The sequence below is a fragment of the Lampris incognitus genome, chromosome 5 (genome assembly GCF_029633865.1).
Source record: "Lampris incognitus isolate fLamInc1 chromosome 5, fLamInc1.hap2, whole genome shotgun sequence".
In the NCBI taxonomy this organism is placed as follows: Eukaryota; Metazoa; Chordata; class Actinopteri; order Lampriformes; family Lampridae; genus Lampris; species Lampris incognitus.
The window spans coordinates 33,648,384-33,720,472 of NC_079215.1; the positions used below are offsets into that span (position 1 = coordinate 33,648,384).

At 43.5% G+C, this 72,089-nt stretch overlaps 1 protein-coding gene across 1 annotated transcript; it reads left to right on the forward strand.

The window, feature by feature from the left end:
• Positions 1-6,665: 6,665 nt before the first annotated feature.
• tacr3a (tachykinin receptor 3a) lies at positions 6,666-60,061 on the forward strand. Its single transcript, XM_056280128.1, has 6 exons — positions 6,666-7,033; positions 13,039-13,227; positions 13,497-13,647; positions 43,279-43,475; positions 50,025-50,172; positions 60,041-60,061. The coding sequence occupies exons 1-6, from the start codon at positions 6,666-6,668 to the stop codon at positions 60,059-60,061; spliced, it is 1,074 nt and encodes a 357-aa protein (XP_056136103.1).
• The last annotated feature ends 12,028 nt before the right edge of the window (positions 60,062-72,089 follow it).

Sequence of the window (72,089 nt, forward strand, 5' to 3'; positions counted from 1 at the left end):
CTGCAGCACGACAGCACTCCGTGCGCCCAAGTTTCCAAAGTCCCTCCTCCGCTCTGAAAGTAAACTAGAGCCAAAAGCGAACGAAGTCTCGCTGGTTCAAGCATTAAACGAGTCCCTGGCGATGACTAAACTTCTAGCACCAGAGCCGTTCATGTTTACAGGAGACGCACTCAAATTCAGTGAATGGCGCACCTGATTCAAGGCTTTAATCGAAACAAGCTGTACAACCCCAGCATATAGGCTGTTCTATTTGGAAAAGAAAAAAATACATATAAAAATTCAAATAAGTGGAGAGGCACTTTGTGTCTTAGAATGAACTTTTTATAGAGGTGACGAGGAAGCATACACACAGGCTTGGATGCCCTGAACAAATGCTATGGCCACCCCTTCATCATCCAAAGAGTATTCTGGGGGAAACTAAGTAGCTGGCCAAAGATAAGACCAAGAGAATTTTTACGTATCACGAATGAAGACCAGAGGCCAGTGTAGCGAAACCCAAAGGACAGCCGGACACAGAGCACTGAGAAAACCCGAAGGCAATTTTAATGCAGGAAAATAAACATCACTGACGTGGGATAACAGGGGAATCCCAGATGGGGGCTGTTGTGACGATGTGCATGCGCCTGGCTACCAAAGTCCTAATCCGTAGAGCGAGGGGTTGTCCGAGGAAGTCCGGGTCCGCGATCCAGGAAGTCAAGTCGGAAGGGAGGGGTCCAGGGAGAGAGGCGCGGAGGGAGGGGAAAACGTGATGGTCGCTGAGGACGAGGAGCGTGGGAGACGCAGGGAGCCGTGGAAGCCGCGGAGGGAGGGTCTTGAGAGAAACAAAAACAGCGAGACGAAATACAAAAAAAAAAACAGGAACACATGAGTTAGATACTGAGGAACAACGCAACAGCATGGGAATAGCCACGGGAAAAGGGGTAAGCAGAAAATCCCTGGAATAGGCTTGTCAGAGCTTTACCGCAGGGTTCAGTACGTCGAAGCACAGAGAGCCGTTCTGGGAGGCTTCTTGTAGAGGGCTGCCTGACTGCCGCAGGTGTGCCCGATGGATGATGGCAAACACCTGGTGCAGCGCAGCGCTCGTCTCCTCAGAGCGCGAACCGAGTGCTCGGGTGTTTCCGGCACGTTCCAGCTGGGGGAGTGGCTTGAACGTGCCGGGGAGGCAGCTCGGGGCGGTGTAACCACAACAAGAATCTCTGAAATTAAGGGAATTTAATGATCTCCTCATCTCTTGCAAGCATGGAATACCCCATGCACAGGGTCTATGGGTTTTGGATGATTGTTTAGAAAATCAAAAATTGTTACAAAAACTTCATGACTAGACAACAACCCGCTAGAACCAGTATGTCACTAACACTGGATGAAGGGAAGCCATATCCAGGTTTCAAGGAATTTTCGGACTTTGTGGCAGAGGAGGCACGCATTGCATGCAATCCGGTTTCCTCCCTTTATGCATTAAAACGCGTAGATGAAAAACCTCGGAAGGTACAGAAGCGTTTCAAAGCCAGCACCCTGGTGACGTCAACGAAGGTGTCTCAAAAGGCAAAAACTACCTCAAAGGACTCAAGTGCATGAGAAAATGACAGAGGTTCCATAACCAGCCTTTCCGCCACTGAAAACAAAAGGCAAATAGCTGTCAACAAAATCACTTTATTTATAAATGTGAAAAAAATTGCAGCAATGCGTCTAGAGGAAAAGAAAAAAAATGTCATTTACAACAAAATGTGCTTTGGTTGCCTCAGAGACGGCCATGACTCCAAAAATGTAGAAAGATGGCTACTTGCAATATTTGCTGGCGAAGCCACCCCTCTCCACTACACGAAGAACGTCCTCAAGGACAAAAGCCAGAAGCACCACCACAAGAGGAAAATGCTTCCACTGTCTTGTGCAGCATGAAAATCGACAACAGTGATTGCACTTCAATGATTGTCCTGGTGTGGCTCTCTGTTCAGCAAAAAAACAGGGGTTCAATAGTGAATTGTCAAAGAGCAGTTGGACTAAGAGTGAGAGGATACCTTTTACAAGACTACATCGAGCTACCACCCACATACACTCGAGAATACATCCCACTGGAGCAAAATAGTATTCCCACTCGCTAAACAGCGAAAGGGTGGACCCACCTTCTCAGCATAGCAGAAGATATGCCAGATCTATTTAACTGTCTTGTAGGACTTCTAAATGGCTATGACTGTGCAAGGGCCCTGAAACCAAAATAAGTGATATCTGGGGAAGATTATGAGCCATATGCTGTCAAAACTGATTTAGTATAGTAGGATATATATAACACCTCATACTAGCTCAAGGGATGTGACAGGATTCTGCCATTACACTTATGTAAAGGAACTTCCATCTGTCACACATACCTCTTTGATTAAGGCATTGAAAACAGATTTTCTGGACACAAACCCAAGACAAAGAACAATATCTCAATAAGACATTCAATTTCTACAGCTGTTGAATGGGAATATTCAACAAAATACAGAAGGAGATCTGGAAATGCCTCTACCCTTCAGACAGCGTCCGGACCTTCCTAACAATAAGCAGCTCACTACAGTCAGATTGAACCATTTAAAAAGAAAAATGGAGAAAAGTCCCAAGTACAAAGACAATTACAAGAAATTCATGGGCAGTGTCTTTAAAGATGGCGATGCAGAGGAAACAGATGCCACACCAAAAGAGGGCAATACGTTGTACATTCCCCACATAGGGTATATCATCCTAGGAAGCCTGAAAAAATTAGTCATATTTGACTGCTCCGCCAAATTTGAAGGCACCTCTCTAAATGACCACCTCACAGGACCTGATTTAACTAATGCTCTGACAGGGGTGCTGTGTAGATTTCGCAAGCACCAAATTGCAATTATTTGCGACGTGGAGAATATGTTCCACCACTTCCATGTCAGCCTAGAAGATTGGGATTTCTTGAAGCGCTTGTGGTGGGAAAATGGGAACACAGAAAGGGAGCCCAAGGAGTATTGCATGTGAGTGCATATTTTCGGAGTACCTCTCCATGGTGTGCTAATTATGGCATGAAATATCTTTCCAGTAAATATGAAAAGGATTACCCATTGGCAGCGAGCTTCATCCATAAAAATCTTTACGTGGAGGATGGGCTTATCAGCACTGATTCGGCCAAGAAAGCCAACCAGGTGGTCACTGAAGCACAATAAGTCTGTGCTAAGAGAAAACTACATTTACCCAAATTTGTGTCCAACAACAGAGAAGTCTTGGATGCTCTTCCAGAGGGTAAACGTGCCAGTGTAGTGAAGGATGTAGATCTGAACTACAGTGAGCTTCCAATGCAGAGTGTACTGGGAGTAAAGTGGAACATACAGACTGATGTGTTCTCATTCAATATCATCCTTAATGAAAGGGCAACCACACAGCGAGGAATCCTATCAACAGTTGCAAGTGTATACAACCCATTAGGATTTCTCTCTCCCTACATCTTGACAGGGAAAAGAGCGCTTCAAGAGATGTGCAAACTGGGGGTAGGATGAACCTCTTCCCCCAGAACTAAGGCCAAAGTGGGAAACACGTCTCCATGACTTGGAGAATCTTCAAAAATTTCAAATACCAAGATGCTTTATTCCTGAGAAACTTGGTGCAGTCCAAAAAAAATTGAGCTGCATACTTTTTCAGACGCCAGCATTAATGGTTATGGGCAATGTTCATATTTAAGGATTGTTTCTGATGAGCAAGTGTATTTTGCACTGGTCATGTGTATGGCCAGAGTGGCACCCACCAAGGTTGTCAGCATACCATGCCTTGAGCTCACGGCAGCTACAGTTTCTGCTGCAGTAAGTAATATCCTTAGAGAAGAGCTTGGACTGAAAATAGATCAGGAGTTTTTCTGGACTAATTCACAGGTGGTATTGGGGTACATCAAGAATCCTCCCAGCACTTTCATGTTTTTGTTGCAAATCGCGTCCAGAGAATAAGAGACACAACAGATCCAAGACAGTGGTTCTATGTTGAAACAGGCCAAATTCCAACAGTCCATGCATCTAGTGGTTTCAAGGTGGTAAGCCTGATTGAGTCAAGTTGGCTCACAGGTCTTAAGTTCTTATGGGAATGAGAGATTGTCATGAACCAAAGATCCCCAGAGATTCTTGTAGGTGACCCAGAGGTAAAAGTCCTGAAAACAGATGCCTTTGAAAGAGACAGCTTCCTAGAAAAGCTGTGAAGATTCTCAGATTGGGATACAGCCCTCAACATTATTGCTCAGATTCAAAGACTGGCGAATAGAGACCAGTCTGGAGCCATTAGTGTGGAGGAAATAAGAATAACTGCTCTTGCGCTCATCAAGGCAGCACAAAGAGAAGCCTTTGAAGAAGAGCTGAAATGGTTTAGTGCGAAAGGTTAAAGTTCAAATAGGGCAAAGTAATTTAGGAAAGACAGGTGAACGTTTGACGCAACCATCTTTTCTTGAGCATCCAGCATCAGTTCAAAAATTAGTGGTACTAGTTGAGAGTAATTCCTAAACCACCATTGAAATACCAAAACAAAACAAACAAACAAAAAAATGATGTCTTAAACATTTAGAACAAGATATCGTTTTATAAATTCATCTAAATTTGAAATAACATATGGTGTGTGAAAGTTAATTACCGGTTTATGAGAAAATTACAAGATTAATTAGTTCTGTTCAAAACATGGCTAACATAAATCTTTGTAATTTTGGTGGCAGTGTAGCTGTAGTAGGAAAATGTGCTTATTTCTTAATATCTTAAAAAACATTTCCAGAGGAAATAGTTTGTTTAGTATAATACCTGTTGTTGTGTAATCATATTGTAATAATAATATTGTAAATATAACTATAATATAATATAGTATAATATAGTAATATTTGTAAATATAGCTTTTGGTTTCACAATGTTTTGGGTAAGACACCTACTGTTCAGATAAGTGAGGTACATTGAACAGGCAAGATACTGGTCATGTGATCAAGTTGCCTAATTTAAGAGGAAATGCGAACATTGCTGGAACCAGCTGAGGTTACGTGGAGTAAAGTGTCTTTGCAAAAGAAGAGTATCAGTGTGACATTAAAGATAGTAATGACTCCAAAATTTCTGGTTAGAAGGCGCGCATGGAATTTAATTGTTTGTTCATCATTATACCTTTGTTTAATTCGTTTATTGTTTCATAAGTTAATGTGAATGTAAGGGCACTGATGCTAGTTTTAGTTGGTAAGCTACATGGCTAACTAAATCCTCATGGACACTAAGGCATTTTGCTAAAAAATGGCTATTGGCCAACAGAGGCTCATTTTGCACTGATATGATAAATTGTAATATTTATGTCATTTCAGTTTTTCAGTGTTTGAAGTTGTGAAAGAAGACAAACATCAGTCGGAACGTAGTTTTGTCTGTACCAGAAGAAAAACTTTGGGAGTAGTTACTGTTATTTTAGCCTGGTGCTCCATGTCTTGTCCTTGAGCCGTCATTGCTGTTGTCTACCTTGCCTGTTGTCTTGGACTTTTGACCACCTGCCAGCTGCTCCAGTTGTAACTTTGAGTCCTTCATTGAAGCATTGCTCTATCCCAGCCTGTCTCTGCTGTCTGCGTTCGGGTCCTCAGTTCCAGCTCCCAGTGTGTCAGTACCACAACCAATGGGGAATTTAAAAGCCAGGATACAGCAATGTGTAGATGCATGAAAAATAAATAAAGACGAGACAATAAGATTAGGCTGTATATTTTAAGGTTATAGACAGCCTATTTGTACCTCATCAGAGATGTGCCAGTGTCTGAGATGGCTTATAACACAAAGATATCTCCCTAACTTGCTACCGCAGAAATTAAGATTATTTTGGGTGGTTATGAAATTAAAACACACACACACACACACACACACTCGTTTCACTATCCTTATGAGGACCCCTCATTGACTACATACCTAACCCTAACCCTAATTCTAACCTTAACCTTAAAACCAAGTCCTAACCCTAAAATAGACCCTTTTACTTGTGAGGACCTCTAAAATGTCCACACAAGGTAGGTGGTTTCTGGTTTTTCTATCCTAATGAGGACATTCAGTCCACATTAGGTTAGTTTAGCGCGTGCACGCACGCACGCACACACGCACGCACACACACACACACACACACACACACACAAACTGTGAAGGACCGATGTAAGAGCATGGATCCACCTAAACCAATTGCGCTTCCTCTGGTTTAAAACCCAGCAGTGAGTAAGATCTGTCAGTCTCTCTCACCATTCATGCCAGTCGCGCGTCACTGGGCTGCTGATGCTGGAGGAGAGACCGCACGTTCACAGCAGCATTCAACAGGCGTTGAAACCCCCGACAAGACACCGTGACGCGTTGATCCTGTTTCTCCGTGTCGTGCACCTGAGAGGGAGATAACTTATGTGGCCGGGGGTCCGGGGGAGGGAGATTTTCCAAAGGCGTTAAAAAAAAAAGGGGGGGAAGCGTTGCTGTTTTTTTGTTCTCTCGTTTGGAGCAGCGCACCATGTGCCCAATACGCAAAGGCAACTTCTCTCACCTACCGGTCTGAATCTTTAGTGTTTTTTTTCCCTTCTTTTAAGGTTTTTTCTTGAGACAGCTAATTTCAACAGCGAATTTCGGTTTACATCAGAGCGAGAAGGAGAAGAGGAAGAAGAAAAAGGCACGAAAGAAAGAAAGTCAGAAAAAGAAGCAAAGAAAATGGCAGCTACACAAAACGGGTCGAATATAACGGCGAACTACACCAACCAGTTCGTGCAGCCGCCTTGGCGCGTGGCCCTGTGGTCGGTCGCCTACAGTCTCGTGCTGGCGGTGGCGGTGTTCGGAAACCTGGTCGTGATGTGGATCATTGTGGCTCACAAGCGAATGAGGACGGTGACAAACTATTTTCTCTTAAACTTGGCGTTTTCCGACGCGTCCATGGCCGCATTCAACACTTTGATAAACTTCATCTACGCCACCCACGGAGACTGGTACTTCGGAGAGGCATATTGCAAATTCCACAACTTCTTCCCCGTGACGTCAGTCTTTGCGAGCATCTACTCCATGACAGCAATTGCCGTTGACAGGTAGGCTTATAAAAAAACAAAACACCGACAGATCCCAAAGGTTTGTCTCTGCATGCTTTATAAAAACAACAAAAACGAAAAGCAAAAGAAAAAAAAGTTCGTCATTGTCTCTCCTTTTTCATCCCCATCCCATCCCATCCCCTCCCCTCCCCTCCCCCCAACTCATCACCTCGTCACCATCCCAACCTAAATCTTTTCTCTTGAGAATATTCACGCATAAAAAGATGATGGGTCAACACTGCTGCGCAAATATTTCCTGTATTGGCTCACCAATATACTTACTTAGACACACAGACAGAGAGCAGATCTAACTATATCTGTTTTGGATCAGCAATGAACACCATCCATCCATCCATTATCCGAACCGCTTATCCTGCTCTCAGGGTCGCGGGGTGCTGGAGCCTATCCCAAGCAGTCATTGGGCGGCATGAAGGGGAGACACCCTGGACAGGCCGCCAGACCAGCGTGTGTGTGTGTGTGTGTGTGTGTGTGGGGGGGGGGGGGTCACGTGTGTGACATAAAAACTCAAAACGCGATTAACTCTCGAAGTGAAAATTCTGCTCTTTGTGATCAAAGCCTGCATGAAATTAGGAATTTGAGAAGAAATGGTGGGGGTGGACACGAACAGCAAATCATTTATTCCGGTCAAACGTACCTTGAAGCCAACAGAAGAGCAATGACATCTTCAGAGCTCAAAAACATGGATAAAACCGATAACACATATGAAAAGCAATTGTCATCCAATGTCCTTTTCTTCAAAGACTCCTTGTCATAATTTTTAATTATTTCGCCCACCAAGATAGCGATCAGACGTATGAAATCAGGGAATCAGGAACAATATTTGTCATTTTATGAAACAAAATATCGTTTCCCCCCAGCCCACAGCAGTGCAACACACTTCAAACTCAGCGACATTGAGCAAAAAGAAGTACTACTGTGTAAAACATGCAAAATGAAAGTTGCTACATGTCACAGCAACACATGTCGCAAATCGCGATATTGTCCACAAGAACTGCAATAAGACTTTTTCACCAAACCGTGTCGCACTAGTAGGAACTGCCGGTCTGCAAGAGCTAGCAGTTAGCTTAGCCTGCCCCGCTTCCGCGGCCTGTCAGACCGCCCTCCGTGTTTTCTCCTCGGCCCCAGCTCAGGCAGACAACCCTCGGTGTTATCGGGACTGCCGGTCTGCGTGATTAGCTTAGCCTGCCCCGCCTCTGCGTCCTGTCAGACCGCCCTCAGTGTTTCCTCTTTGGGCACAGCTCCGAGCAGGGTCGTGGTCCCGGGCCCACAAGACGCAGCAGACCAGCTCTCCCAGCTGATCCAGCGCCGGCTCTCCCAGCCATCAAACGAAGACACAAAACTTAGACGCCAACATGGACAAAGACACTGCATGGACGGTACTGGGTGAGGTTGCCGCAAACGTGAATTCACGCCGCAATTTCCCGTATGGTAAAGGTAAATAAAGCAAACAAAAATTATAGATGGAGACTTGGCTTGAAGATGTACAGGGTTCCATTTAGAAACTGTCCAGAACGATGTTATATAACATTAGTGTTGACAAATTATCTTGTGCCCACACCAGTGCTGCACTTCCTGGCAGTAATAACTTATTTATGGGATATCCAGTGGGTGTCAACAGGGGACAATACACACATTAATTGCATTGACTGGAGCTTGTTTAGGTCCTTAGGCCCCTACGCTATAATGGATCGAATTTACATTAACCCCTCAGAAAATGGGGGGGGGGGGTGGAGCGTATTTACTTGCTCCATGTCATGCATGCAATAATTTTAATACTCAAACTGCAGATTTACTGCAAATTATCAGAGTGGAATGTTGGTGAGCCTCGGGGGTCTATTGGCACATCTCACCACACGCCTAAGCCAATATATTCATTTTGTCACCTCTAAATGTTTACTCATGGGATGCATCATAGAAATGGCCCAAGCTTTTCAATTTAAAAAGTCTGCACTGCAGTCAATGCCTTGATGTGCCAACACCCCAGAAAATGTCACCCTAACCCTTTCTTCTCACGTTCTCTGTCTTTCTCTCCCCCTCTCTCTCCACTTTTTATGTCCATTCAGTCAGTCTTTTCATTGCACTCTTTCTTTCTATCATATTCTTTTATGCCTCCTGTGGTTTCAAATAATTAGACTATACATTATCTATTGAGGGGGGTGGGGCTTCTGTGGGCTTTTACATTGATCAATAGACCATGATCCATCAACGTCAGCATTTGAATGAAGGGATTAGATCTGAGGCACAAGGCAGCCCAAGCCCATGGAAAATGGATCAAAACAACTCATCTAGATAATGCATTTATAAATACCATGCTCATATATTTTGGTATGAGATGAGACAGATTGCATCGGATATTGTGTGAAGAGTGTGCCATGGTTTCCTCTCCTGCTACCTCTCCTAAGTGCACAAAGGAAACGGCATCACCTCAAGTCCTGTGGATTATGGCACTCCTACCGCAGAGACAGTAACTTTCATGTGTTTGTATTTTTGGTCTGGAGTGTCCCTTTGATTTCATCATCCATGGACTGAGGAAGAGAACATCGATATGACCTACATGTTGCAGATGTAACCTCCGGTCTTGCTATTTGTGACCGAAGTGCAGAGCTGTCTCTGCTCTGATATCATGTAAATGGCACGAGGTCACAGTTCATGATCATTTTTGAATTTGTCCTTTCTGCCCTCCTTTCTTGTACAGCCAATCATATTCTGTGGAACATTCACATAAGAAAAAAAAAAGGTTGGGGAAGGTTCAGGGAGATGTAACCAACTAGAGCTGACAGTTTATATTGCATAGATGGATAGGTAAGTAGATTTAATATATATATATATATATATATATATATATATATATATATATATATATATATATATATATATATATATATTTCTACCTAAATCCTGATGTCTATCATAAAGCAATGTGAACAACAGAAACAAATCAAAGCAAGTAAAATGAAGTAATTAGAAAAGTAGCAGATATACAGTACATTTGCTGACATGTCATTTTCAAACTGTTTACTCCGGCCTGCACATTTTATGAAGGACTGAGAGTGTGAGCCTTTTAGGGGATGGGTTGTCAAACAACATCAAAAACAACTCAGTCAACTTGGCTCCTGATTTTTTTTTTGAGGGGGGGGGGGCTTCAGTCATTTACTTTGTTCCAGTCACTATCCAGCAACCCCTGCTGATATGTTATTGTCTTGATATGTACTTCAGGTAAGCTGAAATAGTATGCATAGCACATGTAAGCCTCTGAGAAGCAGGATGAGCTTTTGTAGTCATGTGGCTAATTTTGGAAATGAAGAGGATTAAGAGTTCATTTGGCATGTTTAATTTTCTTATACATACACCCTCCTTAATTTTTGGGACTCTCTTCAAGTGCTTTAGAGAACCAAAGAAGCAATACGCCACCAAGAGAAGGGATGCATTTGTAAAGCAATGGGATTGGAAACTATAATTAGGGGGTTGGGAGCAAAGCCAATTACACATTCCTTAATATGCTCCCTTTAAAACTGTAATATGCATGAATTCAATTTAAAAGGCATATTTTCAACAGCAGAATAATGAGCGTGTTTTATAAATAATGTATTTGTCTATGGTCTAGTGAATTTGGCTGAGCATTAGACTCCCTTCTCCAAAGACATTAAAGTACCCTTTGGATTACAGCCAACTAACTGGTTGATTTTTTTTTTTTTTGTCCATACAAATGAAAGCTAACCAGAGAACCCACTGCTGAATTAGCAATGGACTTATACAAAGGGATCCCTAGCGCTGTTAAACTTATAGCATAGTGTATCTTACATTAGGGACAGGGTTGCTAAAAGATGAATTTTCTCGTAGAATTTGTTCTGACAACACGAGATGACAACTTGAGAGACTCCCGAATCAAAGGGACCATAGAAATGCCTTAATTGCTTCTTCAGATTGCTACTGTATTGTGTTTGTAGCTGTGTCCAGTTGATGTTGGGGTCTTTTGTGATATTGCTCAATGTGTGGATGGTTATGAAAAGAGACAGTGCAAGAATATGAAATTGTGAAAAAAAAGGAATGTAAGCACCATTGTGATTAATATTTTCTACAATAATATTTTTCCGATATCAAGGTGAACGGTGGGAAGATGGCGGCACGAATTCACATTTGCGGCGCCCTCTCCCAGTACCATCCGTGCAGTGTCTTTGTCCACGTCTACGTCTAAATTTGTCTTCATTTGATGGCTGGGAGAGCTGGCGCTGGATCGGCTGGGAGAGTTTGGTCTGCTGCGTCCTGTGGTCCCAGGGACCACAGCCCTACCTGGAGCTGTGCCCAAAGAGGCAACACCAAGGGCGGTCTGACAGGACGCGGAAGCGGGGCAGGCTAAGCTAACTGCTAGCCCATGCAGACCGACACTTCCGACAGTCATCCTGGCTGGCGTTCGTTCTCCTGGACAGTGATTTTTTTTCTTTCTTTTTTTTATAGTTTAGATATATGTGTGGCGGCATGGTGGCGCAGTGGTTAACATGGTTACCTCACAGCAAGAAGGTCCTGGGTTCGAGCCCCGGGGTAGTCCAACCTTGGGGGTCATGCCGGATCGTCCTCTGTGTGGAGTTTGCATGTTCTCCCCGTGTCTGTGTCGGTTTCCTCCGGGGCTCCAGTTTCCTCCCACAGTCCAAAGACATACAAGTCAGGTGAATCAGCCATACTAAATTGTCCCTAGGTATGAATGTGTGTGTGCATGCGTGCGTACATGCATGTATATGCGTGTGCGTGCATGTGTGTCGGCCCTGTGATGGCCTGGCAGCCTGTCCAGGGGGTCTCCCCACCTGCAGCCCAATGACTGCTGGAATAGGCTCTAGCATCCCCACGACCCTGAGAGCAGGATAAGTGGTTCAGATAATGGATGGATATATGTGTTAGTTTGGATATAAGTGTTCTTGTAGTTTTTGGACATGTGTTTTTGTCTTTGTGTTGCACTGCTGTGGGCTGGGGGAAACAATGTTTCATTTCATTTCATGTGCGCAAGTGCATGAAACGAAATGACAAAGTTTTTCTGATTTCTGATATTTTCAGCGTTGGTTGGATCTCATCAGTCTAGTCCATTATTTGTTTCTGCGAGGTGCTTGGCTCGGGGTGCAAATAAGCCAGACCGCTACAGGACATATTTGAATTTGTGAATTTAACAAGCTATTTACGTCTCCTACTCCACAAGGGCCAGAGAGACGTGAAATAAATGTCAGGCAATCATCAGTGAAACAATGGGAGCCTGAGTGCCTTATAACAGTGATAGAAATTCATGGTGTTGGATTTCTGCTCATTCAGAATCCACAATTTTGGCTGTTCCACTTTGGCCCCCAATCAAGATTTTAGCCCAAATCTCTGTATGAATCAAGGTTCCGTTCGAAAACAAAAAAAAAAACAAAAAAAAAAAAAAAACCCAAACAAAACAAAGCACATCACAATTTGATTAGATTATGAGTCGGTAAATGGGATCTGACAATGTAGAAGATCACAGCATTAGAATTACAAAGGGAAAAACAAGGAGAGAGATTATTAGAGTTTATGGGGCAGGTAGACAGACAAAGGAGTGTGTGATAACGAGGAATGAGAATGGTTCCCATTATAAATGGGTTACTGCAGTAGTATTCAACTTTCATAGTCGTGTCCTGTACGCTGATTTTCTAACCAATGCTAACTCCTTAAGACACCTTCACAACAGAGAGGGGGATTGATTAGTGGAGAGCGTTCTCGCTCTCACTCTCTCTCCATATATATTATATGTATGTGTTTGTTTTTAATGCAACGTTGATTGCAGAATTAAACAGAATTGATTTTTTTTAGCAGTCTCTTCAGCTGTTTTTGTATGCATAGGATGAATGTGAAAAATAAACAACAATCAAAATGAGAGATTTCACAATATGTGAAGTTGTTAGCTGATTAAACCTCACTGAAAGACAGTTTATCTTTATGCCAGTAAAGTGTTTTTTCACCCAGGGACCTCTTCTCTCTAGGTACATGGCCATCATCCACCCCCTGAAGCCACGGCTGTCAGCAACGGCCACCAAGGTGATCATAGTCTGTATTTGGATCCTGGCTGTGGTGCTGGCCTTCCCCCTGTGTTTCTTCTCCACCATCCTCACATTGCCCCGCAGGACCATCTGTCATGTAGCCTGGCCCCGGAAGACAGACGACCCCTTCATGTAAGATATTTTCCAATTCTTGTAATGGTTTTTCCTGTATATTTTCTGAGCAGTGCAAAGTAATTCAGAGGGACATTGCCTTAAATGGAGCTGGTCAACCTCAATGATTGCATGTTATCCTTGTTGTGTTGGTGGTAGAATGCAACATCTACAGTCCAGTCTGTGGGAGTATGTTTGCCATTGCAGACCGAGGCTGAGCAAATCTGTTTTGTTAATATTTCATACTCTAATTTATACAAGCATTCGGTCTTTTCTGATTTTCCTCCCAGGTATCATATCATAATCGCAGTTCTGGTCTACCTGCTGCCCTTGGTAGTGATGGGTATCACCTACACTATAGTGGGGGCGACACTGTGGGGAGGGGAGATCCCAGGAGACTCATCTGATAACTATCATGGACAGCTCCAAGCCAAGAGGAAGGTGAGGAGAAAAAAAATTGACAACGAATTAAGGAGTTTACATGCAACTAGAGGCAGTCTGATTAAAAGGTTTGAACATCAATAGGTTTCTTTCCCAGATGAAGAATAGAGGAAGAAGACTCTTATCTGTGATAGTATGCCCCTGTACAGCCTGGATCACTAGATATTTTCACAAAGATCAAATAACAATTCATTGTCTCCCATGCCCTTCAGGGACCAAAGCTGGAGTCTCTGTGGCTGTAGAGGCTTTTTAGGTAGTCTTTATTGATAGTTGTTGAGAAACATTTAAAGGGCTTCAGCCAAAGTAGCAATCAACACTGGTGTTGAGTCCTTGGCTATTACAGTAGCTTGCTGTAGTTCAAGCATAGGCAGCCTATTACTTAATACCTACCTACCAACCTACCATTCCACCTATCTATGTTGTCGTCCGGTATTCCTACCTGTCGACAGTATGTGCCCAGGTAGGCCTATTTGACCAGGCACAGCATTAGTCCATAATTCATCAGGGATGGAAAGATGTTGTATTGGTGTATACGTGTTGATTTATGTATGAATGACACCACCAAAAGTGAGACACAGCAACTGAGCTTATACCTGCATGAGCCTGACAGCCACCATCTTGCTTACCTCAATCTGGCCACTTGTCATGAAAACTTTTTGAGCAGTTTGCTATCTGCAGAGGCTGTAACTCCAGTATTTTAAAACCTGGCCCCTATTCTCCCAACATTTGGGGTCAAAATGACTAATAAGGACAACGTTGGGAATTGGTCCAGTATTGAGCAAGAACGCTTGAGCCGGCAGCTGCAAAACGGGCTGCAACATAATCCTCGGGGGCAATTGCGCACGTGAAAGTACGTCCATTATAAGTGCATGTTTTTGCAACTGACAGGCTCAGATTATTATTATCATTATCATTATTATAATGATAGACCTTTTTCTTTGTTTCGCTTCTTCCGGTCTCTGTTGTAACATCCTTTTTACTGCTGCTACTATTTGCGTGTGGGGGTGTGGTCTCGGATGTTTAAAAAAAAAGAAGTCACATCAAATCTTATCAGAGCTGACCATTCATTTGAGGAAGCATAGCCTGAGACATAGCTTAGCAATAATTTATTTCTGAAGTCATGGCTGACTATTTAGCTGATTTCAACAATGTGGATGAGCCATTTGAATTCGATAGCCGCCCGTATTTATTTGAGCTAGAATATACGGATGAAGAGCTCCCAGAGATTGAAGAGAGGATGAGGAGAGAGGGGAAACAGGCAGAGGAGGGTAACCAGCTTCTTTGGCTGGCAGTTGTCAGCGACCGAAACCGGCGATCGGTCACCAGTTTCATATGCATGCCAATGCTGGTTTCATATACATATGAAACTGATCGCCAGTTTCATAAACCGATTGCCATCATTACACATCAGGATGTGATCCCACAAAGTTGAATCAGTTTATCTGGACACAGTTTAGTGGGAGAAACTAACTGACTTAATGGACATTATGCAGCTGTGCTGTTTGTAAGGTTGGGGATAGACTGCAATCAGCTGAGACTGACAAAGTCACTTAGATGAGTGAAACATTTCTCCCACTAAACTTGCAACCAATCGCTGGTTCCATATGCGATCGGTGATTGCCAGTTTCATATACATGCACAAGCATTCATCGGCATATGAACAATGATGTGGCACGGGGAAGTTGTTTGAGGAAGCCAAATGAGACAAGACCTTTAATCCTATGTCCTTTGTTTGAGGGCAGTGGGTGCTAATTGACAGCAGTAGGTCACCACTTTAAAAGACAACGTAATGTAACTCATTGAGCTATTAGAGTGCCCGGTATAATTTTACATAAAATAGCTATCTACCTTCTTTCTGTACAAAATATAGGCTATACAATATTACCAATTTACTCAGATGCACAGCACAGATTCGATAATGAATATAAGAGGCATTCATTCACAAACTCAAATCAGATGACCTTTAAAGTTTTACATTCACATCATAAAGTATCAGTAGGCTATCAAAGAAAGTTGAATCAGTTCATCTAGACACAACGTTTATTGACAGAAACTTTTCATCACTCATCTATGTGACCTCTTCAGTCTAAACTGACTGCAGGTATCCCCACCCTTATAAACACTAGTTGCATAATGATTGAAACCAACGATCAGTTTCATATGCAAATAGCTGTGACCATTAACTAGAGTTTCAAAGGTCATGTGTACTATTCAGAGGATTTGGGAATGTTTGCAATCACATAATTATAAGATGGCGACAGATGTACCCCCCCCCCCCCCCGCTCAGGGATGGTCGTTCCCTCTTCACATAGATGGCTTCTTTGGCTCCCCATTCAAACCAGCACAAACCAGCATTCCTCCTTATCAAGGATGTACGCATCGTCATCCTTGAAAGAGTGGCCACTGGCCTGTAGAAGGGTGTAGACTGCGGAGTCCTGGCCTGACACTCTATTGTTTATAAGGGTGGGAATATCTGCAGTCAGTTTAGATTGAAGAGGTCACTTAGATGAGTGATGGAACAGTTCTGTCAATAAACGTTGTGTCCAGATGAACTGATTCAACTCTCTTTGATTTTCTTATCTGGACTATTGAGCATGCATAAAGACATTTTGACTCTTTAGTCTAAACTGACTGCAGGTTTCCCACCCTTATAAACAATACAGTTGCATAATAACCGAAACTAACTCTCAGTTTCGTATGCAAATAGGCGATGGCACAACACAGAAGAGCTAACGCATCAGGCCAAGATTCCGCAGTCCACACCCATCTACAGGCCAGTGGCCACTCTTACAAGGATGAGGATGTGCACATCCTTGATGGGGAGGAACACTGGTTTGAATGGAGAGTCAAAGAGTCCATCTATGTGAAGAGGGAACGACCATCCCTGAATGAGGGGGGTTACATCTGTCGGGGGGGGGGGCTACATCTGTTGCCATCTTACAATGCTGTGATTACAAACATTCCCAAATCCTCTGAATAGTACACATGGCCATTGAAATTCTAGTTAATGGTCACGCTTATTTGCATATGAAACTGATCGCTGGTTTCAGTCGTTATGCAACTGTATTTCTTAAAAGGGTGGGGATACCTGTAGTCAGTTTAGACTGAAGAGGTCACTTATGCCCCTTTTCCACTGCATGGTACTGGCTCAACTCGACTCTACTCTATTCGACTCTACTTGCTTTGCTTTTCAGTATTTCGTTTTCCACTGCAGTTAGTATCCACTCACGGTGAAGCCCCGCTGGTCATTTGTGGGCGCGTTGACTAGTTTTTCCTCCCTTGTCTACCAGCGCCCCACACGAGTGTTTTATTTTCAAAAAAATCAACAACACCAACTCTAAATGTGTGCTCCACATGAATAATATTAGTGTAACTAAGATTTGCTAGCAGCAAATATTTTTTTACAGCGACAGATTGTCAACTATAATACAAGTTTCATGAGACTCGCTTTGGCATTTCCTGGCTATAAACAGAGCTGTTCAATTTCTCTCTGACCAATCAGTTGTACATTTTATTTATATATTGTTTACATTTAATTTATTTATTTTTATTTATATTAACATTTAAATATTTTAATTTTTTATTTTATAAGATTTTTATGTGTATATATACACATACAGTGCATCCGGAAAGTATTCTCACCCCTTCACTTTCCCCAAATTTTGTTATGTTACAGCCTTATTCCAAAATGGATTAAATTCCTTTTTTTTCTCATGAATCTACATACAATACCCCATAATGACAAAGCAAAAAAGGTTTTGTAGAAATTTTTGCACATTCACTAAAAATAAAAAATTGAAATATTGCATGTACATAAGTATTCACACCCTTTACTAAGTACTTGGTTGAGGCACCCTTGGCAGCGATTACAGCCTCAAGTCTTCTTGGGTATGAAGCTACAAGCTTGGCACACCTACAGTGCATCCGGAAAGTATTCACACCCCTTCACTTTCCCCACATTTTGTTATGTTACAGCCTTGTTCCAAAATGGATTAAATTCCTTTTTTTTCCTCATCAATCTACACACAATACCCCATAATGACAAAGCGAAAAAGGTTTTGTGGAAATTTTTGCAAATTTATTAAAAATAAAAAACTGAAATATTGCATGTACATAAGTATTCACACCCTTTACTCAGTACTTGGTTGAGGCACCCTTGGCAGCGATTACAGCCTCAACTCTTCTTGGGTATGAAGCTACACGCTTGGCACACCAATATTTGGGGTATTTCTCCCATTCTTCTCTGCAGATCGTCTCAAGCTCTGTAAGGTTAGATGGGGAGCGTCGCTGCACAGCTATTTTCAGGTCTTTCCAGAGATGTTCAATGGGGTTCAAGTCTTGGCTCTGGCTGGGTCACTCAAGGACATTCACAGACGTGTCCCGAAGCCACTCCTTTGTTGTCTTGGCTGTGTGCTTAGGGTCGTTGTCGTGTTGAAAGGTAAACCTTCGCCCCAGTCTGAGGTCCTGAGCGCTCTGGAGCAGGTTTTCATCAAGGATCTCTCTGTACTTTGCTCCATTCATCTTTCCCTCGATCCTGACTAGTCTCCCAGTTCCTGCTGCTGAAAAGCATCCCCACAGCATGATGCTGCCACCACCATGCTTCACTGTAGGGATGGTATTAGTAAGGTGATGAGAGGTTCCTAGGTTTCCTCCAGACGTGACTTTTGGCGTTCAGGCCCAAGAGTTCAATCTAGGTTTCATCAGACCAGAGAATCTTGTTTCTCATGGTCTGAGAGTCCTTTAGGTGCTTTCTGGCAAACTCCAAGCGGGCTGTCATGTGCCTTTTACTGAGCAGAGGCTTCCGTCTAACCACTCTGCCATAAAGGCCTGATTGGTGGAGTGCTGCAGAGATGGTTGTCCTTCTGGAAGGTTCTCCCATCTCCACAGAGGAACGCTGGAGCTCTGTCAGAGTGACCATCGGGTTCTTGGTCACCTCCCTGACCAAGGCCCTCTCCCCCGATTGCTCAGTTTGGCTGGGCGGCCAGCTCTAGGAAGAGTCCTGGTGGATTCAAACTTCTTCCATTTTGGAATGATGGAAACCACTGTGCTCTTTGGGACCTTCAAAGCTGTAGAAATTTTTTGTACCCTTCCCCAGATCTGTGCCTCGATACAATCCTGTCTCGGAGGTCCACAGACAATTCCTTTGACTTCATGGCTTGGTTTCTGCTCTGACATGCACTGTCAACAGTGCGACCTTATATAGACAGGTGTGTGCCTTTCCAAATCATGTCCAATCAATTGAATGTACTACAGGTGGACTCCAGTCAAGAAGTAGAAACATCTCAAGGATGATCGGTGGAAACAGGATGAACCTGAGCTCAATTTTGAGTGTCATAGCAAAGGGTGTGAATACTTATGTAGATGCAAAATTGCAGTTTTTATTATTAATAAATTTGCAAAAAATTTCTACAAAACCTTTTTCACTTTGTCATTATGGGGTATTGTGTGTAGATTGATGAGAAAAAAAGGAATTTAATCCATTTTGGAATAAGGCTGTAACATAACAAAATGTGGGGAAAGTGAAGGGGTGTGAATACTTTGCGGATGCACTGTATATTTGGTGTATTTCTCCCATTCTTCTCTGCAGATCCTCTCGAGCTCTGTAAAGTTAGATGGGAGCGTCGCTGCACAGCTATTTTCAGGTCTTTCCAGAGATGTTCAATGGGGTTCAAGTTTGGGCTCTGGCTGGACCACTCAAGGACATTCACAGACTTGTCTCGAAGCCACTCCTTCGTTGTCTTGGCTGTGTGCTTAGGGTCATTGTTGTGTTCAAAGGTAAACCTTCACCCCAGTCTGAGGTCCTGAGCGCTCTAGAGCAGGTTTTCATCAAGGATCTCTCTGTACTTTGCTCCATTCATCTTTCCCTTGATCCTGACTAGTCTCCCAGTTCCTGCTGCTGAAAAACATCCACACAGCATGATGCTGCCACCACCATGCTTAACTGTAGGGATGGTATTAGCAAGGTGATGAGAGGTGCCTGGTTTCCTCCAGACGTGACGTTTGGCATTCAGGCCAAAGAGTTCAATCTTGGTTTCACCAGACCAGAGAATCTTGTTTCTTATGGTCTGAGAGTCCTTTAGGTGCTTTCTGGCAAACTACAAACAGGCTGTCATGTGCCTTTTACTGAGCAGAGGCTTCCATGTGGCCACTCTACCATAAAGGCCCGATTGGCGGAGTGCTGCAGAGATGGTTGTCCTTCTGGAAGATTCTCTCATCTCCACAGAGGAATGCTGGAGCTCTGTCAGAGTGACCATCATGTTCTTGCTCACCTCCCTGACCAAGGCCATTCTCCCCAAATTGCTCAGTTTGGCTGGGCGGCCAGCTCTAGGAAGAGTCCTGGTGGATCCAAACTTCTTCCATTTACGAATGATGGAGAGCACTGTGCTCTTCGGGACCTTCAAAGCTGTAGAATTTTTTTTTGTACCCTTCCCCAGATCTGTGTCTCGATACAATCCTGTCTCGGAGGTCCACAGACAATTCCTTTGACTTCATGGCTTGGTTTCTGCTCTGACATGCACTGTCAACAGTGGGACCTTATATAGACAGGTGTGTGCCTTTCCAAATCATGTCCAGTCCATTGAATTTACTACAGGTGGACTCCAATCAAGATGTAGAAACATCTCAAGGATGATCAGTGGAAACAGGATGAACCTGAGCTCAATTTTGAGTGTCATAGCAAAGGGTGTGAATACTTATGTGGATGCAATATTTCAGTTTTTTATTTTTAATAAATTTGCAAAAATTTCTACAAAACGTTTTTCACTTTGTCATTATGGGGTATTGTGTGTAGATTGATGAGAAAAAAAAGGAATAAGGCTGTAACATAACAAAATGTGGGGAAAGTGAAGGGGTGTGAATACTTTCCGGATGCACTGTACATACATACATACATACATACATACATACATACATACATACATACATACATACATACATACATACATACATACATACATACATACACACACACACCTACATATATATATATTTATATTTGAAAGCTGATGATTGCATATGGCATGAAACATGCTTGTACTGTCTCATAAAGAATTTACTTGACTCACTGGATTATATTTATCTTTATTTAGATTTAGATTGTATTTGTTAATTTATAGTGGTATTTTCATGTCACCTTTTAGTATCAGCTCAGCTCACTTGGAACCTCGATTGAGGTGGTACCAAAAAACGTACCTGGCATCAGGTACTATCCCTAACTTTTGCCCAAAGGTAAACCAAAAAAAGTGAGTAGAGTTAAGTTGAGTCGAGCCTATATCATGCAGTGGAAAAGGGGCATTAGATGAGGGATGAAATGTTTCTTTCAATAAATGCTGTGTCCAGATGAACTGATTCAACTTTTTGATTTTCTTAACTGGATCATTGAGTATGCATAAAGACATATCAGTAGGTTACATTTATCAAACACAAGACTTTCAAACCCTGTGTATGTGCTTGACATACACAAATACTTTCCATACTTATTGTTTAAAACTAGGCCAAATGGTCATTGCACACAGTTACATGGGCAGTTTTGTCCAAAATAAAGCCACGGAGAGAGAAGGGCGTGTGCATTTCACTAACCCTATTTGAAGAGGAAGGCCATTATCCTGTCTTTCATGGTGGTAAAATGGTCAATAAGTCAACTTTGGCATTGAGCTGCCATCAGTCTTAATTTCAAATTGCTGCTCTAAAGTTGTTTTCCCAAGAAACCCAATGAAAGTACACCAGCAGAGCTACAGCACCTCGCCTGGAAAAGGGAAACTGGGGCCCAGATCTGGAGCCAGACCTCGCTGGCGAGCGTCTGGTGGACAGGTTTGGCCCATGGAGCTCGGACAGGCCCAAGCCAAAAAAAACAACATGGAGCCACCACCCCATGGACTCACCACCCGCGGGGATGAGCATTGGGGTAGGGTGCAATGTAGGCTGGGCAGCAGGCAAAGGTGAGGACCGGGGTGTTCCGACTTCCGGCATCACAGATTGACATGGAATGTCACCTCTCTGGCAGGGAAGGAGCCTGAGCTGGTGCGGGAGGTAGAGCGGTACCAACTAGATATAGTTGGGCTCACCTCCACACATAGCATGAGCTCTGGTACCAAATTCCTGGAGAGGGGCTAGACTCTTTACTTTTCTGGAGTTGGCCAAGGTGACAGGCACCGGGTGGGTGTGGGGATACTCACAAGTCCCCAGTTGAGTGCTGCCATGTTGGAGTTCTCCCCGGGGAATGAGATGGTTGCCTCTAGTATACGACTGTGAGTCGATGGGGGGATTACTCTGACTGTTGTGTGTGCTTATGCACTGAATAGCAGTTTGGAGTATCCAGCCTTCTTAGAGTTTCTGGGTTATGTCCTGGATAGGGTTCCGCCTGGGGACTCTATAGTTCTGCTGGGGGACTTCAACGCTCACGTGGGTAACATGGAGAAACCTGGAGGGGCATGATTGGGAGGAACGGCCTCCTCAATCGGAACCCGAGCGGTGCCTTCTAATTGGACTTCTGTGCACGTCATGGATTGGCCATAACGAACACCATGTTTGAACATAAGGTAATTCATAAGTGTACCTAGTACCAGAACACCTTAGGCCAAAGATCGATGATAGACTTTGTGGTTGTATCATCAGATCGGTGGCGGTATGTTTTGGACACTTGGGTGAAGAGAGGAGCAGAGCTGTCAACTGATCACCACCTGGTGGTGAGTTGGATCAGATGGCGGGGAAGGCTGCTGGACTGACCTGGCAAACCCAAATATGTAGTGAGGGTGAACTGGGAACGTCTGGCAGAGGCCCCTGTCCATGAGGTCTTCAACTCCCCCCTCTGGAAGAAGTTATGCTGTATCCTGAGGGAGGCTGGGGCCATGGAGTCTGAGTGGGCCATGTTCAAAGCCTCTATTGCAGATGCGGCAGGTAGGAGCTGTAGTCATAAGGTCATTTTGGCCTGTCGAGGTGGCAACCTAAGAACCTGCTGGTGGACACCGGCAGTAAGGGAAGCCTTCAGGATGAAAAAGGAGGCCTTTAAGGCTTGGTTGGCCCAGGGGTCTCCGGAAGCAGCAGACAGGTACTGGGAGGCCAGAAGAGCTGTAGCTTCGGCAGTCATTACATTACATTACATTACATTACATTACATTACATTACATTACAGTCATTTAGCTGACACTTTTATCCAAAGTGACTTACAATAAGTGCATTTAACATAGGAAATCAGGAGAACTACTAGTCATCAGAGGTCATAAGTGCATCTAAACAAGCATCTAAGAGCAAAACCAGTGCTAAAGTAAAAGCACAAGAAAGAGTTGTTTTTTTTTTAAACGAGTGAATACAATAAGCACTAAGAACAAGTAACAGGGTAGTGGTTCTTGAAGAGGTGATTTTTTAACTTGCACCAAAAAATGGGCAGTGACTCCGCTGTCCTGACATCAGTGGGGAGTTCATTCCATCACTGTGGGGCCAGGACGGAAAAGAGCCGTGACCGGGTCAATCTTCAGCAGGGGCCTCTGAGCGATGGGGCAACCAGGCGTTCTGACGCAGCAAAGTGAAGTGGTCGGTCGGAGGTGTAGGGCTTGACCATGGCCTGGAGATAGAAAGGAGCTGTTCTTTTCACTGCCCTCTAGGCTAGCACCAGAGTCTTAAACTGGATGCGAGCAGCTACTGGGAGCCAGTGTAGGGACATGAGAAGGGGAGTTGTGTGAGAGAACTTAGGGCAGTTGAACACCAGCCGAGCTGCAGCTTTCTGAACAAGCTCTAGAGGTCTGATGGCCAACGCCGGGGCACCAGCAAGGAGGGAGTTGCCGTAGTCCTGCCGGGAGATGACTAGAGCCTGGATGAGCACCTGTGCTGTCTCGTCGGTGAGAAATGGGTGAAACCTCCTGATGTTATAGAGGAGAAATCTGCAGGAGCGAGCAACCAATGCAACATTTGCAGCAAACGACAGTTGGTCGTCCAGGATCACACCCAGATTCCTCACAGTCCGAATTGGCATCACCACGGCATTGTCAATGGTGATGGCCAGGTCTTGGTGTGGGCAACCTTTCCCTGGGAGGAACATCAGCTCTTTCCTGTCCAGATTGAGCTTCAGGTGGGTGGTGTGTCGCCATCCACTCTGAGATGTCAGTCAAGCATGCAGCAATGCGTGTCTCTACTTGTGTGTCAGAGGGAGGAAAGGACACGATCAGCTGGGTGTCATCGGGATAACAATTGTAAGAGAAGTCATGCGAGCGAAAAACAGAACCCAGGGATGTCGCGTACAGGGAGAAAAGGAGAGGACCCAGAACCAAACCCTGTGGAATGCCTGTAGTCAGTCTGCGAGGCTCTGACACAGATCCCCTCCATGTACCCTGGTAGGAGCGACCAGATGAAAGCAAAAACTCTGGTGTGGTAGGAGTTTGGCGAGGCTATGGAGCAGGACTTTCACTTGGCCTCAGGGAAGTTCTGGCAAACCACCTGGCGACTCAAGAAGGAGAAGCAGGGTTTGACTCAGGCTGTGTTCAGCCATGGAGGGGAACTGCTGACCTGGGCTGGGGATGTTGTCAGGTGGTGGAAAGAACACTTTGAGGAGCTCCTGAACCCAGCTAACACGTCCTCAGTGGAGGAAGTAAGAGTCTGATGACTCAGGGGAAGCCTAACCCATATCCCTGGCAGAGGGAAATGGGTTAGGCTTTTGTTTTTCAAATTTAAAATCACTACAGCAGCTCAAATGCAGACTCAAACAAAATGCCTATTAATAAGCATACCACACCCTGGCTAAAGCCAGTGCTCCCAGGGTTGTTGGTTAAGATTAGTAGGTAATAAATAAGAGATTAAACCAGTCTTTATTAATTTGATGGAAAAGATATCAATAGAAAAGCACCAGGATAAAATCAATATGCCTGCTGGAGGCTACAGTTCAGTACATATCCATTTCCCAAACTCACTGGCTGAGCCATCTACGGGGAGAGGGCATACAGAGTCTAAGCATAGGTCAGATGCCCTGACTGAGTCTTAATAAAAGACTTACCCCAACACCCAACAAAGAAACCAAGGAGACCAAAGAGGGCGGGGCCTTGATTCCTTATGATGTATGCAGTTCCTGCTCGGCGATCTTCTTCTATTCCTAACGGTGTATGCACTTCTTGCTTGAGTGCACTGTCTCCCCCACTTCACTGGTCCTGCAATTACACCCTCATATTACCACCAGGCCATTCTGTTAAATATGTATGCATGCATATGAAATCGCCGATCGCATATGAAACCAACAACCGACGCCCAAGATGCTGGTTCACCCTCCTTTGCCTGTTGCCCCTTTCGCTTTCTCCTCGTCCTCGCTTCAATTTCTAGGAGCTCTTCATCCGTGTACTCTGGCTCAAATAAATAAGGGCGGCCATCGAATTCAAATACCTCATCGGGGGGCGCTAGTGAGCGCCGCATTGAGTAGACGTGTTTTATTTCAGGGCTCCTCTCCACACTCGAAATCATTCTGTCAATCACTTACTATTTCGTTTAGTTTGCCCATTTTACTTTATAATTTCCTATGTATAATAGCCTCAAGATGACAAAGCTGAAAGGGGGAAGAAGCAGAATAAAGTCCCAAATGAGACTGATGGTCAACCGCTTTTGCAGCTAGCTGAGAAGGCCGCGACAGCCCCGGAATCAGGTAACGAGCCTGATGTAGCGTCTACAAACATCCTCTCTGCAATGCGATGTATGAGCAAGACGATGACCGACCGATTTGATGATTTAGAGGCATCTTTGCTATCTACCCAGGCATCTTTTGTGACTCTCGGTAACCGAATAAAGGAGGTGGAAATTGCTAGCTCCGACTATGACTGACGCCTCACGCTTGCTGAGCAGATGTGCACAAAAATGCCGTCGGAGATCGATGCACTTCGCATGAAAGTGATCGACCACTAGGCTCGCTCAAGGCGGCAGAATATTAAAATCGTTGGCCTACCTGAGACAATCGAGAACGGATGTCTGACAGACTTTTTGACGAAGTTTATCCTTGAGCTGCTGGGTGCTGGCAATTTCTCCAAGCCGCTGGAATTGGATCGAGCACATCGCCTGGGAAGGCAGCTCCTGTTACGGGTGGTATTATAGCACCACCCAGTGGATGTTAGCTGTAGTCAATTTTACGTAAGGCACGCAGTCTCCTGCGTGCGTCAGTTCATCTGTATTGTTTATACTTACAGTTCGACACTAAAGCACATTAACTGTTAACTTGGAGTATGCCTTGTCTTTGCACACCACTAGCTCAAACATGGTATCAGAAGTGGACCTTTTTATTTGGCGATTTAGTGGCTGAAGGGATATTGAGCTGTCAAGCCAGTTTTGCAAGTTTTTTGGTTTGCTAATGCTAGCTAGCCGTACCGCAGTAACAGCAGTGAATAGCCATGACCGTGACCATACCCCCGCCAGCTCTAATGAAGCTCAGTGGCAACTTGAGTGCGAACAGGGAAATCTTCCGAGCAGAATATGAAGACTGCTTTAGCCACAGGGCTGGTGGACAAGGACAAGAAGGTCCAGGCGGCAACTCTTGAGGAGTGTCATGGGAGTTGAATGTCGACATGTCTACAAACACAACTTAAATCTGACCGACGCACAGCAAGAAGACGCGACCGTCATACTGGACTAATTGGGAAGGTATTTCAAACCTGCTAAACATGTGATTTGAGCGTTACGTTTTGGGCTGTTGTAAACAAGAGGAAGGTGAAACAATAGATTGTTTTGTGACACGGCTCAGGGAGAAAGCTTCCACATGAGAATATGGAGCCCTAAGAGATGACTTAATCAGGGACAGAATAGTCATCGGCATTGCTAAAGAGGGTACACACAGTCGGATGTTAAGGGAAAAGGACTTGACTCTAGCCAGTGCTATTGATGCATGCAGAGCAGCAGAGCTGAATGATTTGCAGTTGAAATCCATGGAGCAGGAGAGATCACTCGTGGACAATGTCAATGTTGTAGGGAAACAAGCACTCAACAGATCAGCCAGTACTACAGAGAAAATGAGTGGGCACCCCAGATCACAAGGTGGGGACCTCTCTGCATGCAAATACTGTGGCACAGCAGATGCGTGGGAAAGAGAACACTGCCCAGCGTATGGCAAGACCTGCAATGCTTGTGGCCCAGCCAATCACTTTGCAAGAGTTTGCAATAAAAATAAGAAAAAGGATGGTAAACTCCACGCAGTTGAGGGACTGAACATGGATAAAGACAACACAGTCATGGACACAAATGATGTGTATGCAACAGAAAGCATTGGTGCAGTGGGAACAAAAGGCAAGAAATGGTTTGTCAATCTTCGCCTAAATGGCAAACGACAGCGATGCCAGCATGACTCAGGAGCTACATGCAACATCATGAGTCTCGGGGACAAGAAGAGGCTAGCTCCCAGAGAGAAACTAAAGCATAGTAGCACCACACTGAAAATGTACTCAGATCAAGGACTGCCATCATTTAGGGTCCTTACCACTGAGTGTGTTGTATGGGGCAGCAAATACAAGATGGATTTTGAGGTCGTAAATACACGACAGCTGCCACTGCTGTCAGGGTCCACATCAGAGGAGATATGGCTCATACACTTCACCATGCCAGAGGAGCTCAGAGTGGAAGGGCTCAACGCAGTGGATGACAGCCTCACCATACCTCCCACCAGAAGTACAGTCATCAGAGCATATCAGGATGTCTTCACTGGTCCTGTGGAGGCATTCCCTGGAGAGGTTCATTTTGACTTGGATGCAGCTGTTCAGCCGGTGCAGAGTGCACCATGCAATATTCCAGTGGCTATGAAGAAAGCTGTGAAGGCTCAGCTCGACTGATATGAAAAAGAGGTTCATATCACATCAGTCAGTGAGCCCACGGATTGGATCAGCAATACGGTCATAGTCAAAAGACCAGAAAAGCTGCGTATATGTCCACAGCTGCACCATCTCAACCAGGCACTCTTGTCCACTGAGTTTACCAAACACATCAACTCAGTGGACAAGAACATTAAGTTCACAAGGGAAGATGTAAAGAACAACAGTTTGCCCTTCTTGGACTGTGACGTCCACATTGGGGAAGACAGGAGCCTCCACATTGGGGTTTACAGGACACCTACACACACGGACCAATATCTACTTTTCGACTCACACTACCCTCTGGAACACAAACTGGGTGTCATCAGAACTCTGCAACACAGAGCTGATAATGTGCCCAGCAGCACTCAGGCCCAACGGAAAGAACACAAACACCTGAGGGAAGCTCTAAAAACCTGCGGCTACCCCAGTTGGACCTTTGTGAAAACTGCAACATGTTCCAGAAAGACCAACCGGGTGACCAATGAGGAGAAGAGGAACAGAGGGAATAACATAGTCATCTCATATGTTTCTGGGGTCTCCGAGAAACTCAGGAGAATTTTTAACAAACACCACATCCCAGTATACTTCAAACCCAGCAACACACTCCGACAAAAACTGGTTCATCCCAAAGACTGTGTACCACACACCCAGAAAAGCAATCTGGTGTATGCTGTACAATGCAATGGGGATTGCACTGACCTATACATAGGAGAAACCAAACAACCACTACACAAACGGATGGCCCAACACAGAAGGCCAAACTCTTCAGGACAAGACTCAGCAGTCTATCTACACCTAAAGGAGAAGACACACTCCTTCGAGGACAGCAACGTACACATTGTGGACAGGGAAGATAGATGGTTTGAAAGAGGGGTGAAGGAAGCCATCTATGCGAAACTGGAAAAACCATCCCTCAACAGAGAAGGAGGTCTGCGACACCACCTATCTCCCACTTACAATGCCGTCCTTTCATCTCTACCCAGGAGACTCAAAAGCTTAGCCTCCAAGAACAACAGCCGGTCACTAACGGCTCCAACGACTCATGACCACTGAATGGAGCACTAACGAAATCGAAACTAACACCTCCAATGACTGTCATTGCTAAACATCGGAACACAAAAGAGCCTTTGACATCAATAGCTCTGATAACGACTCCAAAGAAGCTTAATATCTGAGTTTCATCACCAGCCAGTCAGACTAGCTTGGTCTAGTCAGAAAGGCACGAACTGATGAAGCCCGTGAGACCATTCAGACTGGCAAGACCAGCGTCCTCTATTAAACCTTTTTCTTCTCACTATCTGGGAGTTCCTTGTCCGTGTCTGTATCAGTGGGTGTTCAGAGAACACATTGCTTATTATGACACTATGGAGATCTGCTAAGAATTCATCCTACTTAAAGACTAAAGGTCTAAAGTTTGGTGAGGATCTCTCGAAGGATGAACGTGAACGGAGACAGAGGTTGTGGCCCGAAGTGCAGAAAGCGCATGCAGAGGGAAAGGTATCTTATTTCGTTGAAGCCAGAGCATTCATCCAGGGCCAGGGTGAATTAATTCCTAGGGGTTAACCTACTCCTGTGTAAGTAAAGGACCAACCATCTTCTGCACATGCTCCATCTTGATATTGTTTTTGTTTTGTTTTGTTTTGGGGGATTCAATTCCCAGGGACTGGCAGTTGTCAAAGTCTATTCAGAGGTCAACAGAGCACTTTTTTCTTTTCTTTTTTTGCTTTGAGACTTTTATTCTGAACTCGATGATGACAGGAATATTTCAGTTTTATTACCAAGACCTTTGTCTTTTTTAGTGTAATGGTACAGCCGTATACTTCAACATATTTGTTCTACTTTAGGTCTTTATTACTAATACGTTGTTCTATTGTTCATTCTTTGTGTTTTTATGTCTTGTTCTATCTTATCTTTGGATGCCAGGGGGGTAAAAGATGTCAAATGTAAGGCCTTATATTTGTTTACAAAACGTTTCAAAACTGATTTTGTATTTTTTCAAGAGGCTCATTATATTCCTAGTGATACCACTTTTTGGAGATGTAACGGGGGCAGTCCTATGCTGTTCTATGCTGGTCAGCCTGCTGCACGCCCGTCACTCTCATCAGTAGCTCTGCGTTGTGTTCTATTTTGGGTGGGGCCCCAGGTGTTGTTGGGGGGGGGCCCTCAGTCTCTCATCATCATCATCATCATCATGATCAAGGAAGGAGCGGGGACACACAGGACTCTATTTGGCCCACCTTGCCATTTATTTTGGTTTCAAACCCTTCGACAAACGTCCAGTCCTCCAGCGGGAGCGGTGTTTCTTACGGACGTGGGGGTCGAAGTTCAACCACTGCCCGGACTCCACTCGTGTGCGTTAGAAGTAGAAACCGTCCACGGGACTCCGATGTAAGAAAGGATAAACAAGTATTTTATCCCACAGCTTGCAGTATCTTCTTACAGGGATACCCAAGGTTACGTTCTCCTTAACCAGCAAAACTGTCCCACGGTAAGAAACACGTGTGGCTCGGCTCATTGCTGCTTGAGACTCCTCCCACAAAACAAAAATGGCCTCTCCCGCGTTCCGTCTTCCGTGTACCCATAAGACCTCTCTCTTAAAGCGACAGTACACGTATATGACGGTCGTTGTAAAACACATAAAAGTAAATAATGACATAAAATAAAATGTAGTAAACACAAATAACAGCACACAGACAGGATTTGGTGATATTTCATACTCAAACAAAATAAAATAAAAACATTAATTTTAACCTGGTTACATTCACCCCCCCTGAAATTCACCAACATCCTGACAGCAGGATAAAAAGAGAAAGAGGAAAGGAAAAGCCCATCACTGACTACTGGCACAAGTGAAAAGAAGGACCTAGTCCTCCAGTCAACTTAGGAGCTACCTCGGTTACGAGGTCCAGAAAATAATGAGGTTGATCAAGTCTCAGAATTCCCTTAGATCAATGTGACGCCTGATACGCCACACCATGCACTTGGCCCAAAACAACCTTGTCTGATAGACACCTAATAACTCACATTAAACTAGTTTGAATGACTCCAACCTCCATCAAAGTTCAAACCCTCACACTCCGTAGAAATGGCATCTGAGCCATAGATTCTATTAACCTGTTCACTGACCTCACCACCCTCCCTGTGCACGTCCTAACCCGACCATCGCTCTCTACTTGTGTGCGTGAGACAGTGCGAGCTGCAACATCTGTATCGAGTGAGGGTGGTGCCCCTGTGTGCGAATCAGTGTGAGATATAACACCTACATCGAGTGAGTGTGATGCCTCTATGTGTGGTGCATGTGTGTTGAGTGGTGCGTGTGTGTTGGGTGGAGACTGAGCAGTGGCCCCCACAGGACTGACTACCAGACTAGACGGAATGAACTCTTCCGCTTCTGCCCACTCAGATCTAGGTGAGTCTCCAAGTGATGAGACTGCTAGCCCCACTGCATCCCCTGAGACCGTCAGGCCATCTGCACTGTCCTCCTCATCGGACCCTGCGCAGTCAAGCAACTGACTGGTTGTACTGGACTCCTCACCCTGATCTAACTCAGGTAGGGGCAAGAAGTTGACCTCCAACAAACGGTTCCTGTGCACCACCCTGGTGTGCCCCTCTGCATCCTGAATCTTGTAGACGTGGATATTGGGGTTGACACCGACAACCGTGTACACTCCGTTCTCCCATTTGTCAGCCAACTTTCTCTTCCCTCGCTCACTCTGGTTCGCAACCAAAACACGATCCCCGACAGACAGGACAGTGCCCTTGGCATGTCTGTTGTACTGTCGCGCCTGATGCTGCTGCTCAGCCGTGGAGTGCTTCTGAGCGATCTCCATTGCACTCCTTAGACAGGAAAGCAGAGACTGAGCATAAGAGTCATAATCAACAACGTGAGGGTCATGCAAAACCTGCCTGAACATAACATCCACCGGCAGTCTTGGGACACGCCCATACATCAGGAAGAAAGGCGCGTAACCCGTGGTCTCGTGAACAGTGGCATTGTACGCGAGCGTGAGAGAATGGATCTGCTGAGGCCACTGTTGCTTCTGCTGAAGCGGAAGGGAACGGAGCATATTCCCCATCGTGCGATTAAACCGCTCTGTCCCGCCATTACCCATAGGATGGTAGGCCGTCGTGTGGGACTTCGCTACACCCGCCAACCTGAGAAGCTCTGCAATCAGGTTGCTCTCAAAGTTTGTGCCCTGGTCAGAATGTATTCTCTCCGGAAACCCGTAAACACAGAATACATGATCCCAGAGTTTCTTGGCGACCTGCTTCGCTGTCTGATTGGCGCAGGGGAACGCGTGAGCAAGCTTAGTGAAGTGGTCAGTAACCACTAGGACATCGACCGACCGCTGCTTACTGTCCTCAGCGGACCAGAAATCCATACACACAAGCTGCATCGGTGCGGAGGTTTTAATGCTCTCCAGGGGCGCGCAAGCAGCTGGCTCTGGGGTCTTCCCAAACACACATCTCCGACAGCATCTGACATATGCTCTGATATCCCTCTCCATGTCAGGCCAATAAAAACGCTGCCTTGCAAGAGAGAGAGTACGGTCCTGGCCCTGATGACCAGCGTGATCGTGGATGCCAGACAGTGCCTTGTCTTTCAGACTCAGAGGTAAAACATACTGAGACCTCCTCTGCTTGGACACTGGGTCCTTTGTCACCCTGTACAAGACACCATCATTGACTTCCAACTTCTCCCACTGTTTCAACAGCCTGAGGACCTTCTGGTCAGCACCATGCCTCTCACGCCTCGATGGCCGCTTCCGAACAGCGACAAAGGGCAACACCTTGGAGATGCAGGGGTCCTGCTCCTGACTCAACCTGAGCTCCTCGGTGGATAACATTGGCAGTGTATCCTGACCACCCGACAGATGCTGAATGTGCTGGACCAAACTGAGTGCTGTGAATACTGATGCATCAGGCCAGTCACATTTGGCTTGACAAAAAGCCCTGACCTCAGCTGCATCACAAGCAAACCCAGATCGCGCACTACTCAGTGTTTGGGACTGGCAACTGAGTCTGAAAACATCCTGCACAGAGTCCCCCTCAACCCCGTCGGCTTCCTGAACAAAGGCCGGGTAGGGCTCCCTAAGTAGCCTCTGACTGACGGGCTTGGAAAAAGGGTCGCGACTCAATGCATCCGCCACCACGTTTTTCTTCCCTGGCAGGTGTTTGAGATCGAAGGTGTAAGATACCAACTTAGACACCCAGCGGATCTCACACGCGTCAAGCTTCGGTTTCGTTAGGAGATAAGTCAGCGGATTATTATCTGTCCAAACGGTGAAGCTTTGACCCTTCAGCCAGTGGCTGAACTTTTCACAAACACTCCACTTCAGCGCCATGAACTCCAGTCTATGAGCTGGATACTTCCGCTGTGAGGCACTGAGGGACTTGCTTGCAAAACCAACAGGTCTGGCCTTGGACTCTCCTCGGGGCACTTGAGACAGCACCGCGCCGAGTCCGTCCAAAGACGCATCGACCGACAAAATGAAAGGCACCTCAAAGTCTGGATGTGCAAGCACCACACACTCCAGTAACATCGTCTTCAACAGATCAAATGCTTCCCCACATTCCACCGTCCAGTCTGCGGAGGTAAGCTTACGGAAGCTGCCATGGGGCTTCTTATCCTTAGCCGACCTCCCCCTCCTCTTTTGTCCAGCTGTAAGGGCGAACAGGGGCTTAGCCACGGAGGAGCAGTTCGGGAGGAAATGCTGGTAGTAAAATACCATACCAAGGAAAGATTTGATCCTACGAACAGAAGGCGTGCACCCATCACCTTCCATGAGATCCTGCACTGTCATGTTGGAGATGACCTCTACTTTGGAGGGATCGACAGACACACCTCCGCCATCAACCACGTGGCCCAAAAACCGCACCCGCTTCTGCAGCAGATGACACTTCTTCGGAGCCAGTTTCAAGTTGTTCTCCCTCAACCTCTGAAACACAGTGCGGAGCCTCGACAGAGCCTCAACCTCTGATGGCGCGAAGACAAGAAGATCATCAAGATAGCACAAAAGCTTCGTGAAGTTCAGATCCCCAAAGATCCCAATCATCATTCTCATGAAGGCTGCAGGGCTATTACAAAGGCCCTGTGGCATGCGATTGTATTCATGCAACCCAAGGGGAGTCGTGAAAGCAGTGTACTTCTTGTCATCTTCATGCATTGGGATGTTGAAGAAGCCAGAGGTGAGGTCCATCGTACTAAAGAGGCAGTTACCACCCAGCGCGGCAAGACAGTCCGACTGGTGTGGCAAGGGATGAGCGTCTTTCAAGGTCCGAGCATTCAGCCATCTGAAATCAGTGCAGATCCGAAGCCCGCCATCCTTCTTCCATACCATAACCAGCGGTGAAGCGTATGCGCTCGAGGACTTCCGGATAATCCCTTTCTCCTCCATATCAGTGAGAACTTGTCTCAACTTCTGATAGTGGGCTGGGGGAACCCTCCTGTAGGGCAAGCGAAAGGGGCGCTCATCCACCAGATGGATGCGATGTGTGTATCCTGTGACCTCGCCACAGTCCAGAGAGTCCCTGGAGAAGATGTCATGGTACTCGGTGAGCAGCTGAGTGAGCTGGGACTTGCATGCCTCACTAACCTGACAGGAGCTGAGGTCAATGTCACTGAGTCCGAGCTCTGACAAACTCCTAGCCGGCTGGACAGGGGGACAGCCACTATCTGTGGCGTTGGACTCATGCCTCCCTGCAACTGATTGCAGTCCCTGGAAAACATTAAAGTCCTCAATCGCCAAGCATGGAAACACATCAGCCAACTTGCAGTTCCTTTTCAGTGTGATGGCTTTGTCAGATGGATTGACAACAGTCATGGGTACCCACCTATCACCCCAGAGCGGTGTGACAAGTCGACCTACGAGGACACTGCGTGGCATGGCCTTGGAGTCTGTCGGCTCCACAACAACAGTGCTTCCAGCTGACATAGGCACCTTAGCAGGAAGTCTGCCCCAGACTAAGTGCTCGTGCCTCGGTAAGAGTGTCACGGCCTGGGTGAGCTTAACAGTACCTATCTTCTCAGGAACTGCACCACCCCTCCAGCACTCTACATTCGTGAACATGGACAAGAACTGTTCAACGTCAGGACTAGACGGATGTTCCTGTCTGGACGCGATGTCCCAGTACTCAGTACCACTCTTGAGTACATGGGCCACATGTTTAATGACGTTTGTGCCGACTATCAGATCATCATGCTGACCGGGCACGACCAGAGTGGGTATGACAAAGGAAACACCATAAAGCTGCATGTTGAGGTCATAAAAACCATCAGGCCTAGTCTCCAGACCACCGCAGCCAATCAAGACAATGTTCTCTTCAGGCTGCTGCTTCTCAGGTAAAACACCCCCAGAGCGGAGCTTCTCTACTGCATTTTCACTGATACTGCATGACATAGAGCCAGTATCCAACATGCCATTAAGCTGCACACTCTGGTTGATAAGAACAGGAGCATAGAACAAGTCACTGAAAGCCTGAATCCCCTGTGTCGCCTGAATGACCATACGCGAACCCTGAGGTGCTTTGGCACACTTGTCTTCATACAAGTGAGCCAGGTCGGAGACATCAGTGAGGGATACATCTACATTACCCACACCATCCCTCTCTAGGTGTGGGTTTAGTAGTTTAACGGACGAGACTGACGACCAGCTCTTCCACCAGGCTGAGAACGGAGCTGGTTGGGCGGCTGAGGGTGAGGACAGTCCCTCTTCCAATGACCAGGAGACAAACAGTTTATACATCGGTTCTCCCGGCTGCAGTGGGAAAATGTGGAGTGATCCGGAGACTTACAAACCCTGCACAACCGCTGCGGTGCGTCTGGCACCCGCCCTGCGGCGCTAGCTGGCGGTTGAGTCCGCGTCGGTGTCTGGACCGCAGCGCTAACTGGAACCTGAGTCTGCATTGTGACCAAACGGTCTAGCAAGCTCACCAAACTCCTCATATAGTCATCACCGCCAAAGACAGGTGCGGGAGACGGTGTAGGACACCTTGCACAAAATGGTGTAGATGACGCATGAGCCGGGACGGGAGATGGCACCACCGGCACGGTTATGTTCAAGTCGGGAGCCACGTCGACTACAGGGACATGAACCTGTGAATGGAACCTACGCTCTACCGCGCCTGCTTCACGTTGTCCACCTGCAGCAACACGGTACTTCCTCTCCAGCATGTGCTCATCAAGCCTCTCTTGGATCTCACTAGCAGACCATTTCCCTGCGGACTTGAACTTAAAAACATTGGCAAGAGACTGATCTGGACAGTGTTTGATAAACATCATGCTTACCTCATGGCTTGGCTCTTCAATACTACGGCCTTGCCGCTTCAAGCATTCGTCAGCCACCTCCACTGTCTTATTAAGCCTAATCCAATACTCCATAGCGTCCTCACCTGGCTTGGGCAGCATACTGTAAAAGTCCGCCAGGGGCATGCTCGAGTATGTGAAGTCACTAAAGTGTTGCTTCAGTACATCAAAAATAATGTGGGGGTTCGCTATGTGGTCGACAGATGTGTTGCGCAGCTTTATCCTCACCACGTCCCTTGCTTTCCCCATAAGCTTAGCTAGAATCTCATGTGACTGCTCACTAACTGGAATGGCTCGCTTCCTCAAATACAAAGTCATAAGGCTCTCCCACTCATGAACTGTAAACTTATCAGAGCTATCGCCCCTGAAAATAGGAGGCTCCCTAGCGTCTGTCTGCATTACTACTCTAACACTAGGCACTGTCTCCGAACACTGTTCGGCAGACCTAGCACTGTCTGTGTGTGTGTTTCTAAGCATTTGTGTTTCCTGCAGCTTAGCAGTGATTGACTCTCCTATCTTCTCTGCTAACCGAGTAATGAGCATGGCTAACTCACCCACTGGCTGCTCGCTGTTACCCAGCACAGCCCCTTCGCTGATACCTGGCCTGGCCCGTTCTACGTAGCGTGTGGAGGTGAACTGAGGAGTGCCAAATGTGGTCGGGTCTCTAGGTCCTGGTGCTCTGGTGTCTGGTTCCCCGCCCTCTAAGAGCTGCCCGAAACTCCTACCTACACCTAGCCGTAAACCCCCACCCACATCTAACTGGTACCCCCTCTCCATAGCACACTGGCGATCCTGATCAGCAATGTTACCCCCACCTACGTACGAACCACCCTCTGCCATGTTCCTACCTCTAACACTCAGATAAAATAAAAAATAAAATAAAAAAGTGAAAAGCTCAATTCATTTAAATAATTGAATCTAGAAATCACTGAGAGATTGAAACAATCACACACAATCAACAAATTCACCAATAGATTAATCACATATGCACATATCCAGTAGTTTAGATCAATAGATTATTCACACGAGTCCTTCAATCACATCAACATTAACTTTTTTTCCTTTTTTTTTTTTCGTGTTTTTCTTCCTTCAGTATATACAAATGTCCTGTTCACAAGCCCAGTCCATGGTAACCACAGCTATGACTGTCCAGTGTCCACACAGCTCAACTCCAGTCCACTGTAACATGAGCGTACAGTCTATAGAAATACCTGAGGACGTCTGGGGCTTGATGACGACAGCAGCCTCCCGCGGCGAGCAACTGATGTCACTCTCAGGATCCAGGAGGGTCACGGCACCAATGTAACGGGGGCAGTCCTATGCTGTTCTATGCTGGTCAGCCTGCTGCACGCCCGTCACTCTCATCAGTAGCTCTGCGTTGTGTTCTATTTTGGGTGGGGCCCCAGGTGTTGTTGGGGGGGGGGCCCTCAGTCTCTCATCATCATCATCATCATCATGATCAAGGAAGGAGCGGGGACACACAGGACTCTATTTGGCCCACCTTGCCATTTATTTTGGTTTCAAACCCTTCGACAACCATCCAGTCCTCCAGCGGGAGCGGTGTTTCTTACGGACGTGGGGGTCGAAGTTCAACCACTGCCCGGACTCCACTCGTGTGCGTTAGAAGTAGAAACCGTCCACGGGACTCCGATGTAAGAAAGGATAAACAAGTATTTTATCCCACAGCTTGCAGTATCTTCTTACAGGGATACTCAAGGTTACGTTCTCCTCAACCAGCAAAACTGTCCCACGGTAAGAAACACGTGTGGCTCGGCTCATTGCTGCTTGAGACTCCTCCCACAAAACAAAAATGGCCTCTCCCGCGTTCCGTCTTCCGTGTACCCATAAGACCTCTCTCTTAAAGCGACAGTACACGTATATGACGGTTGTTGTAAAACACATAAAAGTAAATAATGACATAAAATAAAATGTAGTAAACACAAATAACAGCACACAGACAGGATTTGGTGATATTTCATACTCAAACAAAATAAAATAAAAACATTAATTTTAACCTGGTTACAGAGATCACAATGGGGCAACAATATGTGGTTATCTCATGGAACAGAAAGATCAGCAGGGGTCTCTTCTTTGAAAAATAATTATGATGGTGTTATTTTGCACTGTGAGTGTGACCCAGAGGTTCATTTCATCTGCCAAGTCTTAAACTGCTTTAATACTATCCTGATCATAACAAATATCTATGGGTACAATTCAAAGTCTAGTAATGATGTCCTACTAATGGACCTAGAATGCAAGCTTAAACAGTAGCTATCTAAACATGCAGGTTTTGCTAAAGGAGGAGACTTTAATGTTGTTTTAGACGAAGCTGTTGACAGGTGGCCTCCATGTCAAAGGTCTAATCAAACCTCCTCTTTTATGCTGTTAATGGAAAGATTTTATATTGTAGATACGTATATGGAGAGAGGGGTTTAAAGCGACAGTTTATACCTTGAGCAACAAGGGTGGCTCTAGACTGCCACACTTAGATTACTGGCTTGTTTCTAAAAACTTGCCTAAAGATTTGTGTGCAGTCAAGGTGATGGCAACTCCACTTACAGACCAGAAAGCCATCTACATTAATGTCAGACTTGTGTCTGATTATAGTAGTATCAGAGGTTGCACTTTTTGGAAAATGAATAACTCTTTGCTAAAGAATGCTATTGTTAAAATGGAATTGGAACGGATTATTACTTTTTATTGGAATAAAGCACAAGCTGAGGGATTGTTGGTTGTAATTGGGAGCACCTAAAATATGAAATTAGTAAGTATTTAAGACAGTATGGAAGTGATTATGCCAAAGGCCGACATGCCATGGAGGAGAAGGTGGTTTCTGAAACTGCTTCCCTTACTAATTTGCCACCAGAGGAAGTGAATGATAAACACATTGTTAGAGAGTTGCAGAACAAATTGGATGACTTGTGTAGAGAGTGGGCTGAGGGGGCCTTTGTAAGATCCAGGTTAAAATGGCTGGAACATGGAGAGCAAATGTCAGCTTTTTTTTTTTCAAATTAGAAAAGCAAAGAGCAAAATATAATATTTTGTCACAGCTGAATATTAATGGGTCTTGTACTGATAATGCAAATGATATATCTAAAAAAATTTTTAATTACTATTCTAATCTATACAGATCAAAGTTCGATAAAAGTAATTTTACTTTCTTTTGTCAACATCTTGATGAAGTTGATCCTATAAGTGAGGAGGACTGTTCATCATGTGAGGCTCCAATATCAGAAGGTGAAATTAAGGAGGGCACCCATTCACTCAAAAAAAATAAATCACCTGGTAGTGATGGTATCACTGCTGAATTTTACAAATTATTCTCTGATTTACTCACACCATTTCTTTATAAGGTCAATTCAGAAAGTATCCAAAACTCCTCTCTTCCTACTACAATGACACAAGGAGTAATACGTTTAATCCCCAAACCAAAAAAAGATCTGCTTCTTCTGGACAATTGGAGACCAATAATTTTACTCAATAATGATTATTAAGTGTTTGCTGTTATTTTAGCTAAAAGATTCAAGCAGGTCTCAAACTAAAAAAAAAAACAAAACAAAAAAACAAATTGATGAAAATCAATCTGGATTTATGACTGGTATACATATTAGCAATAATATTTTGTTGGTCTTAGACCTCATAGACTATTCTGATCTAATTCTGGACAAAATTTTGATATTTTTCCTGGACTTCTACAAAATTGTTGACGCCATAAAACATCCTTTTATTTCTTTATTGTCTAGAATGCTTTGGTTTTGGGACATATTTTTGTAACGCTATGGAAATTCTCTATGTTAATGGTAATAGCTTGGTTAAACTAAAACATGGGACAACTCAAAGATTTGCTCTACAGAGAGCGGTGAGACAAGTTTCCCTGTTTCTGTTCTTCCTGGTGACTCAGGTTTTTTGCCATTATGTTAAATCCACTAGGTTAGAAGGTATCTCTGTTGCTGATAATAATCTTCTTATAAGTCAGTTGGCAGACAATATAACCTTATTTCTTAAAAAATGCTTCTCAGGTACAATCATCTGTTAAGATTATTTTTTATTCTCTAGAGCTTCAGGTTTATGCCTGCATTTGGATAAGTGTGTTATTTGCACTGAAAAACTGTAATGAGGTGTCAATTTGCAACATTCCTGTAAAATAAAAAGTAAATTGTTTAGGGAGTGTTGTAACTAAAAACCCAAGGACAGTTACCTTAAAGTACAACCCAATGATTGATAAATTAAAACATAAATTTAATATGTGGTTACAAAGAGATTTGTCATTAAAAGGGCATACTCTTATTATCCAAGGCTGGGGGAATATCCAGGCCTATTTATATTGCTTCATTTGTATTTTTGGATGACAAAATTGCTAATGCCACTGATAAGATATTGATTAATTTTCTGTGGAAAAATCGAGTCCACTATATCAGGAAATTTGTAGTTGCCAACTCTATTAAGAATGGTGGTTTAGATTTTCTGGATTTTTCTTCTATGAATTATACCCTGAAGATTAACTGGTTAAAGTTCTTGTTGTCTAACAGCTCATCCACGTGGAACATTATAGCTAGAGCTGTCTTCAATAAGGTTGGGGGCCTTCCCTCCTTATTAATGTGTAATTATCAAATTGACAAACTCCCTCTTAATGTATCAGCCTATCATAAGCAAACCTTTCTGGCATGGAAATTGATTTACAAGCACAACTTTTCTCCACACCGTTACTATATATGGAATAACTGCAATATTTTATACAAGCACAAGAGTATTTTCTTTAGTAACTGGTTCGATAGAAATATTTTATTGGCAGGACAGCTGCTGAACTCTCAAGGTTATCTCATGACATATGACGAGTTTCTTGTACATTTTAATTTTCCTGTAACACCCAAAGAATTTGCTAAAGTGATGGCAGCTATCCCAGTGGTTCAATTTCCTATTGCAAGGTACTCAGTATCCTTCCGTTATTCCTTTAGTACATCCAAATGAAACAAGGTGTGGAACGGTTTGTTTCACTGAAGCCATAAAAAACAATAAGGCTGTTCGTACTCTTTTTCATAGGGAGCTTACCACTTCACCATACGTTGTAGCTTACTGGCCCCAGTTTGATCAGAATATTCCATGGGAAAAAAAAGTTGAACATTATCTCATAGATATGTTCTCACAAACAAAGTAAAGGAGGTTTCCTTTAAAATGATTCACAGGTGTTATCCAGTTAAGCAATTTCTTTATAAATATGTGAGAAATACAAATACATTATGCTCATTTTGTTCTCTCCATCCAGAAACGATGTCACATATCTTTTGGTAATCAGAATCAGAAACAATTTATTGTCATCTCAGTCGTGTACTTTCATACACAAAAGAGACCAAATTTTGTTTCTCCCAGCCCTTTCCCAGCTTCTATCAGGTACTGCTGGTATACGAAAAAACTATGGCAAGACATACCAATATTCATTAGAGATAAGCTATTGGACAAGTTTGAGTTATTTTATAAATATATTTTGTTTGGTTTTCATAATCAGGATAAGAAATTGGAAAAAAATGTGCTTTTGTGATTAATCTCATTTTCTTTTTGGCAAAAAAAATCACATTCATCGATGCAAGTTTTCTAAAAGGACTCCTATTTACGGTGTTTTCACAAAGGACTTGGAATATTACATGGACACAATATCTTTAAGTTTAAATTGCAAAGATTGTAATGAATTAATTTGCAGTCAACATTTGAACACTTGAAATAAAAAAGCTCTAATAACCTTTTGCGAATACTGTAGGTCTCTTCATTTACTTTTTTTATTTGTGTGTCAAGCTTGGTGAATGTGGCAAGTCTTGTGCCATGGGAGGGTTTTGAGATGGAGGATGAATATGGGTTGGCCAAACACAGGGTTTTTTTATTTACATGGCTAGTTACAAAGTTCAAAGTCTTTTCATTCGCATGGTGCATGGGCTGGTGCTCAGTTGTGCTGCAGCCTCTGCTCCCACTTTGTTTCTCCCTGTCGTTTTGCTGTGTTACCCTGTGTTTGTTCATGTCAGTGCAGGACCCAGCTTCCATACAGAATAGCACTGCCGATGCTGATCAATCAAACTTGCTGACGCGTCTGCTCTCCTGTGACACCCCCCCCCCGCATGCAGCCAAGGCTCAACCACAGCCCACTACCACAGTGAACAATTTCTAAACACTTAAATTGTGTGATTAGTGAAAACGAATCAAATTAAGCCCCTTAAGAAAGAACAGCATGCAGGTGATACTCCAGAGCTCATTTGGCCAAACATTGTGTCACTTAACGATCTCCTAACAAAAGTCATATCTCTGCTGCTTATGCATGAATTTTACTTATGAGATAGATAGATAGATAGATAGATAGATAGATAGATAGATAGATAGATAGATAGATAGATAGATAGATAGATAGATAGATAGATAGATAGATAGATAGGTAGGTAGGTAGGTAGGTAGGTAGGTAGGTAGGTAGGTAGGTAGACGGACGGACGGACGGACGGACGGACGGACGGACGGACGGACGGACAGATAGATAGATAGATACATACATACATACATACATACATACATAGATAGATACATAGATAGATAGAGCATAAAATGCACCAAGCTCATAACAACTCATACTGTATATCTCTGGGAGAGATCTGGGGAATAACTGTTACCTATGTAACTATACCTATGTTAACTATGTTAATTCATATTACTAAGTTACAGACAGAATGCTTGAACACTATGCATGGAACATCATTGAGTTAGCAAGACAATAAGCAGTATAGAGTCAAGCTATGTATTGTGTATTAAACCTACTCAGAAAAAGTTAGGAAGTACAGTATATGCATAATGTAAACATCCTTGAAATGTAGACTTAAGACAAGTGCGGTGCCAAGATTTGTTTAGCTTCTGTGAGGTTCCTGGGAGGCATGATAATGGCTGTTTTTTTTCCCAGTCATATGTTGCAATTCTGTTTCAAAGGAAAACTTGATGTTTGAGGTTTTTTTCTGTGTGCAATAGTATTAACCAGTTGAGTAGCATCACTTTTCATGACCATGGATAAAAAGATAGACACAGGGACATACAGGTAGGCAAACAGGTAGACAAACAAATAAAAATGTAGACTGAACGAAAAATCGATCGAAAGAATGTTCACGCATTTGTTTATTTTAGCCCTGGTGTAAATCTTCAGGTTGATTCATCTCAGTGTCTCAATATCTTAACTTGTTTCACTTTTAGCATCTAAACCACTGAAATGACCTAAACAGTCAGTATAATATGTTCAGATGGTGCCATGATGATAGGTTTATGTGCTTGACCAATGGAGTCAGAAGAGCTTTATCCATTTTAATACTGTAGTACTACTTTGTCTAGGCACACCATTTAACTCCTGCATTCTTTCATGAAAAATTAAACCAATGAAGGGAGATCGTACTTCACAGGAAGTTTCACAGAAAAAGGTGTAGGTCTACTTTCATTAAGATCAGTTACCAGTTGATACCAACTTGTTCTTACTGTGCTTATTATACGTTTTCCTGTTGTCTCTAACAGGTGGTGAAGATGATGATCATCGTTGTGGTGACCTTTGCCCTCTGCTGGCTACCCTATCACATCTATTTTATTGTGACTGGCCTCAACAAACTCCTGATTAAACGGAAGTACATCCAGCAGGTTTACTTGTCAGTGATGTGGCTGGCCATGAGCTCCACCATGTACAACCCCATCATCTACTGCTGCCTCAACAGCAGGTGGGTGACAGTTCTATGTTGCTAAAAGCTTTAGAAGCACATTATTAGATTAATTTCTCTAAAAAAAAAAAGGACCAAAATTGATGACCTGTCCAGCATATCTGCCTTAAACTTATTGTGGTGCCTGAACCTTGAGCTGTATTAATTGAACATAGTAACAAAAATCAAACAATAAATATTATGGATGTGCAAAAAAGTCTATTCTAAAATTAGTCTGCTTTAACGTCAAAATTCTTAACTTAGCCAGATATTGCTTCATATTTTTAAATCTGATGTAAACCAAATATGCTCAATTGTGTAGGAAGGTCCACTAATGGTCTAATTTGGTCTATGTCTGGTTGGTGCCCCATACTTTGCATTGAACACTAACAAAAATGAGTTTGAATTTTGTTGGAAATTGATACCAATAAATTTACATCAAAAGGAGGAAATCCCCTAAATTCATCACAATCCATTTGTAAACATTCAAATAAAATAAACCAGTGCTGTTATTGGTTATTGGAATTGATGAGAATATATTCACAAAAGGTAAAATGCCCTGTGATGGACTGGTGGCCTGTCCAGGGTGTTTCCCCACCTGCCGCCCAATGACTGCTGGGATAGGCTCCAGCATGCCGCAACCCTGATTAGGATAAGCGGCTTGGATAATGGATGGATGGATGCTGTTATTGGTTGAAAAGGTTACAATGAGTGTATTTTCCATTCTACTTTGATGCATGAATATTTGTCTGTATGGGTGAAACATGGGTATCCATGATGTTACATATAGAGCAGAGTTAATGTCAATGCATTGTGCTTGAAATAGTTAACTTTTGTGTATTGGGGGTGTTAGTGCATTAAAAAGTGGATCCGAGGCAATTTTGTAATGTAATGTAATTTTCTCCAGTATTGTAGAACACTTCATTGCACTGCATTGAGAACACTTCAAATCCACTTCCCTTCACTTGCAAACCCTGTAAAATTCTGTCACTATTGTTTGGAAGCTTTGATTATAATTCAGTTTTTTACATCCAGGGTTTTATTTTCGTAGTTTTTGCCATTTATGATATAATTTTACTCACCGGCTTCATGGAGATCTTGGACACTAGACCGACGCTGGACGGAATTTTTCAATGGCATTTTATGTGGCCATGAATACAATCCATAACCTGTCCTTTCAAAAAAAACAACAATGCTAGTGCCTCAGTTAGACTGTGTATATGATGCCCATTATCTAGTATGACTTCTCAATGCCATTGTCCACGTAGTTTATGGTGGTTACTACTACCTATGGTAGGCAGTCATTCTTGCAAGTTGACCCAGGAAATAGCTCACCAATTCACGCAAACATTGTTGATAATTGAGAGCATTTCAAGTAATAGCTTTAACTTTCATTTTCGTATACTACTACTACTTCTTATACTTTCAGCTGCTTCTGTTAGGGTTCCCCACAGCAGATCATCCGTTTCCATCTCTTCCTGTCCTCTGCATCTTCCTCTGCCATGCCAGCCACTTGCATGTCCTGCCTCACCACATCGATAAACCTCCTCTTTGGCCTTCCCCTTTTCCTCTTGCCTGGCAGCTCCATATTCAGCATCCTCCCAATATACACATCTCTCCACCGCACATGTCCAAATCATCTCAATCTTGCCTCTCTTGCTTTGTCTCCAAACCGTCCAACTAACATACTTGTTCCTAATCCTGCCCTTCTTTGTCACTCCTAACGAAAATCTTAGCATCTTCAACTCTGCCACCTCCAGCTCCACCTTCTGTCTTTTCATCAGTGCCACCATGTCCAAACTATACAACATAGCTGGTCTTACTACCATCTTGTAAAACGTCCCTTTAACTCTTGCTGTCTTCTGTTGAAAATCCCTCCTGTCAATCTTCTCCACCTACTCCACCCTGCCTGCACTCTCTTCTTCACCTCTCTTCCGCATTCCCCATTACTTTGAACAGTTGACCCCAAGTATTTAACCTCATATGCCTTTGTTAGCTTTACTCTTTTTTATCCTCACCATTCTGCTGTCCTCCTTCTCATTCACGAATATGTATTCCATCTTGCTCCTACTGGCTTTCATTCCTCCTTCCTCCAGTACATACCTCCACTACAGATCACAATGTCATCTGTGAACATCATAGTCCGTAGAGACTCCTGCTTTATCTCGTTTGTCAACCTGTTTGCAAACAAGAAAGGGCTCAGAGCCGATCCTTGATGTAATCCCACCTCCACCTTGAACCCATCCGTCATTCCAACCACACACATCACCAGTCATACTGTCCTCACACATATCCTGAACCACTCTTACATACATTTGTGCTGCTCCCGACTTCCTGATACAATACCACACATCCCCTCTTGGCCCCCTGTCATGTGCTTTCTCTAAATCAATAAAGACACAACATAACTCCTTCTGACCTTCTCCATACTTCTCCATCAACATTCTCAAAGCAAACATTGCATCTGTGGTGCTCTTTCATGGCATGAAACCATACTGCTGCTCACTAATCACCACCTCTCCTCTTAACCAAACTTTCACTACTCTTTTCCATACCTTCATGCTGTGGCTGATCAACTTTATTCCTCTGTGGTTACTAAAGCTCTGCACATCAACCAGCCAAAAACAGCACATGTCACTCCGCTGTTCATATCCCTCCAGTGGCTCCCAGTTGCTACCCGCATCAAATTCAAAACCTTAATGCTCACTTACAAAACAGCAACTAAAACGGCTCCTGCCTACCTGAACTCTCTCATTCAGGTCTATACTTAGTGCTGCTCACCACGCTCTGCCAATGAAAGGCGCCTGGCACTTCTGCCACTTCAGGGCCCTAAGTCACAAGGCAGTCTCTTCTCTTCTTTAGTTCCCTGGTGGTGGAACGAGTTACCAAACTCTGTTCGATCCCCTGAGTCCCTCTCCATCTTTAAGAAGACGCTAAAGACCCAGCTCTTTCACGAACACCTCCACACCTGATGGTATTGGATAAAAAAAGAAAAATCACTTCTACGCACCCTATGCATTGCCTTTGTGCACTGCCTGTTGACAACTATGTCCTATCAGACTTGAACCTAGTTTTTTTTACACTTACTTGCATTGTCACCTCCTGACTAGATCCTTGCTTGTTCAGTATTAACTCTCAGATGTACGTCACTTTGGATAAATGCATCTGCTAAATGAAATTGTAACACCCTTATTCTTGAAAATCGGTACCAGTATACTTCTTCTCCATTCGTCAGGCATCATCTCACTTTCCAAGATTATGCTAAACAATTTAGCTAAAAACTCCACTGCCATCTCCCCTAAATGCATCCACAAGTCATCTGGACCATCTGCCTTTCAACTCATCTTCTTCATAGCTAACCTCACTTCCTCCTTGCTAATACACCGCACTTCCTGATTCAATATCCCCACATCATCCAACATTCTCTCGCTCTCATTTTCTTCATTAATCAGTCCCCTAGAGTACTCCTTCCACCTTCTAAGCACACTCTCCTCACTTGTCAGCACATTTCCATCTCTATCCTTGATCGCCTTAACCTGCTGCACATCCTTCCCAGCTCGGTCCCTCTGTCTACCCAATTGGAACAATCCTTTTCTCCTTCCTTAGTGTCCAACCTCTAATACAACTAACCATATGCCTTTTCCTTTGCCTTCTCCACCTCTCTGTTCACTTTACGCCATATCTCCTTGTACTTCTGTCTACTTTCTTCATCTCTCTGACTATCCCACTTCTTCTTTGCCAACCTCTTCCTCCATATACTCACCTGTACTTCCTCATTCCATCATCAAATCTCATTGCCTTCCTTCCTCCATCCAGATGACACACCAAGTACCTTATTAGTTGTCTCCCTTACTATTTCTGCAGTAGCTGCTCTTCACTACCACCCAGTGCCTATCTTAACTCCTCCCTGAACTCCACAGAAGTCTTCCTTCTTCAACTTCCATCATTTGATTCTTGGCCCTGCCTTCACTCTCTTCCTCTTCTTGATCTCCAAAGTTATCTACAGAGCACTATCCAATGCTGCCTAGCTACGTTCTCCCCTGTCACCACCTTGCACTCTCCAATCCCTTTCAGATCGCACCTCCTGCTTATCGTCAACCTGTGTGCACCTTCCACCACTCTTTATACATCACCCTGTGTTCCTCCCTCCTCTTGAAATATGTATCCACCACCACCTTTTACATCCTTTTCACAAAATCCACCACCATCTGTCCTTCATATTCCTCTCCTTGACACTATACCTACTCATCACCTCCTTATCGCCTCTGTTGCCTTCACCAACATGCCCATTGAAGTCCGCTCCGATCACCATTCTCTCCTCCTTGGGTATATGCTCCACCACTTCATCCAACGCACTCCATCTTCATACTCATCACTCTGTCTGACACTCTCTTCACTTCCAACACACTCTTGACATACTCTTCCTTCAAAATTACCCCTACCCATTTCTCCTCCCATCTGCACCATGGTAGAAGAGTTTGAACCCACCTCCGATGCTTCTTGCATTACTCCCCTTCCACCTGGTCTCTTGTACACACGTTATATCTACCTTCCTTCTTTCCATTATATCAGCCAGCTCTCTCCCTTTACCAGTCACAGTGCCAACATTCAAAGTTCCAACTCTCACCTCCACACTCCTACCCTTCCTCCTCTCCCATGGCCTCTAGGCATGCCTTCCCCTCTCCTTCTCCCAACAGTACCATCATAGTTTCCACCGGCACCAACAGTACCGGTGCAAGTTGTTGGCAACCTGGGCCTTGACCGATCCAGTATGGAAATCTGATTATGATCCATAAATTTGATTCGGCTAAGGTTTTTTTGCCGGATGCTCTTCCTGACGCAACCCTCCCCATTTATGCAGGCTTGGGACCAGCACTAAGAATGCACTAGCTTATGCATCCTCAGTGGCTGGCTTAAACTTTGATTTTTGTATACATTTCCAAATACATGGTTTAGATATCAAAGAAGGTTGAAATCAGTTCATCTGGATACGTTTATTGACAGATACGTTTCATCACTCAACTAAGTGACATCTTCAGTCTAAACTGACTGCAGGTATCCCTACCCCTTTTAAAAATATAGTTGCATAACGACCGGAACCAGTGACCAGTTTCGTGTGCAAATATGGATGTGACCATTAACTAGCATTTCAATGGCCATATGTGCTATTCACAGAGGATTTGGGAATGTTTCCAATCACAGCATTGTAAGGTGGCAACGGGTGTACTCTTAGTCCCCCCCCCCCCCCGCCGGTTCAGGGATGGTCATTCTCTCAGACTCCCCGTTCAGACCAACACTCCTCCCTATCAAGGATGTGCACATCCTCATCCCTGAAAGAGTGGCTGCTGACCTGTAGATGGGTGTGGACTGCGGAGTCCTGGCCTGACATGTTAGCTCTCCTGTGTTGTGCCATTCTCTTGGCCAGCGTCTGTTTAGTTTGGCCAATGTATACATCACAGCAATCCTCCTGGCACTTAACCATGTACACCATGTTGCTCTGTTTGTGTCAGGGGACCCATCCTTGGGGTGGACCAACATCTGGCGCAGCTTGTTTTGGAATTTGAAAGCAACTGATATGTAGTGTTTGTAAAATATGCATCTTAGCCTTTCCGACACTCCCATCACATACGGAATCACCACGCTTAGGAAGCTGTTGTCCTTCTCCTCTCTTTGACTGGCTGGTGCACTGTTTGGGTATCTTCCTGGCTTTAACAAACACCCAGTTATGATAACCGCACTTAACCAAGGCTTGTTAAATGTTGGATTTCTCCCCTTCCCTGTTGGTGGGGACGTTGTCAGCTCGGTAGTACAGCATCCTGATGACTTCTCCTTACGATGCTGTGATTGCAAACATTCCAAAATCCTCTGAATAGTACACATGGCCATTTAAACTCTAGTTAATTGTCACACCCATATTTGCATATGAAACGGGTCACTGGTTTTGGCCGTTATGCAACTGTATTGCTTATAAGGGTGGAGATACCTGCAGTCAGTATAGACTGAAGATATCACTTAGATGAGTGATGAAACATTTCTGTCAATAAACGTATCCAGATTAACTTTTTCACCTTTCTATGATTTTCTTACCTGTATTATTGAGCATGCATCAAGACATGGTTTAGATAGTTTGCCTGAATCAGACTTGTTTTATGATTGTATTCATTTGCCCCATAAAACTACATTATAAAGCTGTGTTCTGCACTGGTCCCATGTCTAAGATCTACACAATGACATTGAGGAGTAAAATTATATCATAAGTGGTATATACGATGGCAAAAACTAAAAAAAATCAGACCTAAGTTATAAAAAAACAGAATTATCCTCTAAGAGTATCATAAACCCGTTTGCCTTATTTTCCCCTTGCCTAAGGCCACGTGAAGAGACAAAGGCACCTTACTCAACATGCATGCTATTGGCACATACTAAATAGCATACTACATACTAATGTACAAATAGTATACATGAAAAAAAAAATCCCTCTGTAACAGATGAATAGCCCACATTTCTTTCTTTCCTTATTTCCGACTAACTTCTTGCCATTACTTTGCACTTTCTTTCCTGTGGCACCAGGTTCCGGGCCGGCTTCAAGCAGGCATTTCGGTGGTGCCCTTTTATCAAGGTGTCCAGCTACGATGAGCTGGAGCTATGCACCAGGCGGCTACACCCAGCCCGCCAGAGTAGCATGCACACACTGTCACGGATGGAGACCAGCATGGTGGTGCTGTACGAACCAGGGGAAGTTGATGGTGGTGGAAGCAGCAATTGCAGGAAGTCCTCGCTTTCTACTAGGAAGAAAAGCTACATGACCTCTCGCCACTCAGACATAAGTCGATGCAATGGTAGTGATGTAAAAATCTCCTGAAGAGCATAGTCACAGACATGTTTACACAGACAAAAATAGAAAGAACTGTACACATGCACACACATATACACAGTACATTCAAGCAGTACGTCATTGTTTGAGTGCATCTTCGGTTAATAGAAGCAATGTGTCAAAGCCTGCAAGTTTTTGCTTGAAAACACAAACAAAAGAACAACAAGATGGACACAGGAAGTATGTTATGTAGTGTGGGGACAAAAATTATTGACTGACATAATTGAATATTTGTAAGTGGCAGATGCCACATACGATACTAATTTTCATCATGGTCAATCTCCCGAGGGTTCCTCTGCATTCACAAGTTAATTTCTTTTCATCAGCACACCACTCAGCTCTGCAGAAAAAAATCATTTACATTGTCATAGACTAGACCCCAAAAAATATTCCCTACCTTGGCCTTAGCAAGCCTGAGGCCCTCATCTTCATGTTCTACCTACTGTATTGTGCAATTATCTTATATTTTTTTATTTCTTCCCAACCTGAGTTAGCTGTAGTCAAAGTGTCTCCTTTTTTATCAAGCAGAGATTAATTAATTCATGAGACGCATAAAACATTGTCGATGTGCTGATTTGAGGCAGATGCGGGCATGCTGGGGCTGTTTCAAAATATCACGCATTGTGAAGGGTTTAAATGATGAAGTACAAAACATTCTCACCATTGCGGTTTTATATATGCTGTGTAGCTTTATTTATAAGAGTTAAACCACATTCTCATTTTCCAACTGTGTTTTAGCGGTGAGTCTTATGTAATACAGAGGATGCATTCAGCATTCATTACCCCCTAAGGCATGAATCAGTGTCTATAACCACTTAGAAACTGCCAATGGAACAGCTAGTGATTGAACCCTGTTTAGCTCCAAATTATGGTAGAGTTTGGGTCTTTAAGTATTGAATTTGTGCTTTCACTTACATAACCTAAATTCCTTTTAACTAGCAAAAACCCAGAGGCTAAAGCTGATAAATAATATCTGGCAGTTCAGCATCTCTGTTTTTCCCCTTTTAAAGCAGAAATAGATCAGCATCAAAATAAAAGAGTTGTTTGCTGTCTTTTTGATTTTATTTCCGTAAGCTTCTGAAAATGTGGGGGGAAAAACTGCCTCCTGAGAATATGTAAAAAAAACAACAACACCAACTTAAATCAAAAGGCATAGAGACTTTGGCCTATTTCCATAGCCAGCATCCTATAGCAAGGTTCTTTTTTTCCCCCAGCAGATCCTGTACTCTACTTCAACTCTTTTATATTCTAAACATGTGATGGTTTTGCACCAAGCAGTGCTCTGTCCTTTGAAATGTTAGGCTTGCACAACAAGTGGCACCAAAGACCTTTGAACATATTTGTATAAATGACAAATAACCGGATGTTCCTCTTGACACAGACTGGTACTGTTGGAGGGCCCTTGGTCATCTTTGAACATTTCCCAAAAGCCTGCATGAAGGCTAAGGTAACTTCCTGGCTTGTTATATTATAGTTTATAAAGGTGAACCAGACCCTAGACACACAGAGTCAGGATTTGGTGGGATGCAGTGCTTAATAGCGTTTTTCCAGTTCGAGTTCAAGTTCAACTTGAACTTGAATAATTTATTTAATTGGGTTTTTCCAGTTGGCAAACCATGACCTGTAATACTGTTTGTTTCAGTGATGTCCCGATGATCCTAGGAGCTGTGTTGTCAGGGCCAATAACTCTTGGTAGGGTTTCCCAATGCAAATTGGTCCCAGGGGAGGGGACAGAATAAGCACAACCCCCCCGCAAAAAAAAAAACACCATTGAAGTTACAACAGCAGAGCTACAGCACCTCACCTGGAAAAGGGAAACCGGGGCCCCCTCCTGGAGCCAGACCTGGGAAGGGAGCTTGCCGGCGAGCATCTGGTGGCCGGTCTTTGGCCCATGGGGCCTGGTCGGGCCCAGCCCAAAAAAAACAACATGGAGCCACCACCCCGTGGACCAACCACCGGCAGGGATGAGCATTGGGGTAGGGTGCAATGCAGGCCAGGTGGCAGGCAATGGCAGGGACCAGGGTGTGCTGACTTCTGGCATTGCAGACTGGTCCTCGGGAAATGGAATGTCACCTCTCTGGCAGGGAAGGACCCTGAGCTGGTGCAGGAGTTAGAGTGGTACCAAATAGATATAGTTGGGCTCACCTCCACACATATCATGGGGTCTGGTACCAAATTCCTGGAGAGGGGCTGGACTCTTTACTTTTCCGGGGTTGGCCCAGGTGGCAGGTGCTTAGTGGGTGTGAGGATACTCACAAGTCCCCAGTTGAGTGCCACCGTGTTGGAGTTCTCCCCAGGGAATGAGAGGGTTGCTCTATACGACTGTGAGTCACTGGGGGTAAGGCTCTGACTTATGTGTGCTTATGCACTGAATAGCAGTTTGGAGTATCTGGCCTTCTTGGGAGTCTCGTGATCTGGATAGGGTTCTGCCTGGGGACTCTATACTTCTGCTGGGGGATGTCAATGCTCACGTGGGTAACGATGGAGAAACCTGGAAGGGCGTGACTGGGAGAAATGGCTTCCCCGATTGGAACCCGAGCAGTGCCTTGATATTGGGCTTCTGTGCAAGTCATGGATTGGCCATAACAAACACCATGTTCAAACATAAGGTAGTTCATAAGTGTACTTGGTACGAGAGCACATTAGTCCAAAGATTGATGATAGACATTGTGGTTGTATCATCAGATCTGCAGCTGTATGTTTTGGACACGTGGGTGAGGAGAGGAGCAGAGTTGTCAACTGATCACCACCTGGTGTTGAGCTGGATCAGACAGCGGGGAAGGCTGCCGGACTGACCTGGCAAACCGAAACGTGTAGTGAGGGTGAACTGGAAACATCTGGCAGAGGCCCCTGTCCATGAGGTCTTCAACTCTCACCTCCGGAAGAAGTTCTCGTGTATCCTGAGGGAGGCTGGGGACATGGAGTCTGAGTGGGCCATGTTCAAAGCTTCTATGCAGATGCGGCAGGTAGGAGCTGTGGTCATAAGCTCATCAGTGCCTGTGGAGGTGGCAACCTAAGAACCCGCTGGTGGACACTGGTGGTGAGGGAAGCCTTCAGGCTGAGGAAGAAGACCTTTTGGGCTTGGTCAGCCTAGTGGTCTCCTAAAGCAGCAGAGGCCGGGAGGCCAGAAGGGCTGCGGCTTTGGCAGTTGTGGAAGCAAAAACTAGGGCATGGGAGGAGTTCAGCGAGGCTATGGAGGAGGACTTTTGGTTGGCCTCGAGGAAGTTCTGGCAAACTATCCGGCAACTCAAGAAGGGGAAGCAGGGCTTGACTCAGGCTGTGTTCAGCCAGGGAGAGGAACTGCTGAGCCGAACTGGGGATGTTGTTAGGCGATGGAAAGAACACTTTGAGGAGCTCCTGAACCTGGCTAACATGACCTCAGGGGAGGAGTTAGAGTCTGAAGACTCGGAGGAAGCCCCACCCATATCCCTGGCAGAGGTCTTGGAGGTAGTTAAGAGGCTCCTTGGTGGCAAGGTGCCGGGTGTGGCTGAGACTCGCCCTGAAATGCTCAAGGCTCTGGATATTGTTGGGCTGTCTTAGCTGACATGCCTCTTCAGTATCGCGTGGTCGGGTACAGTATAGAGCGGGAAATTGACAGGCGGATGGTGCAGCATCAGTAGTAATATAGATGCTGTACCGGACCATTGTGGTGAAGAGGGAGCTGAGCGGGAAGTCAAAGCTCTCAATTGACCAGTCAATCTTCGTTCAAACCCTCACTTATGGTCATTAGCTTTGGGTAGTGACAGAAAGGGTGAGATCACGGATACAAATGGCTGAAATGAGTTTCCTCCATAGGGTGTCTGGGCTCAGTCTTATAGATAGGGTGAAGAGCTCGGACATCCAGAGGGAGCTCAGAGTAGAGCCGCTGCTCCTTCACATTGAAAGGAGCCAGTTGAGGTGATTCGGGCATCTGATTAGGACGCCTCCTGGGTGCATTCCTTTAGAGGTTTTCCAGCTACGTCCAACTGAGAGAAGACCCTGGGGTAGACCCAGAACTCACTGGAGGGACAGAATGTCCAATCTGGCCTGGGAACGCCTATGGATCCCCCAGGAGGAGCTGGATGCAGTCTGTATTTACATACATTTGTGAAAGAATGGGTCGTTCTGAAGAGCTCAGTGAATTCAAGCATGGTACAGTCATAGGATGACACCTTTGCAATAAGTCAGTTTGTGAAATTTCTTCCCTGCTAGGTATTCCATAGTCAATTGTAAGTGGTATTATTGAAAAGTGGAAGTGTTTAGGAACAACAGCAACTCAGCCACGATGTGGCAGACCACGTAAAGCCGCACAGCGGGGTCAACAAGTGCTGAGGCGCATAGTGTGTAAAAGTTGCCAACACTCTGTTGACTCAATAACTGCAAAGTTCCAAACTTCCTCTGGCATTAACATCAGCACAACAACTGTGCACCGGGAGCTTCATTGAATGTGTTTCCATGGCCGAGCAGCTGCATGCAAGCATTGGATGGAGTGGTGTAAAGCACGCTGCCACTGGACTCTGGAACAGTGGAAACGTGTTCTGTGGCATGACGAATCACACTTCTCTGTCTGGCAGTCTGATGGATGAGTCTGGGTTTGGCGGATGTCAGGAGAATGTTACCTGCATGACTGCATTGTGCCAACTGTAAAGTTTGGTGGAGGAGGGATAATAGTATGGGGTTGTTTTTCAGGGGTTGGGCTTGGCCCCTTAGTTCCAGTGAAGGGAAATCTTAATGCTTCAGCATACCAAGACATTTTGGAAAATTCTATGCTTCAAACTTTGTGGGCACAGTTTGGGGAGGGCCCTTTTCTGTTCCAGCATGACTGTGCCCCAGTGCACAAAGCAAGGTCCATTAAGACATGGTTGGGTGAGTTTGGTGTGGAAGAACTTGACTGGCCTGCACAGAGTCCTGACCTTAACCCCATCAAACACCTTTGGGATGAACTAGAACAGAGATTGCAAGCCAGGTCTTCTCGTCCAACATCAGTGCCTGATCTCAGAAATGCTCTTCTGGATGAATGGGCAAAAATTCCCGCAGACACACTCCAAAAATCTTGTGGGAAGCCTTCCCAGAAGAGTGGAAGCTGTTATAGCTGCAAAGGGGGGACCAACTCCATATTAATGCCTATGGATTTAGAATGGGATGTCATAAAAGCTCCTGCAGGTGTAATGGCCAGGTGTCCTTATATATAATCCAGTGATTCAAGTAAATTCTTTATTTTTTAGGCAGTACAAGCCTGTTTCATGCTATAAGCAATCATTAGCTGTCCATGGTTATGGCATGAAACAGGCTTGCAGTGTCTCATAAAGAATTTACTTGATTCACTGAACTATTTTGCTCCTTATTTGTTGAGCACTTTCCCTACTGTTGAGTGTTTCTTTTAACAGTTATATATATATATATATATATATATATATATATATATATATATATGTGTGCACGGGACACGATTTTGATATCGGAAGTGTTCTGGTTTCCGTTTTCCGTTTTTGTCCGCGTTGTATTGACCAATCACATTAGAGTAAGCGGCGATTCCTACAGGAACATGCTTTGGTTTGCATGTTGGTAACAGTCCGTGTGGGGAGCGAAAGAGGCGGAATGCATTGTCTGAACTGTCGTCTGGACCTATAACACCTTCAAAAAGTATCGATGTTCGTGTATTGTGTGGAGAAACATTCGACTCGTGTCGAGTATTTGTGAAACAATCCGGTTGTAGACGTCGTCTATCAACTCCAACTCCATTGTCGCATCTTAAGTGCTAATCGACTGTAAACCATGGCGGTTGCACGGAAGGGGAAGTCTTTATAAGAAACGGAAGTAAGTAGCGGAAGCCCCTAAATATAGACAATTGTCCCCAGACGTTCTGAGTGATTAGTTTGTGAAAGCTATCTGAATTTATAGTTATGATGGCAACCATCTGAATTTATATTTATGATGAAAACAATTTGAATTTATAGTTATGACAGTCATTTCTCATGTTAATTCTGTGGTTGAGAGACAGCAAAATGTCCATTAAAAAGATTAATTTTTTACATGTAAATGGAAATGTAAAAAAAAAAGAAGAATATAAACTATTGCGCTTTTAAAAACCATATGCCCCCATGTTGCTTTCGGTTGAGCAACCAAAAATAAAGGGCAAAAGCAGCATATTACAAGGGATTCTTAATTTCTACATCCAAATGTACTAAATGACAGACACTAGAATAATTTTCTTAGACTTCATGAAAGTGTTAAAAATGTAAAAAACAACAACTATAAACTCTGTGTTTTTTCAGTGTAAGTATTGTCAAACTATCGTTAAATGAAATCACAATTTGATTGGTGCTGCCTCGTGGTAACCTGTTAAGTAAGCAACAATTAAGCTATTTTGTATTTTGTGTTTCACTGTGAATGTTTTCAATGAATGTACTACATCATGAATAGTGCCTCCTTCAGTGCCAACTAGTGAGTCTATATTTTGTTGCTTGTTTAAATTGATAACCTGACCAAGGATGAAAAATTGTTGGCGCCATTTACAGTTGTAAAAACAAATGCACTGATTGCTTCAGTATTGAGAAACCTATCACTTTGCTGAACCATCTCACTGGGCTTCAACACAGTCCAACGGGGCAATTGTTTAAGCCTTCAAAAACCATTATATAGCTCTTAAAAAAAATGGAATCTCACAGCACAGTCAGACATGACTTCACATGTTAAATTGATAAAAATCGTCACAAGCCATGCTTTAAGTCGTCTTAAAATGTATTTCCTGCAAACACATTTTCTGTGCTACATCTGAGCTCGTTTACTCTGCAAGTATGTGGCTGTAACAAACACAATGGGACTGGGCTTCAAGACTAGTTGTTCTCCAGTGTGGAAGTTTTTTGTTTTTGTTTTTTTGGGGGGGGGGGTTCCCCCTTTTCTCCCCAACAGTATACGGCCAATTCCGAGCCATCCCGGTCACTGCTCCACCCCCTCTGCCGTTCCGGGGAGGGCTACAGACTACCACATGGCTCCCAATACATGTGGAGTCGCCAGCCACTTCTTTTCACCTGACAGTGAGAAGTTTCGCCAGGGGGACGTAGTACGTGGGAGGATCACGCTATTCCCCCCAGTTCCCCCCAGTTCCCCCTTGAACAGGCGCCCCGACCGACAAGAGGAGACTCTAGTGCAGTGACCAGGACACATACCCACATCCGGGTTCCCACCCGCAGACACGGCCGATGGACGCCTGACCAAGCCGGAGGTAACATGGGGATTTGAACCGGTGATCCCCGTGTTGGTAGGCAACGGAATAGACCACCACGCCACCCGGACGCCCAAGTGTGGAAGTTTACAGGAGGTTTGCGTGTGCTTTGTCAACTATACATAATCACTCCAAATCAAATCGGGATTTTACATATACTAGCTAAACATATAAAATGAAGATGTGCGGCTGTACTGTGCACTTCTTGTTTTTGAAAAGGAGCTATATCTTGGTCCAGCAAGAAGACTCAACAAAGTTTCCAACACTGTAACTATCAGTGTTTTTCTCTGTTTGATTCTAAAGACGCCCAGTTTTAATCAGGTCGGGGATTAAAAATAAAAAAGTAATTAATTAAAAAAGTTAACCTGTCCTTTAATTAAAGCATTCTTAGTAATTCAGTATTTATGGGTACACTTAGAGGCATAGTGATATGGCCAGTTTTTACCAGAATCTTATGTGGCTTTATCTTTCTATATAATTTTTCATTATGGCCTTAGAAATGTTTGCTGTTGACTTCATTGGTGATACATGAACTTTGCTTACTGTAACTTATGTGCCGTAGTATGTCTTTTCTGGTTAAATGAGTGTTTTCAAATGTATTGACCAAAGCTAGTCAAAGGAATGAGATGTATTTCATCTTAGGGAGCAAACTGGTGAACAGATGAAGTATTTATCCTCATTAAAAACTCCGAGTTTATTGGTAATTTATATGGTCATTCACATGTATCTGTGATTATTGTTGCAAATTTCAATGAAGAGCAAATGAAATTGATAGATAGCAATAGCGTTTTTTGTGGTAGTTGTCAGAACTGATGCAGATTTAGCTGGCTTTTGACTACAGTGTTACAACAGGTTTATCTCTGTTTTGTGATAAAGGATACTATTAATAAACCATTTCTTCATCTTGCTTCCTCATACTCTTTCTTCCAAGCAATACCACTGCAGTGTGACGTGAGCAAATGCAATCTTCTATGAACAAGCAAAGGATATTCAACCGAAAAAGAGTTCAAAAGAAGAGCCATACTGAGACAGGTTAAACCAATGCCTCATTGACAAATGTGCAAGTTGCTCGGCAACAGACATAGTCAAGACCCCCTTTATTCCACAACCTTGTATGGTCTTGTGCAGCTACAATATCTGGGAATAATTAACAGTTCTTGGCTTTATATACAGCTTTACACATGCATGCAGGAAAACCAGAGATTTTCAGTCCATTTCTGTAATGAACAGAATCTAACATCTTTGGATTTACTCATACATAAATTAGGTCCTGACTTTTTCTTTAATTTAGCTAATCCGAAAAATCCGATTTACTTCATCTCAAAGCAAGATACATTTGAGTTAACTTACCTAAGTCTAATGCCCAAGCAAAGAGGCATTCATAAAAAATAAAACATCAGATCAGAACTATATTTTTGGGGCATCCGGGTGGCGTGGTGGTCTATTCTTTTGCCTACCAACACGGGAATCGCCGGTCCAAATCCCCGTGTTACCTCCGGCTTGGTCGGGCGTCCCTACAGACACAATTGGCCAAGTCTGCGGGTGGGAAGCCGGATGTGGGTATGTGTCCTGGTCGCTGCACTAGCAGCTCCTCTGGTTGGTCTGGGCGCCTGTTCAGGGGGGAGGGGGAACTGGGGAGAATAGCGTGATCCTCCCACGTGCTACATCCCCTGGCAAAACTCCTCACTGTCAGGTGAAATGAAGCAGCTGGCGACTCCACATATATCGGAGGAGGCATGTGGTAGTCTGCAGCCGTCCCCGCAACGGCAGAGGGGCTGGACCAGTGGCCGGGACGGCTCGGAAAAGTGGGGTAATTGGCCAAAGTACAACTGACAACTGGGGACAAAAAGAGGGGGGGGGGGACAACAAAAAAAACATTATTCTCTCATTTTTTAAAAATGGAAAAACTAATTTTAGTTTATCTCAGTGACTGAAATTCAAAATCCAAACTTCTCAAGTTAAAAAAAAAATCTTTGAAAAGCTGAAATGTTTGCTCTTTGTTGGGAAGGTGAAGCCCTTTGCAGCTGTCACTGAAACCAAACTGTGCAGCTGACCAAGTCCACTTCAGTCTGGCATCTTCAGAGACAAATGCAGAGCTCTGGTTTACATCAACTGTGAAACTAGAGAGTAAACCCCATGTGTCTTCTTGTTGCGATGCACACAGCTCAGCCAAGTCTCTTTTGGGTAGCTGTTTGTGAAAAGGCCCCATGCAGTTGAACTGCACTTCTGATAATGATTCAAATTTTGCTTTTGGGTTTTGTTTTTATTTCCCTAGGTGTGTCCTTGCACTTTGTGGGCTTATTTTTTGAAGGGAGACCCCTTTGCTTCAGTTTCTTCTTTAACAGTCTATCACTATTTAGCCTGTTGTTTTGGCATAGACTTATCTAAGTCGTAAGCTTGATTGAAGCAGTAATGAACCACAGTCATCTCCCAATAAATGTTGTCTTTGTTCTCTATCATCAATTACAGCCAGCATGAATTGAATTTAATCTGTGATATAATCCACAGGCCTGTGAAAGAAGGAGGTAGAAAAGAAAATCATCTAAAACAGAATCTACTCTAGGTGAGAAAATCCATCATTCTCCTGGCACGAGGTCCTGCACTGAATAACAGTTGTGCTTGGAAGTCCAGCATGGATCCACATCACTAAATAAGGTGATTGGTACACAGCAGCGTGTGTCCTCTACATATGGTTTCAGAGTGTGCTGGTCTGTATCAGCCAATTGTCAGGGCACTTTGCGAACTGCCTGTTACCCACCACAATGGTGGGTATGGAAAATAGTTTTAAACCTGCCTGTTAATCTTGCCATATCTCTTCAAAAAAAAAAGAGAAAAAGAAAGAAAAGGGGGGGGGGATGCCCTTCACATAGGGCAATTAAACTGATTTACTGTCTCTGGCTGCCTGGCTTAAAATTTGTCATTTTACCCTTGTTGCCATACAATTTTATAGGAGCAAAAGCTGATGCAATGATTGCATGCCCAAGTGATTATAGAGGAAAGATTTAAGGCTGTTAGCCGGCTATCTGCAGAAACCCAAAGATGGTAATTGAACCAGTGTCCTGATAAGAACGTGTACTCGTTACATCTCCATGCAGTTTGTTTACTGATAACACAATCGGGCAAGGGCTAACGAAGCTTAAAAGAGGTAAACTTAACCAAAGTAAGGAAGAAAAAACCCTAAAGCAACAACAATGGCTGGAGTGAAAGAGAGCAAAAGGGAGCTAAGGAAAGATAAAAGTTAATAAGTCATATTTGTATATCGTGATCTGCCAGTGTAGACGATGTAACAACCAGGCCCCAAGTCTCAGTGATTTATTTTGTATAGTTTACCATGAGGTGTCAATTTTAAGATATAAACAAAGTTAATGAACTGGGAAAAGAAACAAGAAACAGAGATGCTTGCAAGGCAACACAACAAGATGAAGTACGTTTCTGCAGCTACTCTAATGGTGCCTTAATGACTCTGCTAGCAGATATGAATAAATCATTTATCCATTTATCACTTATGTAACTTTTCCATGATAATACTCATAACAAGGGAGGAAACATTCACTGAAGTGTTCTTCCATCAAAACCAATTACCTTAACTGAGCCTCCGGTTCTCTCCCAGGCAACACACTGCAGGTTAAAAATCAGAAATGCATCTCCCTCGGTTGAGGAACATTTCAGGATCTATTCATCAACACTTTTTTTTTCTTTCCTCCTTCAGAAACCCACACATACCTTCTCAGCAATGTCGGGTATGTTCCTGTTTTGTCCTGTTTATGACACGGGCAAGCAGATAGACGGTGGAGGGTTGTGATTTAAAATGTGCAGCGGTAAGTTTTATGGCAAATAATAACATTTACAGAAGAGAAAGTTGTGTCAAATAACCTGAATCTGTCTGAAATGATTAAAAAGCAAGAGATCTAATTTCGACAACGAAGAAATGAAATGCCTGAAATAATGATTTGATCTTTTTGATCCATCCTGCATACATAAAACATGAATAATATAGATGGATATTGTATGTGTTGATGTGGACGATAACTTAACAGATATATTTTATGAAATTATGGTAATGTGCAGAGGCTCCCTTCATCATCAACAGAAGATAATGTTGTGTTAGTTGCAGCACTATGATACTGATATACTCATCTTATCTTCTACTATAGTCATACATACTTGAATTTAGATGTTACAAAATGTGCTACATGACACATTTTGTAACACTATGCGCGATGTTTAACTATGTACTATGTAGCAAATCATGACTATGAAACACAATGTTGCTGTCAAGTGCTAATGATGTATGTAGTAAAGCTTTTTATGTAATTCATTTAAGCAAAGGCAGATTTTCAGTGTCTCTGTTCATATAAATGTCAACATGTATCTTTGCCAAAAAATATTTTCAGACACCACTGTAACAAAGCCCGTACTGAGCCAACTCTAGCTTGGGGAAGAATGATACTAGATGAAAAATGTAATATTTTGTAGCATATATGGGTTTGATTGGCATCTTTCTATGGAAGGCTTTGCATGCATGTGCACACACACACACACACACACACACACACACACACACACATACACACACACACACACACAAATACAGTGAAACAGCCAAGCAAATTTTCAAGGGAGCACGCATATCCCTGCAGAAGGCTCCCTTTAACTGATCTTTGGTACTCTAATCACAGCAGTGTGCTGTGAAAAGACAGATAAGTGTTTTTCTGCTACGCTCTGTGGTTGACCACTCTCAGCCGAATCGCTCCAAGATGAAGAGTCTTTAGACCATGACACACTTCTAAGCCATTCACGCTGCTTTATGAGAGCACTTCTAACTACCCTCAAAACTGAGGTTTTTAGAACATACAACATTGTTTACTTACATTAAGTCATGCAGTCCTGCTAAAGCTGATTCACCCCATAAAATTATAAAATTATACACTATACACACACACACACACATATATATATATGTATGTGGGTGTGTGTGTGTACACCTGTCAAAAAAATAATTTATGTGTACATTAATGTTCTGCAGGGCTAGCTGGATCTTTAAAACACACAATCATTCCCATTTACCACACTGTACCCCTTTATCTTTCAAAACATTTTGACACAGTCTCTTTTTCTTCTGGAGAAAGAAGTCTACCCATTCCCCTACTGGTCTACTAGAAACCTTCTACTACGCCGCTATGCTCCACTGCACCTTCCCAGTTCCCACCATTAAACTCACATCCATGCAAGTGGTTGGCAGTTCAATGGCCAGAGACATTCTCCTTACTGCCAAACCCTACAGGTTTAACTGGTTCCTGGGGGCGAGGGTCTATGACACTACAAGGTGCTTCTCCGAGGCAGACGTCATCTTCTCTTGAACGCAAACTATCTGAGAAGGCAATCCAAGGTATAAAGGCATACCATCTCTCACAGTTTCATTATTGGACTAGTGAAAGAGAAACATGTCAGGTCCTCTCTTCATCCAATGGAATTGGAAAGATGGTCCAGACAACTGTTTCTTGGCACCCGACTTTAAGCTACAATCCCGAAGATTTACATGAAAATTTGGACAAACATGTCTGTTTCATCCTTTCTTTTGCTTGCATATTCAAGACAACACAAATCTAACCCACAACTAATAAATTTAAGAACAGTTTTGTAGTTGCTCATTTTGCTGGTTTTTGTCCAGGAGGACTGTCCTGGGAAATATGATGAGATGCAAAGTCCACATGCCTTGTGATGGCCTGGTGGCCTGTCCCCACCTGCCACCCAATGACTGCTGGGATAGGCTCCAGCATCCCCGCAACCCTGAGAGCAGGATAAGCGGTTTGGATAATGGATGGATGGATGCTTAGCAGTTTGCATCTTCACCATAGAAGGAAAATATGCCAGGCAGTGGCATGTTTAAAGAGAGAAAAAAAGGCTTTACTGCTTACCAGAAAATGTGGCAGACCAAGCTCATAAAACCTAGGTACACCATTTTTGATATTATACTTATTGGGAGGCTCAAACACAGTAGCACAGAGGACTCATTTTGAATTGCTCTGCTGGACTGGGATTGTGCAACTACCATTGCAACTACCAAGTGTCAGTAAATCAAACAAAAAGAGATGATGTTTAGGATTGAAGCTTTGAAGATTCACTTAAAATATTTCTTCTCTGTGTACAGCTTTGACCACTTCTGTGCAACGCCTCGAATTAAAAAGAGAGATGGCCTTCACCTAATGAAGATGCTGTCTGAGATTATGGCCGTTTGCTTCTGGGCATGATAACTTGGTGTCAAACTCTACCCTTGAGCTCTGTTTAGGTAACCAATAAGGTACCTGTGTGACAGAATCATTTGCTAATAAAGGTCCATGGTAAGCATGTTCATTACATCTGCTCCCCGACCGCTGTCTCTGCGGTGCCAACACCAGTATTGAATCCTATTTTTCTCCCATGTACTCTAATTTCATCACAATTTCCAAAGGGACGTTGTTGCATAAAAACATTTTAATATATTACTTTGTGTGTGTGTGTGTGTGTGTGTGTGTGTGTGTGTGTGTGTGTGTGTGTGTGTGTGTGTGTGTGTTAAGAAAAGCTAATCCTGAAAATAACTACTGTTAAACTACTTGTCAGGCACATGAAATGTTTATTTGAGGTTTCACGAATGATTAATATCAATGATTACATTGTCAGCAGACCACCCCCCATTTGTCCCAAACAGTTGTAAAGTCCACAGGACTTGTTTTGTTTTACCCGGTGCCTCCTGACAGGAGTTTGAACAAGCTCCTCTAAACGTTTTGGTGAGACGGATGGATGAGGTCCAAGTCTTCTTTGTTCCCCAGCCCTCTTTCTTCCTCTGTAATAGAAGTCCTTTGCCAGACAGCAGCTGTGTACCAACAATGGCTCGAAGAGGGTCAGGGACATATTCGTCTGTCTTGGATTTCAACGACTATACTTTCCACCACCGTGCCTTCTTGTTCTACAGCCTGTTGGGAGAATAATTTGTGCCAATCCAGTGTGCAATGAACATAAATGCAATACACAAAACATGTTTATGTCTGGCATTGCCCAAAGACAGTTATCCAGTGGAGTATTCATATTAGCCCGTCTTCCAGGACATCCATTTGAAAGCATGTATGTCAGACAGGACATCATCCTCCTTACAGACAAAATACAAAGAGCTTTATCATATGATAATGGCAACTCAAATGTAGTATATAATCAAAGCCAACAAAATATTACTTTTTAGAAAATTGCCTAAAATTGATCATTTATTTAAAATGATCATTTATTTACATAAACACAAAATGCAACTTACAAATTCTGTGCAACATTATGCACAAATACACCATACAGATTCAACTCCAAAGCTTGATAATGGTTGGACAAATAGCTCTCTTTCCAGAAAGAGAGGTCACTACAGATTACATTAACTTGTGTGTTGACACAGATTCCAAACAAGATGAGGAAATTGTTACTCATTAAAAAAAGCCTCTGATTACAAATGAGATTGAGGACTGAATCAACAGTAAAAAGAAGGCATTTAAGTGCAATGACTGCATGCAGCTCAAATAAATGCAAACTAAACTAAATCACAGGCTCAGGGAAGCAAGGACACATTACACACAGGTGATACAGAACAGCCTGTGGAAAAACTACAGGACTCAATGAAAACAATAAGTAATATGAAAATATCAAGAAATCTCTGTGTGCCAGCAAAGTCAAACATTTGAATGCATTTTCATAAGAGGTTTGATGTTTCTGAAGTCTGTCTTGATTGGGATATCTTTATTACTGGTGAGGATGCTGATAACATGATCAAAATCTGCTTTGAAATCTGTGTAAACATGTCAATGTTAACAAAGGCCAGAGGACTAGATGGCATATCTGCTCATCTGCTGAAAACATGCATAGTGGAACTGTCACTAGTCTGGTGCTCCATCTTTCCAAGGTCCATTAAATGTAACACTGTTCCAGCATTGTGGAAAATGGCAGTAATAACTCCTGTCTCTAAGAAACCCTGCCGACAAGAGAAGAATAACTTTAGACCTGTTGCTTCACCTTCAGTTGTGATTAAGTGTATGGAGAGGATTATGGTGAATGGGTTGTGGTCTAACATGGTCCCAAAGCTAGACCTCCCAGTTGTTTGTATAGACCCTTTTATGAGCTACATCACGCATAGTATGCATGTGCATTTTGGCAATGTTTTGGCAGAAAAAGAGGCAACTTCTCCATCTCCAATCAATGCAGAGTGCAAGTGGATTTTTGATCGATTGATATTTACACTTTTAAAATGTCATCTTGTTGTGTTGTGGATTGCCAGAACAGGTCTAGCAAAACTAAAGGTATTAATATCTACCGCATTCCATCGGGGAAAAGACCGTTCAAAAAAATCAATTTTATCACGTCATCCACCGATTCCCTTATTGAATATAGATCGGGAAGTCAGGTGCCATCACTTAAAAGTTAATTTATTGAGGTAGCATTCACGATCTTTCAGCTTAAGCAACTGTAGGTGCGACCGTACTTATGCCATTTTTTGCTTCCAAAATGTGCACGCATACTAAATCACGTTATCACTGTTTACCAACTGTAAAACGGTCTATACACACATCTGAGAGGCATTGATGATGCAGTTGACACCATAGTGCTGTGCCAGACCATGGTTTATAGATTTCAGCTTTGCTTTTAATACCCTACAACCCACATGTGGTCCTGCATACATTGCAACAAAGGAATGTCAACCCCTTGTCAATCCCTGATTCTGATTACCCCAACCACAATTACCCGGTAAGAGTGAGCGTGACCTTGTCCGAGCTTCTCAAAATAAGCAAAGGTGCCCATCGAGGATGTGTCATCTCTCCCATTCTATTCACTTTGCATACCAATGAGTTTATCAGCAGCACTCCAAACAACTAGTATGTTGTTAATTTTTCTGATGAGACAGCCATCTTAAGGCTCATACATAAAAATTCAGATGTGACAGTGTACACATCTGAGCTCAAGAACTTCGTCTAGTGGTGTGACAAACACGACCTCGTCTTCGGTGTTAAAAAACTGAAGACATGGTGAGAGCCATCTCTTCGGTTAAAGCCAGGTTAAAGCCATCTGGGGCCACGTGCCAGTGGTTAAATGTGACACTTAAAAATGTTTTAAATATGTTGATCCCAAAAGACTGTTATGTAAGCAAGAGTATGAAAATGCAAATGATGGTAAAAGAGAGATGTCATGTCATTTTGGTTTTCTCTCTACAGGTAATCTATTGAAAAGCTTTTTGCACTGATTGACTAACTAATTAGTTGTGCCTACACAATAGGAGATTTGTGTGTTACATCCAGCAAGCATTACAGAGCAATGTGCACCAAAACCACCAGACACAGGAACATTTTTCCCCACAAGCCATCTCTCTTTCATGAACACGACACAGCATGGTGCAATAACGAACACTTACTATGTAAATATCATGCTTTATAAATAGCCCCCTCTCTTCAAGATGTCTCACCTACATATCTATGATGTGCACTACCTCTTTTTAAATCAGATGTTCACTACAATACAATGTCAACATTGATGCTATTCGCACACACCTTTAACATGATGTTTAACTGTATTGTACATTAGCTGTGTTGTATGTCTGCTTTTTATATATATTATTTTCTATATTATCTTTTTCTACATTATTTGTATATTCTGTATACATTTTCTTGTTTGTTTGTGCTTGTTGTTCTTGTATTGTATATTAACTGTGTTGTATGTTTTTTTTTGTTTTATTTGTTGTTGTTTTTTGTAATATTTCATTATCCTTGGATGCCTAACAACATCAGGCAAAGGGACTGCCGATGGAAAAAAGCCTATTAGCTAACTCGGGTACATTTACATTTGTTTCGAATGTTGATTAATCTACATTGTCCCTTCCCAAATAAACGTTTTGTTTTTTTGTTTTTTTTTTTAATCACAAAAGTACAATTGTAACAGTACATACAAACAGCTGTATACTGGTTACAAATTATTATATAATAGTAACATAAGTATATAATATAGTATATAATTATGCAATATTATATATAGTATATATTATATGTATGATAAGTTATAAATTATTCAGCCAAAACAACACTCTGTATAGTTGTGACATACCTTGTTGTGCATACATACTTACCACCACTATTCTACTTATTATTCTTATTTGTTTTTCCTTTTTGTTGCCTTTTTTTTTGAGTGATATATAAGTACTAGAAGCTACTGTAATCCGGAGACAAATTCCTTGTATGCCAATAAAGTTGATTATGATTCTGATACATCCCTCATATAAGGACACAAGCACCTTGTCAGTCTTGTGATTTATCTCTCCATTACAGGGAAAAGTTACAAAAAATAAAGTACAACCGGTTAAAACTAAATGGATAAATTCTTGTACATCTATAATTATCATAGCTGAGTTGCCTGCTAAATGTTTTTTTCAAAGTTAATTAGTTTTATCTGCATTGTAGGTGCAAGAAGGTGTGAGGTACTTTAAATACTCAAAGAAGGTTGAATCAGTTCGTCTGGATACGTTTATTGACAGATACGTTTTGGCCTGAGGGTAATGTAATCCATGTGAGGCTTCAGCGTGTAAAATAGCGAGAGCAGCCGACACGAGTTTGAAGGAAGCTGGTGTTACGACTATTTCCTTCCTGGGGAAACGTGAGCCAGGGGGGTTATTCGACAAGAGTTCCGGCCATATGCCATTGGGTTAATCAGGTGGGATAAGGGGAAAAACTAGAAAAACATTAAAAAAAAAAGTCAAATTGAAACAGAATTAAAACATTATTAATTTAATTCAGAATGTAATATTCTTTATCTTTAAAGTATGAAATATGTATAATTTTATCCCTTGCAATATCGACGGTATAAGATTAATGTATTGTTGAGGAAACACTTGCAATTTACCTCCCCTTTTCAATGGTACAGCATATACACAACCTGAACATAGCTCAAGTGACCTCCACAAATACCTGGATGTCCACATAGATAACACATGACATTTCCAGGCTGACAGTGTTGCTCAAAGGGCTGACAGAGGTTCCCCTCTCTGTGTAAACTGATGGTTTTTGTTGTTAATTAAAAAAGTGTCGCTGCTCTTCTCCCATGCCACAGCTGAGAGCATCCTGCACTACAGCATCTCAGCCTGGTTTGGCAACTTCGCAGTTTAGCTGAAGGCCAAGATTACCCAGTTAATGCAGAAAGCACTGAACACCACTGGAGTCAAACAGCAACCCACGCTCTGGCCCATCTTTGAAAAACATCTTCAAACAGACCCAAAAATTACCTCAGATCCCACTCATGGAGAATACCATTTTCCATGCTCAGACAGATGGTTCAGAGTCCCCCTCAAGTTGACTAAGCTGCTACAAGCCCTCCCTTGTCCCTTTAGCCCTATCGAAGCCTTTGAACAGAAGATGGGCTCAGCCATGTAAAATCTGTGTATCAGAATCAGAAATCAGAAACACTTTGTCATTTCATTTCATGCACTTGCACACATGAAATGAAACAAAATGTCGTATGTGTATATTCATTCATTAAGTTTCAGCTGCTTCTCAGGGGTCGGGTTGCAGTGGCAGCAACCTAAGTAGGGCACTCCAGATGTCCCTCTCCCCAGCAACAACCTCCAGCTCCTCCTGGGGGATCCCAAGGCGTTCCCAAGCCAGATTGGACATGTAGTCTCTCAAGCAAGTTCTGGGTCTACCCTGGGGTCTCCTCTCAGTTGGCTGTGCCCAGTAAACCTCCAAAGGAAGGCGCCCAGGAGGCATCCTAATCAGGTGCCCGAACCACCCCAACTGGCTCCTTTCGATGCGAAGGAGCAGCAGCTCTACTCCGAGCTCCTTCCTGATGTACTTGTATCCGTGATCTCACCCTTTTGGTCACTACCCAAAGTTCAAGACCATAGGTGAGAACACTCACAGTGAGCTAAATGAACAAACCAATCGGCAGCATAATCAAAAGCAAAATAGTTCAGAAATACTTTGATGTAGTTAGAGGCAATCTTTTTACATGTCCATGTATTTTTTCATCAAGTTAAAATATGGTTGGTTCAGGAATCTCATATATTGACATGAAAATGAAGTGCCACTTTAGAGGTCTATAGACAGGGGCACACATAACTTTTTTGGTCTGGTTTTCAAGGGAGCACCTGGAGATGTTGCTTGGTACTCAGTCTTTACATGGCATGGTTATCCTACAAGCTGTCATCACTACCCTCTTGACTGCTTTCCTCACGGTCTTCCTCTCAAATGTGGCAGATGAAGATGAAGGCCTACTTCTTTCTCCCTGGTTGAGTCTGCAATTAGGTGTTTGTATTCATAAGTCAACAGCTGGCTCTGGGTCAAACGTCTATGTTGTCGTCTTAGACAAGTGGATGTGCATCAGGGATGAGAAGCGAGAGTCAGGGGAGAGACAGGATCTGTACTTGCTTTTTATTATACCGAGATGTAAAAATCCCCTCTCACATGCAGCACTGCTCAAAGGCAGTGTAAGGGACTATCTGGATTACTTATCTTCCCTGTGTTGACCAAGTCATACACAGAGGAGGCTGCCAAACATTTTCCTGCTTGCTTTAAACACATCCATTCTCTTACAGTCTCTGTCAACAGACAAGTTGGCCTCATATTTCTGGAGTATTTATTTAGTAAGTGTTGCGTTGCCAAAACTGTGGAGGTCTTAAATTTCCTGAAGCCGAATTTAAAGATCAAAAATTAAAAATTGATCACATGACTTAAGGGATTCATATCTGCTTTCAAACTCATGAATTAGACATCTCAATACATCAGCCTTGTCCCTGTCAGCATCAGCATTTGAAACAGTCTCTTTCCTGTACTTTCCTTCATTGTCAAACAATAGTGTCAGCTGTCCAGCAGCTACCATGAGCTCATCTTTGCATTCAACAAGTCAATTTATCTTGCTGGAACCTGAGGGAGGTGAACTGTAAAATATTTCCAGTGTCAAACATGTTGGCTAGGAAACACTAAAAACGCTCTGTGCAGATATTTCCTAAGTCACTATCATCACTTGCAGCCACTTCGGTATGGGGCTCAGGATTCTATGGGCCTTCTACAGAGGCACATCTGAGAGCATCCTACTGGATGCATCACTGCCTGGCATGGGAACTGTCCTGCCACAACTGCAAAACACTGCAGAGGGTTGTGTGGACAGCTCAGGATATCAGCGGATGTGCGTTTCCCTCCATCCAGGACATATACAATGGACGTTGTGTTAGCAAAGCCCGTAGGATAATCAAAGACCCCAGCCACCCCAACTATGGACTATTCCAGCTGCTACTGTCAGGCAAGCAGTACCACAGCCTCAAGCCCGGATCAGTAGGCTCCTAAACAGCTTTTTCCACCAAGCAACCAGGCTTTTGAACAAAGAACATTTAAAGACACTAAGCCTGGTGCCGGACTGATGGTACTGACCTATGGTCTTCGGTGGATCATCAGTTTACACACGCAAGTAGCTTGGCATACACAAACACACAAATATGCAAACAGCTACACACACATATGCACATTTATTAAGGCTGGGCCTACACACACACACACACACACACACACACACACACACACACACACAGCACCTTACGTACATCACACACTATTTATATTATTACTGTTTTTTTTGTTGTTTTGTTGTTATTTAATTACTATTGTTGCTGCAGTGTTGAGGAGCCGAAACTCAAGAATTTTACTCTCTTATACTTTTATAATGAGAAATAACAAATAAATAATCTTGAATTTTTACATATCTTCTTTAGTTGTTCTGTTCTTTTTGTTCCCCCTCGCTGTAAATAAAAGCTTAGCAACTTGACAACAGAGCGATTAAATGTCACACAGTATGGTACTACGCGATCAGCTGACTTTGTGCAGTTCTCCAGGGTATGGGCAGTGCATGGAATATGCATAAGGAAATCCCCGATCGCCACCATCTGACGCAATTTCGGAATGACCCGATTGTAAACTCCAACGTTGACTGCTGCTCCGTCTGTACACACCAAGACCAACTTTGTCTTCTACTGATCCCCTAAACCACAAGTATGGAAGAGCTGTTCCAGTCCATTCACTATGTCCTGTGCTGCTCAGTTTACACCCAAATTAATTAATCCAAGGGTATCTGAGGTAAACTCTCCATAGCTAGACACAGACACAATGTACACAATTTCCTGCTCCACTCGTTACGTCTTCTGATCCATCAAAGAGCACGCACCAAAATTCAGCTGCCTTCAATTTTTTCACTCAATTCTAAAACGATTGTCTGTGCGATCCTCTACAATGCAGGTCCCCCCTCCTTGTGAATGGTATGTACTCTCAACACTAACTCCAAGCCTCTTGGAAAGCTCAGCATCCTTCTCATTTGAACGCATCGGGCGTGCATGTTCCGCTTTATGGAAGATCAACAGAAAAATATTACACAGTGCTTGACGCTGTTCTTCATTCAGTTTGTCCTGCCATGTGTCAAGAGGGCGAGTGGATTTCTGATGCTGGCAGCACCTGTTATCAGCAGTTTGCAGTATGTTCATGTGCTCTTTACTCTTCTCATGCTTTTCAAATGCTGGATGACT

What these genes read in the sequence shown, in the direction of transcription:
- tacr3a (XM_056280128.1), top strand. Translation starts at nt 6,666, where the DNA reads ATGGCAGCTACACAAAACGGGTCGAATATAACGGCGAACTACACCAAC. An exon ending in AAGACAGACGACCCCTTCAT is followed by an intron (nt 13,228 to 13,496) that starts GTAAGATATTTT and finishes TTTTCCTCCCAG; the next exon opens with GTATCATATCATAATCGCAG. An exon ending in GGATGGAGACCAGCATGGTG is followed by an intron (nt 50,173 to 60,040) that starts GTGCTGTACGAA and finishes TATAATCCACAG; the next exon opens with GCCTGTGAAAGAAGGAGGTA.